The following is a 72,089-nucleotide window of genomic DNA, read 5'->3' on the forward strand; positions in this document are numbered from 1 at the left end:
AAATTACATTTAAAATGTTATCATTAACAACACAAAGTTAGTCTAACTATTTTTAAACTTCGGTGGTTTCTTATATAAAACTAGAAAAATCTGGTTCCTCTAAATACATCGTTTTGAAATCTTAATTTGAAAAATTAATTTCGCGTGAAGTAAAAAGTTAAGTTTTTTTAGGTTCAAATGATTGTTTAGAATTTTAAAAGCAAAGTGTTGACACAAGAAATTATTTTGAAATTTTATAAGATATTTTTACAATTTTTAACTAAATCAGAATACTACCTTACAGATTAAGAAGGGTTCAAGATAAAATTAAACAAATATTAAACTAAAGTTCAAGTTTGCTTTTACTTCAAAAAGCTAAAACTAGTAACTTTTATTGTTGTTAAAGAAAACGGATATAAAACACTTGAAGTATTAAACTTCACCAAACATCTTATATGCTAATATAAAAATTTACCCTGTAGTAAATTTCAAACTTGTTTACTTTTGTTTTCAATTTTTTATTTTTAAGAGACAGTGATTTTCATATAAATTTCTTAAGCAACAAAAATGCTCAATTCACTTTTATACACAAAAACATCAAATTTTTAATTTAATTAAAAAGTAAACTTAATGCAACAATGGTCTGTTTTCAGTGAAACAGACTGAAAACCTATATTTTTTTGTAATTGAATTGAAATATATTTACTTTTCAATAAAAAAAACTATATTTGTAATGATAAAAACGGTAGGTTTTACAAAAAATACTGACATATAAAATCAGGAGTAGAAGTTAGGTAAAAACAATCAATAACTTTTTTATTTATTAGAGAAACCTTTAAATCAGTTTGGAAATATTTTATTATTCTAAAAACAAAATTATAAGCTCTAAATTTTTAATATTTTAACTTATTTCCTCTAATTGCTGTTTGAAATAAATTACAAATTTTTTACTACGAATATTGAATTATGTTGACCTTAATTATACATTTGTTGTTGATTTATATTTCTAAAAGAAGTAAGATTTTTGATTAAAATTAGCAATCAGCTTCAATTTTCAAACTGTTACGGTAGACTAAAACTAAAATTTATACGATAAACAATGCTTAGTAGTAATTTTCTAGTTTATATGCTTTTTTTTTTGACTTAGGGTAATTTAAAAACTTTATAAAAGCGCTTTTTCTCGTAGAAACGTAAAACAATCAAAAACAATAATTTTTTATTTACAATTTTTTTATTATATTCGCGTCGGCTGCAAATCTGAAGCGCTTCTGATTGGATAATACTTTACTTATTTTTATTTTAAGTTTTAAGTAACAAAACTTTTTTTCGAGTCCTTTTCATGTATTTGGGTAGTGTGACTTAGTGATAAGGTTATAAATGTTAATAATATACTCCTTCCTGTATCATTACTTTACCTCATTTGCATAATATTATGAATAAAAAAAAAAATCTTACAACTGCAGCCGACCCATTATATTCTCTGATTAGTTTTATTTTTGTTATGAAAAAAAAAACTTATTATTCAAATCGTTATAAAGACAATATTTTTTAAATAAAAAAGTTATAGAAAAACTATTAAAAACTGATTCACTTGTTTTTAGTTACAGTAACGTTCTATTTTAACATAATGATTTTATTTTTATTCAAAAATAATAATTACAACTGCTAAAAAATATAAATTTTAATAAATGCCGTTTTATTGTTTTAATTCTCATTGTCATAAGAAACTATATCAGATATCAGACACCAATGACATTTTATAATACTTTTCTAACTTTGTTACGTTTTATTTTAAAACTTAATTAAAAACTTTACTTTATAAATAAATTTATTTTCTTTAAGCTGATAATAAAGCTAATCTTTAAACAAAGAATAGAGTAAAACATTTAAAAATATACAAAGTCGTATATATAACTTTAATCTTATTATTTTTGAGTAGAAAAATAATTAAAAAAATGATAAAAAATCTATGGATTTTTGTCTTTATTTAAAGATATATAGCTAAAATCAATTTTTTTTGCCTAACTATACCTAACTTAAGTATACATAACTACCACAGATGTTTTTGTGTCAAAAATTTATTCCGACTAACGGCGTTTCACTGCTCTCAAATGAATTTAAGAACAGATCTACGAAGTCTCAGAATAGATAGTATAGATAAGTATTAAGTTTTTAATTGTGAAAAAAAAAAGTAGCTGGATTTGGTCTGTCAAACATCTTCGAGCCGGCTCTTTGACATCTCTGAAAACATTCAAAAAGCTGTGAATAAAAATTGATACTGACTTATGCATGTTGACTAAAATTTGATATGACATTTTCGGTTGAATCATTAGTTGACCATCTTGCTAGACTTTTATACATAAATACTAATAAAGTATACCTGAAAATGTTTTTTTTGTTAGGTTTGAATTTAAACAAGTTTATTTTATGATATGTTGCTGAAAAATTACCGGGGCCCGCAAGATACTTAAGAAGTAAAATACAGTTTATGTACTTCTAAAATCTGCCAAACTAACCCTTTTTATTAAAAACAAACAAAATATTAAAAAATAATAATTACTGATAAGAATTTTTCGTATTTTTTCATGTTTTAAGTATTCAGCTTTCTTTAAGTCTCTGAAATATAAACCTCTTCTTAGCTTTTATTTAAAAAATATATAAATGAAAATCTGTTTTAATAAAATATTTAAAAAATATCTTTAAACGTTTAACTAAAACTCCTTTTTAAATTGGCGACAGTTTTATCAGCTTGTTTCTAAAATACATGTTACAATTTACTTTCAATTTCTCTATCTTTCATAAGATATTTTTTAAGTCTAAATATCTGTATAAGGATTTTGAATAAACTACCAATACTTTTTCAATACAAAAGTATTTTACTTTGCTCTTAAGTTACATATCAGTGGTGTTCAACTGTTTTCAAAGGTGTGAAGTTTAAAATTAAATGCAAAATAAATTCTAAGCACAATAGTGGTACTGTTTTCAAAAAACAAAGTTTTCTTCATGTTTAAAGTGTCTTAATATATAGAAATAATATCTAGCTGGTAAGTGTTGTATACAAGGAATTTTGGTATTGTATATAAGGTTTTTTTTTATAAAAAAAAAACAAAAAACTAACGCTTTTTTAACTATTTTTCAAATCGCTAAATATTCTGTACACATTGAAAAATATTTATGCAAGCTAATGTGCACAGGTGCACACCGTGAAGACAACTGTGTTATGCTACACAATAATGCCTTTTCTATTTAAGTTATTAAACTACGACAATGATGGTTCTCGACAATAGCATTTTTGTCATCTAGATTTAAGTTTTATAAAAAGTGTTTTTGCTTGAAAATAATTTTTCCGTTAGATGAAACTGTTGATCGCACGTAGTCTTTAAAGTATTTTAACAGTTGCATAGCTGCCTTAAAAATTTTATATTTTTATAGTAATTATTTTTGAAGATAACTAAACTTTATTTTATTTTTGATTGTTTTTATTTCTATCTTCTTTAATAAATTACATTAACTTTACCATTGGGATGAGCAACTTTTCTAATCGACGGTCGAAAAATAACAGAAAGTTAATATTTTTTATGTATATAGCACTATATACCAACTTGAAAATAAAACAACATATTGTCTAACAGTTATTTGAATACATTTTAATTACAAACAGCTGCATTATACAACTGGGAGCTAACATACCATAGAGTACGTATTACACCAGGGACCGGCAAAGTGCGGCCTGCGAGCATGATTTGATTTTGTTATAAATGGGGTGCGGCCCGTAAAAGGCAAACTGCGGCCCGAGAGCGTGTATATCTGGCCTGAAAACAAAAAATTAAAACCTACTTTACATACTTCAGCATCTGTTATGAAGAGTGAAAACTAAAACTACGACTGCGTCTCGCTAACTTTTTTTTTTTTGAAGTTCGGCCCGTAAATACTAAGTGCCTGCACCGGTTTTACGCTAAGAAATGTTTTTCAACAATGTTATAAACAAGGTAATAAAAATAAGAAATAAATTTAACAATAGTTTAATAAAACTTATTGAAATTTATAGCTAATAAACTAAAGATACAAAATATTTTCTAAAATTATTTTTTAACCATTGAAAATTACTTGTTGTTTTACACTTTTGGTATGAATTTTATGAAACTTCTGTTTATACAGTTATCAAAAAAATACCGACTAAATTTTTTAAAGTAATTTATGAGCGAAGTATAATTTTAGTTTATTAGTATTTAAAATTTAAATGTTATTGGTTGAAATTTAAAACTGGTTAAACACCACAAAAAAGAAGTATGTATTTAAAAAGATCCAATGAAAAATATGTAAACGAGTAATACATACTTTGATGCAAACTACTTAAACCTAATGACATTATGCCGGTATTCGACATATGTGTAATTGCTATTTGAAACAAAATCGATCGAATTTTTTGCTCAGTTGGGTTTATACTACTACATTTGTTGTCGGCATCTGTATTTTGAATTTGTTTATACAACATAACCTTGCTTTCAGTTTAATTGTTACATTTGTTTGTCAACGTTTTCTAAGCTGATTGGAAAATGTATCCTTCCAAGTAATTATACGCGTATAAATCCTAAATGCTATTAAAACAGTTTTTCTAGAAAAAAGTAAACTAACTGTTTTTCTTCATTTGTGAAGCTTTTACAAATAGTTTAAAATTTATTTTCATTTGCTAAATAAGTTTTTAAATTATTTATTTGAACTATGACTTGAATTCGCAGAACACATATAAAAACTGTATATTTATATTACAGAAAACTTTTTCCAACAAAATTGTTTTAATAAATGAGTACATATAACCCGTAAAGCAGCTATTAAATTTTGTATTAAAAAAAACAGGTAAATTATTTTATTAAAACGTTAAATAAATAAGAACATAAATTACAAAAATGATTCAGAATATTATACTACGTAGTAAATTTTCCTTATTTTTACAGTTTTTACTACAAACAATTTTGTTTGTTTATTTTGAGTTCGATAATTCTATTTATTTATATATTTATCATAGTTTAGAAAATGATAACAAAGTTAGTATTCTATAAAACGTATTATTTCTTTGCTGTTGATTTATACATGCTATATTGCTTATTATAATGTACTAACTTGTTTAAATTATAAAGATTTTAAACTTTATATGACTAAGTATTTAAATACATTAATTTTAACATAATACAAATTAAGAAATAATAACAAAGTAAGATAATACCTACTTTATATTAACTAATTATTTATAAACAGTACTTCACATTAGCAAATTACCTAAAACTTAACGATTAGTGCAAACTCTCTCTTTTCTAAATTATTTGAAATTTGTTTAAACTTTTCCAGCCACACAAGCAAACTTCATTAATGCATAAGCAAATAAATGAAAAGGTAATTTGCAGCGCGCATGTAGCCGAAGTCTTTTCGTATTGTTCGGCACGAAAAGTAGAAGAAGTACTTTTTTATCAATTATTAACGAACAAAGCCTAAGACGAGGCGTTTTCAAGATAAACATTTGTTCAGAAGTAAACTTTTATTAAAGTGTTTAAATGAAACTAAACTGTTTGAGCTCGAACAGTTTGTAGAGTATTAGTGAAGAAGTGTTTAATCACATTTAGGACCGGATAGAACAAATAATTTTTGCTTTTTTGTCGCTTGTTGAAAAGGTACTTGTCTCTATTGGCGGTAAATTGTAGTTAGAAGTCGAGTTTCTATTGTTTTATTTCCCTTTTTTTTTTAAGAGACGAAAGCTTTATAAAAGACTTGTTTTCAGTTTTACTTTTTTTAATATTTTTTAACAAACTTTTGTTTTTAAATGTTTAAAACTAGCTTGTGTTTGTTTTACTAAAACTTAAACCGTTTATTTAGTAGTGTTTTAACAGTTACTTTATAAAGTTTTCAACCAAAGTAAAAAATGCTGAAAAGAACAAACAGTGAATTAAAATCAGAAGAGCAACATGATACTATTATGGCGGTTTGTTCATATTTAAAGAAAAGATAGTTTTTTTGAACTAAAAAGTTTTAAATAGAAATTCAATTAGTAAAGTCTTGTTTACATGTAGACAAACAAGAACTGCTTCTGAAACTTATCTTTAAACACATGCACATTAATTCTACAGAAGTTATTACTTAATCATTTGAGTGTTGCTTATTAAAAAACATTTAAATCTTCTTCAGCTGGTGTTGATCAAAATTTATAAATTTTTAAGCAGAAGTTTAATATTTTTTTAAACTTGTTTATTTTTCAATTAAAGTATAACTGAATATTTTTTTAACAAAAATGTATTTTTAAGGCTTTTGTAGGCAATTTAAAAGTTAAACATATGTTACAAGTTTAAAAAGGTAATAACTTAAGCTTTCAACTTAAAATGAGTATAATTGTGGTTAAACGATTATATTTACTTAATGCTAACAATATTTCTTATAATTATAATGTTTTTAAAACTAATAACTTAATTTTAAAACCGTTTGTAGATTGACGACTACAAGTTTTTCGGTTGTGACTGACTGATGAGTCCTAATAAGGACGAAACCGGTCTCAGTCTACCGAATCTTGTGGTCTGATGATCGAATTGGTATAATCAACCCTTTTGTTAAATTTGAGCTTGTCTCACGGCAAACGAAAGTCCGGACTTGTTCTGCAGACTTTCGCCGATTTTGTTGATTAATTTTAAAACTTTAACTAATTTTTAATTAAAAGTTAAAAAAAATGTTTATAAAGAAATTAAAAAAGTAGAACAACTGTAAGACATAAACATAACTATGTTATTTTTAAACTAATTCTCATTAGTGTAGAAAAAATAATAAATATTTTTTTCCTTTAATAACATTGGTTTGTAATATAAATAAGTCTAATTTAATTAAATTTGTTTTATTTTATATCTTTATACTTCTTGGTATTTATTGAAAAAAAAACAGCTTTTCCATTGAAATAAGCTTTACAAATTAAGCACGCATTTTTTAAATTGAAATGTTTTTAATTTTTAACAAGCTCTGTTCAATGAACTTTATCCAAACGACATACAAGTTTTGAATTTATTCGTAACTGTATTTATGCGTATAGAATCGACAAAATATGTTTAAAAAGCCTCAAAAACTATAATATTTTCTAAATACAATAATTTTTTTTATATATTTAGTTAACATCATTGAGACGTCAGAATGTGGCAAGGGCTCGCGGAAAGTTTCTTCGGTCTTCAACACAACCCATATCGATCAGCGATGTCAGAAAGGCCGAACAACAGATAAGCAACCAAAACAACAACAATAATGTCTACAGGTTAACATTACTTACAAGATTGAGCTTAAAAAGTTTTTTTTTAAAGTTTAATCAAAAATACTTGTTTGTTACTTCAACACGTGCTTCTTAATATAAATAAACATAACTTTATCTTAACTAAAAGTGTTATTTAAATGCGTACTATTCGGTTTTCAAATAAGCAAAACAATTAAACTTATTAAAAAATGCTGCTAAGAAAATTAAAGCATAACGAGTAAGTAGAGCGTCTTAAATAATAAGTTATGTTTCTGGTTCAGATATCAAAATCAACACCAAAGCAGTTAACTTTACCTTCAAATAGAAAAAGCTTTGTTGCATTTAAGAATAAAATTATAAGTGTTTCATGCTATTAGCAACTCGTTTAATAATTAAAATTTACTGCTTTGATTTTAGGGTTTATGAAAAAAAAAAACTTATTTACTTGCTGTTTGCTTAATTAAAAACACTTTTTTATTACAAAAATTTAACGAAAGGTATAGTCACTTTAAATACAGTTTGCAATTTTTTAGACTTCAGCACTTTTATCACACTCTAAAAAGTTTTTATTATCCTAAGTATAAATTATCAAGTAATCTAATATCAATAATATAATTTAAAAAAATAGTAATAAAAATGTTGAACTCATCGAAAATATTGTTTAAGTACAGTTTTACTAATAGTTAAACATTATTGCTTTTATTAAATAAAATAAAATCGTAAACAGAAAACTTCAGTGGTAGAATTATAAGTACTACTTTACATGTTACTAGAAAATTAAAATATTTCCGCAAACAATGACTAACACATGAAAAAATTGAAATGTTTTCCTACAATTAACACAAATAGTTATTCTTTTATATACTTCATTGTAGTTACTTTTAAATACAGTAGCTACGATTAAAAAAGACATCACGTGAAAATAGTATGATGTTTCAATACTTAGAGGATTGGTTTATACATAAAAAGCGTATACTTTTAACAAATTATCTAAAATGGAATATTTAGTATTAGTCTTTGTTTTTATAGTTTTTTCGTTAGTATGGTTTTATAGCTTATTGGTTGATAATGATTTTTTGAAGATAAGAATATCAAAAACAAAAGTATTTCAGCTACTTACTAAAAAAGCTCACATAAAGAAATAGATAATGTTTAATTTAAAATGTTGGTTTCTAAGCATTATATTTCGTTTATACAGTACAATTATCATTTATTACCTTGTTTAATTTTAGCTTATTTCAGAAGAATATAATATTATGCCTTATACTAAAATAACTAGTTATACCAGATCTAGACTATTTTTAAATTAATTTGGCTATTAAAACTAGTGATGTACCGGACTCACTATCCGGGTCCGGGTCCGGCCGGATATTGCCATTTTTGTCTGATATCCGGGTCCGGCCGGATTCTAATTTGAAAAAAAAGTCCGGATCCGGTTCAGGCCGGATTTTAATTTGAAAAAAAAGTCCGGATCCGGTTCCGGCCGGATTCTAATTTGAAAAAAAAGTCCGGATCCAGGTCCGGTCGGATCCTAACAGAGATCCGGCCGGACCCGGATCTAGTTAGTAAAAAAGAGCATACTGAAAAGTATTTTTCCAAAAACAAACCCTGTGTAAATTAATAAGAGTCATTTTCGTCAGCTAAAATTAAACATCTACCGTGATTGGCTCATTTTGTACATGTGACTAATTTACATTTGTTTACATTTAAACTATGAAATAAACATTTCAGAAATGCAACTCATTACATATGTTGTAAAATTGAAAACTTTGGAATAAATACTTGCATTATTTATTGTTTAAAGTTGAGCTCAGAGAATATTTAGAGTTAATACGGTTGAATGTAAGAGCCGATGAGAATCATATGACAAAATGTTTTAAACTAAATACTGATGCAACAAAACATCAGAACATGACAGGCAGTTTATATGTAAGCAGTTAGTTAATTTGGTGTGCAGCTTGAAGCAACAAAATATCTTGAAATTTTGTGAATGTTTATTGTAAGTAGAGTTTTGTTTTAAAAGTGAATATTTCAACTGGTGTTTAATTGTTTAAATATTTAAGCCAGGTTTATAGTTTAATAGTTTATTAAAAATTTAACAGTTTCTTGTTTACTAAAAGTTTTATTTAATTTTTAGTTTATTGTTTTAAGTCTTTTGATATAGATTTAAATAGCTTCCAGTTTTTAAAGTGTTACCAAGGTAATGAATAGTTTTGTATATGCTAGTATTTCTTGTTGTGTTTTATATAAAAGATTCATCACTCAAAACTGTCGTGTCTGATTATAGAAAGTAGTCTCAGTTAGAATTTAGAATTTGTTAGATATTAATTAAATAAGGTAGGATTTAACTATGATGGGTAGTACTAATAGGTTAAGTGTACCACAATCAGTACACAATTTTACTACCAAATTGTCAACCCTTGCTAGCTGTTCTACTGATTATTAGATTAAAGTATTTTTTTCAGTTTTTAAAAACCTCATTCTGACTCAGGCTTGTTTATATTCACTCTAACTAGTTTTATTGACTTAAACAGTGGCAACCCTGCTAGTTTGAAAATTTTTGGGAATTTTATAAATCTTGGACTGCCTCAGGCTAGTTTAGTTTTTTATAAAAACTTAGACTAGTTTTCTTTTAGATTTTGAATGAGTTTGAGCTGATCCAGTTTTCAATATTTTGTATTTTTCTAGTGTATTTTGTTCAAGAACTTGATTTCAGATTTTTAATTGTAAATAACACCTAAATTTGTAAACCTTGTGGCTAGCTGTTCTAATTATTATTAGATTAAAGTTTTTTTTTTCAGTTTTTAAAAACCTCATTCTGACTCAGGCTAGTTTATACTAGTAATGTATTGGACTCACTATCCGGGTCCGGCCGGATATTGCCATTTTTGTCTGATATCCGGATCCGGCCGGATTCTAATTTGAAAAAAAAGTCCGGGTCCGGTTCCGGCCGGATTTTAATTTGAAAAAAAAGTCCGGATCCGGTTCCGGCCGGATTCTAATTTAGAAAAAAAGTCCGGATCCGGTTCCGGCCGGATTCTAATTTGAAAAAAAAGTCCGGATCCGGGTCCGGCCGGACCCGAAATTGTGGGTCCGGTACACCACTAATTAAAACCTTTATGAATTAAAATTTTAAAGTTGATATTAAACATTTAAACTCTACATTATGTTGATTAAAAGCCTATAGTTATATAATTATTTAAAATTAATACTGAATTCAAAATACAGCTAGTAATACAGGTAAAAACTATAAAATAAATAAAAACTTTTAATGCGCTTTTATCTAGTTTAAGTGTTAAAATTTTAAAGTTTTAAAAATGTTGATGTAAAAAATTTTGTGCATCATTAAATACTAAAATAAATAAAAAATATAACACTTTTTTATATTAGTTTTCTTTTTTTAAGCTCATATAGCATAGTTGAAAGATAAACTGTCTTTAAAGCAAGTAAATTAACAGCAATCATTTGTTATAATCTTTATACTAATGTGTTAGAAAGTTTAAATTTATGGCTTTACTTTAAAGTAAATATGTGTTTGCTTTATGTTATATAAAACAAAAGAACAAAAACTTGCATTGTTTGTTTTTTAATTATTTTATTTTTCTTGTTTAAACAACATTGCGTTTTGAAGAACATATTTTGTCTTGATTTTAGTTTAGCTAGCTCAATAGCTAATCAATTTAAAGACTTATAGATATTTTCAGCATTCTTTTAAACTCAACGTTAGTTTTAATTTAACTTTACTGTACTATGAATATTTTCATTAAAACAGTTAAGGTCTTTTGTAAAATTCATAAATTTGAAAAATTTGTAAAATTAAGTTTTTGTGTTTTATAAGAAATTGTTTCTACAGTTCTTTGGTTAACTTTTATTAAAAATATTTAAGAATTCTACTTTTAATTTTTTAAGTTTATCACAATTCTCTACTTTTTAAAAGTTACAATTTTGCACTACGTTTGTAATAAGCTAGAAAATTATTAAAATTTGTAACATCAGTTATGAAACTAATTGCAAAGTTAGATAATTAAACTGCTATCAACGATTTAATTGATATTTCAAAGCACTCACAACAGAAATTCAACCTTTATTTTAAGTATTATAAAAAATATCAGAGTACTTAACTTTTTAGGTTTTTTTTTTCTTTTACTTCTAAAATGCTGATATTTATTAAGATAATTAAGTTACAAAGAACTAAAAGCGTTATCTTTTGTACTTATTTTAATTTCATTAGGAGATAATAAAATTCCTAATCTATTCAAAATATGTATGTAAAAGTGACTTAAAAATAAAATTTGTTTAGTTACATAAATAAATTTTTCTGCATTAAACAAGTAGTTGGTTAAGTTTTCATGCAAAAACAGAAAAGTTGAACCTATAAAAAAAAGATAAAGCAGAACAATAGCTAGTTCTTTTAAATGTATTAAAACAGTTTAAAGCAACTCTTTTGAACAGTAATCAAGTTTATAGCTTGTTTAGTAAATAAAAACTGAAACATTCGTTTTTAGCCTTAGCCTTCTCAAGATGAAAAAACTTCTTCGCCTCTAAATATTTATAACAAACTGTGCATTTTTAGGGTCAGGCTCAGAATGGAAACAAAATAGTTTTTTTTTAATAATATAGACATAAATCATTTGTAGTATGCTTCTGCAACTTATTAGTACTGTTTGAATAAAATTAAATTTTCTGAAATGTTTTTCTTTAGTAAATACCTCTTCAGATTAAAAGATTTTAACTTTTTAATATCTAAAGATTAAAAAACGGCTAAATCAAAATAAAAAGTTGTAAATTTTTCATAATGAAAATGATAAAAAAACTTTGATTGCAGGTTAAATTTTTTCAGAAACTTAAGATGTATTTTTACACTTGTTATTTTAATAAACTAAACATTTGAACTTACTTTTTCTTTGGAAAAACTTAAATATTATAAAAAAACTCTTCAATTTTAACCACGACTAATGCTAAAGAGTGCAAACTTAGTATCTTACCTGATGCTAACATAGTATCTTGTATAATTAATTAGTTAGACTTAGTTAGCTTAACTGATTAATAATTTCTAACCATAATTTAAACATTATTTCCTCACTGTTTAGCTTCATCATTGCTAAATATTTTCAAATAAATGTATAGTACTTGCTACAATACATTATTTAGTAACAGTATAACAAACATTTACTTGAAAATTATGCTATATAGTTTATTTTGGCCTGTGTTAAAGTTGGTTTTAAATTTAATCAAACATAAAATAATTAATTTGCATTTAGTATTGTTTGATAGAATTAATGAAACAAAACATTTAAACTTATAAAATTACTTTTTAAGCCCTTTAGCTAATAGTTTTTTTTCTTAAAAGTTTTTTATCCTTGATTTATTTTTCTAATGACTAACATTATAAGTTAAGTTTTATTTTGATCAAATGTAAATTTTTTTTTTATCTTTTATGTAATATTTTTAATATTTTCTTTATAAGTTGAATATTTTTATGTGGTAAAAATTTGTGTAAACAGATATTATAATTGAGTTTTTTTTCTTGATTAATGTTTATATTAACTGCAAGTGGCGGTTATGAGTCATAGGGGAGAAGAGAATTTTAACCTAACTCAAATACAATTGTTTTATTAAAAAATGTTCCAATTAAGCTTTTTTGCAGTTTAAAATAAGTTAAAAATAATAATGTTTTAATTTTTAAAAATCTTTGCTTGCCTCAGATTATAATGTGTCACCTGCTAACTACCTTAAAAAACACTAAGCTGAAGTTTATATTTAAATATAAGAAAAATATACTACCTAGAAGTATCTCATCTTTTTGATATTTTTATAGCATTCAAAAGTATATTTATCTAGTGAAATGGTTTACTGTTTTAAAAATATTTATCTATTTTTAATTATTTAATATAATTTTTGTTTATGATAGTTTATAGACTTAAGATTGCAATGTTAACAACAAAAACCAACATTATAAAAAGGTTAGTTTACATTATATCTTAACTTTTAAACTAATGGTTATTATAGTTTGGGTGTTTAAAAAAATATATTGGTTATACATTTTTCTAAAACTACATTAGTTTAATAACTTTAATTTTTTATTTGCATAAGGTTTCACTTTAAATTTCTTTCTAGTACTATTAATATACTAGTTCACCCATGCTTCTAAATAAAGGTTTAATTTATATTTAAAAAATATTTATATGTTTTTATGTTTTAATTTTTCAAGCAAATCTCACTTCTATTAAACGAACTTTCTAAGTTTGATTTCAAAGTAGACTTTAACTTTTATTAATGAATAGAAATTTTAATTAAGGTTTTCCTGTTTGTAAAAATTAACTAATTTGTATTTCAAAGTTTACATTTTTACTTTTCTTATTTGTTTTACTACTTGCTTAATCAATGTAATTTGATAATAGTTATATACTTTTTGTATTCCTTAAGTCTTACATGTTAATGTTTAAAAAAGTTTTAATTAAAAAGTCTTGTTTTGTTTTAGTTGAATTTAAAATTAGTTTTTCAATAGTTTTGATAAGGTTTAATTTTCAATAAACCTAAGTTATTAAACTTATTTTGAATATATTTTTTTAATTTCATTAGTTAAATGGTTCAGTAAAATGTTTATGCTTTATAAAAATCTATAACTAAGTTCAGTTTATATTTTCTGATGTTTTTCTAATATATTTACTAACTGTGTTATAAATTTGTTTAAATTCTTACTTAGTACACTATGTTAGAACCTTTTGATGACAAAAACGATAAATTAAAATTTTTCATTATTTTAAAGTTCAATATTAGTTTTGTTGTATAACTAAACGTATTAGTTTAGCTTACAATGAATAATGTTAAATTACTCATTCTTTATCTACCATTGACATCTTATTTGTGCTATTTTGATTAATTTTTTTAAGTAATTATGCTTGATTGCAAGTAAGTACAAGCTTTTTTTTGTTTACTACATTGTAGTTTTTTTTTTTTTTGTTTTGAATCAGTGGCTCAAATGTTAAAATCATTACAATGATATTAGCAGTTTTTTTTGTACTTGGTAAAAATTAGTTATTTTTCAAAATCTAAATATATTTTTTTTTAATAATGAATTATTACGTTCAGTTTAGGTTTCTAAGAAAAATGTTTTAACAAATTGTTTTAGTTAATTGAAAATATATTTTTCACAAAACTAAAATGAACCCTGCTTTTATTAAGCATGTTTGATATACTTAAGTTTTCATATCTGATTGAAATTCTCCTTTCTTTATTACTGCAAGCGGTTTCACTGTTGTCTTTTTTACACACTACAGTGGCTTCTCTTTTGCCTTTTTTCACTGATTTTCTTTCTAATAAATCAGATAAAGTCATTTAATGTTGCAGTAAATTGATGTTTTGATACAAGCTTAACTTTATTAAAGGTTGTTAATTTTTGCTAAGTATATTTTCTTTAAGGTTCTAGTTTTTGAGCGTGAATTTAAACAAAAATAACAAAATAGTTTGTTTATTTTAATTTAGTGCTCATTGTTTGTTTACATAAGATTTTTTTGTTTATAAATATTTAGTTTATGTTGTTCTTTGGCTTTAATTACCATGTTGTAAATTTAAATGAAAAAAAAAACATCATTTGACTTATTTTTTATTTACAAACAAGAGTTAATTTTAGTTTATAATTTAGTACGAAATATGGTCAAGTAAACAAACATTTACTTTTAAAGGTTTTGATCTAATTAGTTGTATGTATTTTCAAAGCATACTTTAGTATCTAAAATTAACCAACTTGCAACATGTTTTCAATTAAGCATGTTGTTAAAGTAAAAATATTGAAAATACAATAAAATTTGTTATTTTTCGCAGTGATTCAGGTGGTAAAGAGGCGGGTGAAGGTTCCAACTTTTCCAAACGCCTCAAGTTTTTTGAAAATCAGTTTTGTGCCAAAGGCTCCAGCACTCGCAACTTTAACAGACCATCAACTAAAAAAAGATCTGGTTTGTTTTTGCGTTGAATAAAGTGCTTCTTACCATTATTGATGTGTTAGCATTTTATTTATAAAAGCTGTTTTTTTTCTGATTTCAGTTATATGTTTCATGCTTAAAAACATCTATTTGCTAAAATTTGAAGAAAACAAGTTGTTTTAAAAAATACCTTTCAAACATGTTGATTCATGATGCAATCGAAAAATAAATGACGCCTTTCCTGTTTCACACTAGCGCCTTTGAATTGCTGCTGTTTTAAAGCAGATAATGTTAAATGCGATAAAACCACTCACTTCACTATCATTGAATTCAAAGTTGTTTTTTTTAGCAAAATCTCACTTAAAATTCTCCCGCAAGAGCAGTGCTTATGTTTTCACAAACAAATGCAATGCTTTCGTGCAACAAAGCGATCATGAAGTTCAAAGTTTAAAGCAAATTTTTAGTAAGTAATGTCATATGCCGCATGCTATATATAGCACACACTTGTGTTTTGTAAACTTTATTGTTCTTTATTTTTTTGAAGATCTGCTAGCTGAAAGACTGAAGCACTTTGAAGAAAAGCCATCAGAAAGTCCAATAGCAACAGCCAGAGCCAGATTAAGACAAGTAAAAACTGGTATTAATAGTCAGAAAGATATACTTAAGGTAGTTCAGTTTTTTTATGGTACTTGGCAAAATGTTTTATAAACTTTTTGTTTTGTAAATGTTTTTAAAAGTGCTTGTGTTTAAAAAATGATTTAAATTTTGTTTTAAATGCTGTCTAATAAAGGGTAATTCAATTAAACTTATGTTTGATAAAATGGTAACATCAATTTAACAATTTAGACGAACAATAAAAGGTCATCCAAACACATTATAAGATAATTGTAAAGTTTTTCCATAAGTTGACGCTGTGTGTCATTCATACTAATGCTTTAAATGTTTAATTCATGAGATCAAATTGGCCCAATTGAACGCTTTTTTGTGTTCCAAGTTTATTTTGACCATAATTTGTCACGAGAACCGTTTTGTATTCTACATTTGTTTGATGAAAATGACTTAATGTAGTCAAAAGCTATTTACGAATAAATTGTCATTACTTCTTAAAACCTTCTTAAAAGCAATTTAGTGTTTTTGGAGTCATTAATTATTTTTACTTGAATTTTGCGTGCGCAAAGCAGTTGAAATTTTTTTATACAGGGTTTTTTTTTATGTTTTGTAAATATTTGCTTTATTTTTAGGCGGAAAAAATTTATAATGCCTGACATTTGCTTAAATTAATGTTAATTTTTTTTTTACTTTTTTGTATGATATTTTGATACAAGCTTAACTTTATTAAAGGTTGTTAATTTTGCTATAAATTTATTTATATAAATCTTTAAGAAATTAAATAGATTAGTTTGATTTAAAGTTGGTGAAGTTTTTTCTGAAAATAATGAATTTATATACATAGGTTCAGCAGAAAAGTAATGTCAAATTAGAAAAACCTGTGTTAAGCAAATCAATTTCACCGTACAAAAGCATACCAGTAGTTAAGAAAGAAAAAGCTGTCGACAAGAAGTCTCCTAAAAAACTTACTGTTACATTCGAACAACCAAAAAGTGTTGATAAGTAAGTATTTATGAGTAGTTAAACATAATTAAATTTAAGTTTTATTATTTTAATCAAGTTTGTTTATTTTATAAGCTTTTTTTACCTGTACTTTGCAGTAATACTACTTTATTGTGTGTGTTGAGAAACATTCATTCAGTTATGAAAATGCTTTAAACAATGTTGTTTTGTTTTTTTATTTTCTCATTAATACTAAGTACCTAAACAGCAAGCACGAATAATGTTTAATGCAACATGAATTCATTTTGTTTTTATGAAAGTATGTTTTTAAGAAAGTGTGTTACACATTTGATCTTTTTGTATATTATTTATATACTATGAAGTTAAAAATTGTTATAATTAATTAGTTTTGTTGGTGTTGTTAAACGTTATCTATAATGTTTGCTAGATACGTACTAATATTTTATGTTTTTTGTTTGTTTGTTTGAGTTTCAAATTATTATTTATGTTTGTTTATTGAGTTACAAGTTATTGTTTATGTTTAATTCTTTAAAAGATATCCAATGTTTTATAAGATTTTTAAAGTTCTTGTTCATTATATATTCAGCATTTTTTGCATTTAAAGTTTTTATTTTTTATTTTTTTATCTTATTTAAATCGAAAGCTCTTTTATAGTTAAAATCAGTGCTTAAAAACTATATCTGATTAATTTAACATTTTTAACTGCAGTTCATCTGAAGATTGGTTACTGTTACAAACAGTGATATTAAAGTGTTGGATACAAAATAGATAAAATAGAGTAGTATTATTGGAAAATTTTAGAAAATTAATTATAAAACACTTTGAATAATTACTATATAGTATATTTTTTACATTTGTGAGAAAAAATTTCTGCTGTCATTGTATAAGTATTTTGCACTTAGTTTTATATGACGTCACAGATGTTATTGTTTCAGCGTAAATGTTTTAATAAAGGCTTCATTCATTTGCGCACCAATTTTACGTTGTGAACCTGCGGTTGTTATTACAGACAATTTAGTAGCAAATTATTCAACTTTTTATCTAAAACTAAGCCGTGTGCAGATGTTGAACTTAAAATATTTTAGAAAAGAAGAAAATTCAACTGAAACAGAAGAACTAGAAGATACGCTGCAAGAAGCAAAGGAAGACATGGTCAGAGAGGGCGAAATTAAAATGTCCTTGCAAGACAGGTGAGTCATCAACAGCAATTTTGTAAATTTCCGAGTTGAACGTATCAGGATTTTTCTCTTTTTGCAGTTGATTCACACTTAAATTTTAAACATAAATCAATCAACAAAAATATTTCAAGTTGAAGCAGGAAATTAATATTTTATGAAGGTTTAAGTTTTTTTATGAATTTTACAACTATTTTTCATGAAAGTCAATTTAAAAGCTTTTTTTTTGGAGACAAGTTAACTTTTACTTCTTACCTCTTTATGCATTACGCACTCATTTAAACTTAAGTAAATTGTCTGATTTTACATTTCAAAGTTCAAGTTCTATTAAACATTCAAAAGGATGAAGAAACTGCAAGCGAACAGCGGGGACTCTTGGAGGAGAAACTTGAGCAAGCCCGATTTCAGAAGCTCCACCAAGAACTCGAGCGTCACGAACAGGCTCAGCATGATCCAGAAGAAAAACGAAAATAAGAAGTTTACTGACGAGAACAAAGTAGTTTTTAAAACATTTAAAGAATTAACTTTAATTTTAACATTCACTTTGATTAGTTTACCCATTTAATTAAGGTGTAAGATTATTTCTTTGAAGTTTGTGTGGTCTAATAACATTTCTTTACCACACGAGTTTTACAGATATATATCTTAAAAAAACAAAAAGGTCCAGAGTTTTTATATTCAGATAGATTCAAAACCATTCAGTTTTGTGTCAAAATTCAAACGCTAACAGCCACACGTCATGATAATTATTCACCGCAGAACTCGGACACGGACTCGACCAACACGGACGCGAGCGCGGACAGAGCGAAGAAACCGCTGAAAGTTCAGAACCTGATAAACGACATCAGGATGGACAGCGAGAAGTGGAAGTGCAAGAGGGGCAAGCAGAACGACGCCGACCAGTTCACCACCGAAAACAAACTGTCCAAAGTAAAGCAGCTGAGTTGGTTTCATGTTCATTTTTGGTTGTTTTCTGTTTTATTTTTATATAAAAAATTATATGTAGAGAGAGTATATAGTTTCTTATGCTTGCTTATTTATAACATTTGTAACATTTTTGTAACATTCTTTTGATTTGGTGCGTACTTTAAGTCAGCTTTTATTGTTTCGGAAACAAAAGTTGCATTAAAGTATTACTGTTTCGTCAATTACTTGAATTTTATTTGAAGTTTATCTGTATAAAGTAATTTTTTTTTGTGGCATTGAAGTTATACTAATCAAAGAGAGTTATTCAGCAAATTTATATGCACTGAATTTTTTTTAAACAAAAACGTTCGGTTTACTTCATTTCAAAGGCGTCAAGCCGAAACTTCCTTTCAACAAACAGACATGAAAATACCCATCATAACTCCCAAGGTGCGGAGGGACGTGCTGGTGATGCCGAAGAAGAACGAGGCGGTTCTGAGCGAGAAGGACGTGCGAGGCAGCGACGTGAAGAGCTTGAACGGGCTAAGCAAGATTTCCCAGCTCGCCAAGAGGGGCCTCGAAGACAACTGCATCAAGGTGAGTGGGTGTGTGAGGCTGCGATAAAGTTTTCTGTTGTTTGGCTGTTATAAGGTTTTATGTTTTTCAAATGACAATACGTTGAAATATATATGTTGCATACAGCTTTTTTTAATCAAGTTTACAGTTTTTAATGAAAAAAGAGTATTTCTTTTTTCTTAATCACCTGAATTAATTATAATCAATGCATTAAACGTAACTATTGCCCTTTAAAGTTAAACTGAATTGTTTATTTATTTTTGTATTTGTTAACGCAGAAGCGCAGAGGCAAACGGATGGAAGTGCCTCAGATGTGCGACGAAAACATCGACAGCTTCTTCGACATTTCCCACGCTAAAATTCCCTCCAGCACGCCGGCAGCGAAGCCCCCGCCAAAAAAGCAGCAGAAAGCGCGGGAAAGGAAGAAGTTGTCGGAGACTCTGGACGAGAGCGTCTTCTCCTCTCTGTCGGCCGTTTCCTCGCTGACGTCACTGTCTAGCGGGGAAGAGGACGATGACGTCATCAGCGGCATGAGCGACTCGGAGGTGTCGGAGGTGCAGAATTGTCCTGAGGAGAAACCTGAAAACGGTGAGGAGAAACCTGAAAATGGTGATATGCTGGCTTCGGAAGACAGTTTCGAAGATGTTGTTCCGGTGAGTTTTTTTTGTCGGATTTAGCAGAAAAGTTCTTACTTGGAATTAGAAATAGTATTATTGGGCTGCGTTATTTATAAAATAGTATATTTTTAAAACTAAAAATGTTCTTGAAAAATAAAACTTCAATGAAATTACAAATTAATTATCAATAATTCGTACTTAAAACCTTTTTTTCTTTTTCTTACAAAAAAGCTATATTTTATTAGTTTTTCACAAGTTGTAGTTTTAAAGCTAAAAAAACAAGTTGTGGGCCCTAGGTTACCAACCGATGTGTTACTGTAAGTTACTAATTCTTTCTTAGTAAATGTTAAAAGTAATTTGTTTTTTAATTATAAAATGTTCGTATTCATAGATTAAACTGTTTTCATACAAGTTATAAAGTAGAAATAGGAATTATTAATCATCTAAACTTTACTAATTGTATCAATTTTTTTTTCATTTTACAATAGAAATTCACTCTTATAGCTTAATAATATGTACAGTTTAAATTTGTGTATTTGTCAACCACTTATAAATAAACTGTTAAAACTTATATGCTCTGGTCAAAAAAGTAGTAACTCGGTTTTACTAAAACTACAGTTTCTAGGTAAGAAGTTCACACTAAGATAAACTGTTCTAATGAGCTGTGAAAAAAAAAACTAGTCATGCATAAAAGAATTTAGTTTATTGACAATTTTATTTATAATTAAACAGTTTTGTTTCCTGCTATTTACAGTTGTAAAATATTAAGTTTAATTTAAGGTGAATACCTTTCTGACAATTTTATTTTAATTCCTGTCACTTACTTTATTGTCCTAAGGTGTTTTTAGACTTTCACAGTGTTCACATGTGCTGCAAGTATAAATTAGTTGAAAAGTTCTTATTGAGCAGCAATTATTTAAACAATTTTAGTGTATAAATATGTTATTTAAATTGTGCAAAATATACTTGTTAAACATCAAGCATGATTGAAGTAATTAATATAAATATAAAAAATTATTACATGTACATACATTGCACATGTAAACATATTATTTTCTGTGTAAGTTATATTGTTTACCCATTGAAAAGTTTTATTTAGCTATTGAAAGTTTGATAAGTTTAAATTTGGTATATTTTTATTATAACATGCTTATTTAAAACATAAATTATTTATGGTAGTGCAAATAACATTGTACTTTGGAAACATTTTTAACTTGTATCATCCGATACATGTTTTTATAGATATATTCTTTGTTTTTACATTAAGAATTAAAACAACAAAGAGTTTTAAAGAGAATTAAAACGTTAAGACTTTTAAAATTAGTTTCACCTAAGTTTATATTAAGATTTGTAATACATCTAATTAATATACTTTTTAACAGAGAATTTTTATTTAGCAAGACTAAATATTTACAGACGAAATTGTTCTAACTTATTAATACTAATATTGGTAATTTTAAAAAGGTATTATAAAAGTTAAATATGCTTTGATAATAAAAATAAATCCTTGGTTAATTGAAACTAAGCATGTTTAACCTTTTCTAATTTGATTATATTTTTTATCCGCTTTTTGTTAAGTTTTTATTAAAAGTTTTAAATTATTTAACTTCTCATACCTTTACTTAGTAATTTCTTTACACTGAAACTTTTAAATCTTTATTTAAAAATAAATTTGGAAAGCATTTAGATAAACAAGTTAAAATTTAACTCAATAACTTTATAAGATTTTTTTTTTGTACAAACTACATGTGTGCATTGTTGCAGGGCGTCAACCATTTCTTCTCTGAAGCCGACTCTTCGAAGCTGGAGTTTCGCAGGAGCGTGAGGAGAAACACCAAGCAGCGTAAGAGCCAGAAAAATCCCCTGAAGGCGCTGGCCGCCAGGAACGACTTGCAGGTTAAATATATAACCTTCTGTGGACTTTTTTATTATGTTTTTTTTTTCTCATTTTTAAATTTTGTTTACAATTTTTTTTTAGCATATATCTTATATTAGCTCTTATAAAATTTTTTATAAGTAAACTTTTGTGATTTCCATTTTTTTTTTCAAGTATTTATGTTTTTTAGACAAACGGATTGCTGGTAAACTTTTTGTGTGTTTTTTTCTAGCATTTTCGCTAAAATTACTAAAAATTATTAAAGCCGTTTTAAACATAATTTTTACATTTTTTTTTTTTAATTTTCAAAATTCAACCAACAGACCTCGTACGTTGAGAACCACAGCAACATCGTGACGCTGGAGGAGCAGCGGTTGTCATGCATACGCGGCAACGCTTCGATGACTTCCAGCGCGCTGGCAGGACTCGCTTCGAGAGAAGACATCAGGAAGGTTGTCATGGCAATTTTTCATAGTCACGTGGTTTTTGCACGCGGCGCTTTTTCGACAAAAGCTGTTTTTGTTTGCTTTTTAGCCAATTAAAAATATAGGTGTTGCGTGCACTTTTGTTTGCGTTTGGTTTTAAAAGTTAATTAAAAAATATACTTTTAAGGTAATTTTCTTGCAATTCATCATACTCGTATTAGTTAAGAACAACTTGTTTTTGTAAAAAGTCTTTTTTTGCTATGATTCACTGTTATAGAATGCAAAACGCTAGGTTTCAATCGTACTGTATGTTTAAAATTTCAACACAATGGTTTCTTAAACTTGCTTATAAATTTATCCAAAGTTCTATTCTCAACAGTAAAATTAAATTTCTTTATTATCTACCAAGCTGATTTCATCTGATAACCTTTATTTGCTTACAAAATTGTCCAATTTGCATTGCAATCTTCTTTATTGCGTTGAAATTCGCTAGCGTTACGTGTATTTTTTTTGTTAAGCAAGCCCACAATGCACATTATTAATTTAAATGCATATTGAATCAATAGGGGCTGTAATTTGAAATAGCACCTGTATTGCTTGAAGTTATTTTGATATAAATCCACTTATACACATAAAGTTTGCAACATTTCATTGCGGTATTTACTTGTGCAAGATTAAAAAAACCTGATACCTTTGAACAAGAATAAAACAAATATAGCGTGGTACATTTTTACGTGGTACACATGGTTTTTAAATGTCTTTTGATACAAAAAGTTTTAAGGAGATTTAAAAATTTTCCCCGCTATAGCTTAGCGGTTGTTCGCTTGACTTATGTTGACAGTCTTTTGTGTTGTTGTTTTTTTTATTGTATGTTTTCTTTTAGAATAAACTTAATGTCATAATGTAAGCTTGACATTTTTATATAGCAAGATAATACTCCATTAAAACTTTTTTTTTCTTATTTTCATTTTTTTTGTACTTGATTGCAACTATTCATCACTTTTTAATGTAACTTTTATTAAAACTTTAACAGGTAAAGTTGAAATCCAGAGATGACCGGTTCACAAAAGAATTGCAGCCATGGAAAAAGCTGATGCTTCTACGGTTTGTTTACAAAATAATAAATTATTATTAAATCAGGCGATAGTTGTGACTTTGTGCTCGAATTTTATTCTTTGTAGCTTAAAAAGTTGAAAATTTTCTTTGTCAAAAGCGCCCTTTTTCGCTCAAAGTGATCTATTTAAAAGTGGCATAAGGCACGCCGCAGTACAAAGCGCTTGAGTGCAAGTGCTGCTAAATAAAACCGCCAAACATCACAAGTGTATATTAGACGAGTGTTTATTATAAATTCGCGTGTATAATCGCTGATGCTATTATACGCATGTTGTGGTTGAAATGTTCTGATTTTTACGTAAAACTGTTTTTTATTGGTATGTGATTTTTTCAAATGCTTTTGATTAGAGATGGTTGCGGTTAAACATTATCTCCTTATATGGTAAAATTTATAAGTGTTTTTCACAATAACAACTATTTGCACAGTATTTTATTTATTGAACTGACGCACTGAATTCTATTAACAATTGTTTTTGTACATTTGCAATTGTTTCTATGGAATTAAAAACAAAATAACTTTTTTAAAGTTTTTTCGTATTCTATCAAATAAAATATTTCTGTTATGATGTTATTGAATTTCATATGTAGTTATTATTTTTAACTGAGTGAAAATAAAGTATTTTTTAGTATTATACAACTTATTACACAAAAATAAGACTTATATTTCAAAAAAACTATATAACAATTTATTAAAATAAAACATAGGGTCAGTAAGAAAAATTATCTATATATTGAATAGTTCACATATATCATGTTTCTAATTTTTTTTCCTAAATAACTTAACTTCTTGCACTACACACAGAAATATCTCACTACGTTAACATGAGTTAAACTTTACATGTGTTTTGTGGTATTAAGTTCGTATAAAATCAAAATCTAATTTGTCTAAATTCATCACTTATTCATGACAGTTTTTCAACGTCTGTAGAAATTAACTTAACAATTTTTAAACAGCCATATTATTTAAGTTTTTTCTTTTAAACGTAAAGTTACCTGTAATCGTAAGTTGTATTTATTTTAAAAATTTTATGAGGTACATTTATATAAAACATAACCTTAAATGAATCACAATACGGAACCTTGCTTGTTATTTAATCAAAAACATGCTGGTTGACTCTACAATTTAATTTAACAGAGTGAAAGGCAGAAGACACGTTCAAACGCGATTGGTCGAGCCGTGTCACGCGTCACTGAACAGCGGTGATGCGTATCTGTTGGTCACCAGTGACAAACTGTACGCTTGGTTCGGCCAGTACTCCAACGTCATTGAAAAGGCTAAAGTTCAAGTAAATAACTGTATTTTAGAGTTCAGTATTTATAGCAGTAAAAATACAAATTTTTATTACTAAAACTTTTAAGTCTTAAATGAAATACTTAATTAGTAATTATAATTTCAAGATAAAATACAGAAAAAAAAGTGTTTTGAATAAATGCTTATTCAGTTTCTTTTTTTTTTTTAGTTTACTTAACAAAAAACTAAATACATGTTTTCATTTAAATTTTATCATCTCTTGAATTATGACTTTTAGTGCTAAAAGTGATTAAAAATTTGTGTTCTTTACCATCTGATAATAACTTTTTTCTTAATTTTTGATTAACAAATTTATTTTATTTTACATTTAGTTATCATTTCATTCAGTGCTGGTCAATATATTTTAGAGTATAATTTAGTTTACACAAACCGAAAATTAGCAATTACTATAAACTATTTTCGTTTTCAAACAAAGTTTTTTATATTACTTGATTTATATTGGCAATAATTAAATAGGAAATAGCAGACTACATAATCCACCAAGGTGATTTGGGTAGCACTGCAAGAAATCTCACCGTTTACAACGAAAATTCAAAATGCTCCGAATTCTGGCCTCTTATTGGCGGAAAGTTTGTTCTAGTTGATTTTTTTTAAGGCTAAAGTAGAATTTTGAAGACAATTTATTTTAGATTTGAAAAGAGAAAGTACTTATATAAACTTTATCTATTATTTAAATACCAGCTGAGTTTTTATGCATAGAAAATATTGTTTAAATGTTACCTAGTTAAAATTTAATAAGAGTTTAATAATAATACAACTGACGAGCCCTTTAGGGCGAAACGTTGTTTTGTAAAAGAATTGTCACAAATTATAATTTATAAAAAACTAAAAGTATACAACATTTTTTTACGTTTAATGTTATGCAATCTGTTATAAAAAGTAAAGTTTTAAATAAATTACTTGAAAATAGTATTTAAGGTAGTTTTCAAAATCAATACGGTCGTCTCAATTCAGATTTTTGTTTTTGATTATTTCTTACTCTTAACTAATTTATAAAACTGAAGTATACCAAGTTTTAACTGTACTAAAACTATACTTTTTTTCTACTTAAACATATCTTAACTATTTCTTCCAACAGGGGGGAATACCCGCCTTCGGGAGGGGACGATGACGACGAGAGGTTCGAAATTTCCGCGGAAACCTGCATTAAGTCGTACCAGTTCGAAAGCGGCAAGCTTGTGCCGTTTGATGAGGCTTGGGGGAAACTCCCCACCATGCAACTGCTGAAGAGCGATAAAACGTTCGTTTTCGATTTTGGCGCGGAAATGTACGTGTGGCAGGGAAAAGAGGTTTGACTCGTTTTTGTATTTTAACTTTTTTTTTGTTTTATATTTTATATGTTTGTTAATATTTGAGAGCTAGCTTAACTTAAAATACAAATTTAGAGTTTGAATTTGTGTTGATTCTATTAAAGCTATTGTTTTAATTGAAACAGATTCCGTTTGAAGAGCGGCAGCTGGCGGTTAAACTTGCAAAAGTTTTGTGGGAGCAGGGCTATGATTACACGGACTATAAATTCGTTCCGTTCCTCCCTAGTGACAAGTGCACCGTCGATTTAAAGGGACCCAGACCTGATTGGGGACTTTTCGCCAGGTATTTTTAATTGATATTCAAGTTATACAAAATATAAAATATGCTTTAAACAATCTTTGCATTTTTCAACATGTTACATAGAGTTTTGTTGTACTTTCTTGGTTAAAAAATTACAAAATAAAACTACACAGGCAGAAAAACAAAACTATAAAAAATAATTTTTAATGTTTTTATTTTTCCATATAAAACGAGCAATCAACATTTTGCAATTTTTTTCCCCTCCAGGGTCAACGAGAACATAGAGACGTCCCTGTTCCAGGAGAAGTTCGAGGACTGGAGCAACATCAAGCGCGAGGTGGGCGAACGGGAGGACGTGTTGAGGGAGACGAGCAGGGGGGAGGCGCGGGTCGAGATGCGGAAGAAGATCGGGATGAAGCCGGACATGACGGCGGGAGACGTGGCGAGGATGAAGGAGAAGAGGAGCAGACACCGACCGATCATGCTTGAAGGTTTGTAAGCGTTGTCGGAGTTTGAGCGTGTTTTTGCTGATAGAAAAATTGTAGAGTGCAAACAGTCATGCTTGGAAGGTTGTGTTTTCAGTTTATTTTTCATCAAGGGTATGTGACGCAATTTGCTTGTTTGAACTTTTTCGAGATTATTCTGAGTGTTTCTGAAAATAGTGTAAAGAGTTTATTGTTTGGTGGTTTTAAAAGTTGATACAAGTCAGTAAAATTTTTAATATATTTAGTATTTTTTAACTTGAAATATATTAAAATTACTATGTAAATAAGTATAAGGATTAAAAAACACAATTAACTTAGTACAAACATTAATTATTTTATTTTGATAAATCTAGGATGTAAATTAAAATATAGCGAGATACATGTTGGCTTTCACAAGTTTATGTTTTGTTTTTTTAGTTTTTATTTTAAGTAGTTTAAAAGCTTTTATTTTTATTTTCAATTTATAGTTTTTAAAAAGTTATTTTAAACCACTGGTCTTCCACTGTGTTTTTGAAAAAAATAAATCAAGTTAATTTAGTAAAAGTTGTATTGAATAAAAATACGTTTAAAACGTCAACAATAAAATTTTTTAGTCATAAATTTTAAATAATAACATCATAAAATATTTTTTAAAGTAAACTAGAAGTATCCTGTTTACTTGTATATTAAATCGTCAATAATTAGTTTATAGTAAATTTTAAAATGCAGCAATTGTTTTTCATTGACATAAAAATAAAAATCAACTTGTTTTTGTCATTCAATCAAAAAAAGTTCAACGCAGTTTTTAAAATGACTCATAGTATTGTCTACTTGTGTTTTGAAAAAATAGTCTACAATTTTCAATTGTTTTTTAGTTTATTTATTTGTAAGCACAATTTGTTTTGCTTTTTACAAAGTATGACTGACTGCTGTAATTAAGCCGTGTTTTATTTCTACTCTTCTTTTTCATATGACTTTGTTTTATTTTTGTCTTTTGAGTTAGAATGTTGAAGTTAGTTTATTAAACACTTACTTACTTATGAAATTTTTAGGTTTTTTTCATTAAGAACTGCATTTAAAAAAACTTTTTTTCTGCCGTTAAATAGCTTTCAGTCACAATATTTTTTACAGCTGAGTAAATTTTTGTGAAAATATATTATATAAGTTTAGTACAATAAAATTTCCAGCAAATTTTATGAGTATCTCTATTAATCATTTTTGTAAACACTTAATTTTTTTCAACAAACCTTTATAATTTTTTTTTTACAAATAATTTTTTATAACTATCATCATAAACTTTCTACATCATATTTCATCATTCAATCAAAAACATATTTCATCATAAACTGCCTCAAAATAATATAAAAACGTGTAGTGTTTACCGTTTGTTGCACCACCATTTATTTATTTTCATCCAATCAGGATACGACTTGTGGGCGGGGGAGGACGAGTTGTACGACGAGGACGGGCGGGGGATCAGGGTCAACCACAAGGACGTGAAGGTGTGGATCGCCGACGGGAGCGAGATCGAGGAGGACAAGAACGACGGCAGCTTGAAAGTTTTGTACAAGTCAGTTTGTGTGATTGAAAAATAATATTATTACTGAATTACTTTGCAAACTAAGTTTAGGACCTCGTCAGTGCTTAAATAGATATTGTTCAAGTAGAATTCTAAAAAGGTAAAGTCTTGGAAGAATAAATTCATTATTTCTCCTCTAGTAGTTGACATCTCTTTATTTATTTTATGAAAATCAAGACATATAGTATTATTATATTACTTAAATTATTGCTATAAAATAAAATGTATAGATTTTTGCCTACTAATGTTGTTAGATGGAAAAACAAAAGGTTGAAAATTGAAATGTTAAAAATCGTTGTAAATTTATAAGGTTATTGTCAACTTAAACCTTGGTTTGTGAAAGAAGTGGTGTTTGTTTGAAATCAAATTATCGTTCTACTAATATCAGATTTTTGTTATCTATAAAAAATTGTGTCAATTTTTAAAGTTTATAGGTGTAAAATAAAAAGTAAAAGTTATTGCCTTTAAGTAAAACGAAATTTAGGAAAAATCTAGAACTAAATTAAGTTTATATTGTTTTCAGTTTAAAACTTTGTTTTTTTCTGTGTGAAAATGGGATGTAATTATTTGTAATTAAAGTTATTATTTTACTGACATCAGATTTCTGAAACTTTTTATTAGTTTACTTACAACATACCACGAAAGTATTTAGCCGTAAAATAAAAAGTGTGTATTATTGGCTCCAACTGACGTAGAACATTAAAAATCACTAAATTGAAAAAAAAATGTGAACTTATCAAATTTTCTTTCATGACAGAACGGAGACTTGTGTGGTCAGATGGAGATACAGTTTGTCATCGACTGGAAAATTTTCTCCTGAAGTTGCTGAGAAAAACAAGCAAGATGAAGACCACTTCACCTCTGGTTTGTTGAATTTTCGTGTTGTAAAAACAAATTATTTTTACAATTTATATTATTTTGTGTGCGTTTTTTTTTTTTAATTAGCTACTAAAATCTGACAAAATCTTAAACTGAAAAGAGCAATATCTTGTTTCAAAAAAATTAATTCTAATTTAAACTGAAATGTTACTTTTGAGATTTAAAAGAGATGAATCTGATTTGAAAAGTTAAAAGTTTTAAATAAATATAACGGAAAATTATTATTTTATTTTTTAATAATACTAGATCATAACATCGTTTCAAATAATATAATAAAACGTAATTGATAACAAATAAATTTCAAATTTCTAATATTAGCTACAATTTTTTTTAATACCAACAAACAAAAGTATAAACTTGTTTAAGGGCTCCATGTGCGAAAATAAAAACGTTTTGATAAAAAAATAATTTATATTTTACGGTATGTTTTATTTTTCATAAATACAAAGTTATTTACATAAAGCAAAAATTAAACTTTATAAACTAGTCACAAACATTTAGTCTCATTAACTCCTGACAGACTTGTTGAAGGGGTCCAATATGAAGGGAGACACGGGCAGAGACAGGACCTCATACTTCATGTGGAAGGGAAGCCAATCGAGCAACAATGAACAGGGAGCGTCAGCCCTGTTGACCGTGGACCTCGACATCAAGAAGTCGGCACCGCAGGTTTGATTGATTATTTTGATACATTTGATTACTTTTTGATACTCATGTTCATGATATGCGTGCTAATTTACTGTTTTATTTGGGACCGGTTTCGATAAGAAAAAAAAACCTGACCTTGTTAAACAGTTAGCAAAAGAGTCTTTTGAACTTTTTTTTAATTAAACTTCGGAATTCCCATCGAGTTAATCAATATCAATCAAAGTGTTTTTTTATTCAAAAAAATTTCTTACGTTAGCTCACGTATAAAACTACTGTTTTGTATATTTTGCAGCAAGTGTTTAGTGCTTTTAAGAGCCGATAGTTTAAATTTAAGGTTTCATTTTTTTTCTACAAAACTTTGATTAACTTTTAGTTAAGTATTTGTAAGAAAATGTTATATTTAAGTATTTATTTAAATTTAAACTTTAGTTGCATTTAAAGATCTTAAAAAAAGGTTATATTTAAAGTTTAATTCCTTATCTTTAGGTTTAAAATCCTTTTGAAATAGCAGTTTTTTATACTAATTCAATTATATCTATAAAAATTTATATATATAAAATTAAAAAAAAATAAAATCAAGCTTCTGCTGTAATAACTATCGATTAAGATAGTCTCTAATATAGTTATGTAAAAGTTTTAATTTAGGCACATACTTGTAAGGCAACAACATGGTTATATATTTTTTACTTTATAAGAGTAAGGAAACCACTAGTTTGTAAAATGTAAGAGTATGACATTATTTTTTAAATTACAAGCATTTATAAGGTCAGTTTTTTTTTCCGAAAATCCGTTCGTAACTATATAATTAAGTTGTTACTGATTTAAAATACAAAGAGATAGCTGCACTAAAAGTTTTATTTTGCTAAAATGTATATCTCCAAACTTAGTAGTGATAAAACTTGAAAATATTTAAATTACAACTTATAGTGGTATGATTTTGCTTTTCAATTTTTTTTTAGTAATCTTCTTTCAAATAACTTTGTAATGTATTATGCGACTTGTATGAATTTTATTCTTGTTTTTTGTTCTTTTTAAGTTTATAAAAATATTTATACAACTTTTAGGTCATTATTACATAACAACTAACTTTACGAGTTGACAATACATATATTTACAAGTTCCCTTAAAAGAACTCATTTAAGATGATGTAATTTTTAACATATAAAGAGTGTTTAAATTGTTTCAAGTGTATTTGTTTTATTGTATTGCGGTATATAAGTGGTTAAAATGACAATAAGTACAATTAAGTTTTCTTTGTTGTTTGCTTTTAGTTTGTTATAAATATAGTTTTAGTTACTTTTAAATTTTATTGTATATCTTGTTTTAATTAGTCTTTTTTAGTACAGTATATGTTAAAATTGTAATTTAAAATTGTTTTGAGAATCTTTTTAAAATAGAAATTGGAAATATAATATACAATTTCTCTATTTATTTTAGTGTTAAGGAAAAGTTTATTTTTAGTTTAAATTATCAATACTAAAATTATTTAAATTTTTTTGTAATTTATACGATACAGCTTTCATTAATTAGTGCCAATATTAATGACACTAATTAATTAAGAAAGTGTCTAAAAATTGTATTTTAATGAGAATTTTTAATGTGTAAGTAATTAAAATAATTAAAACTACGAAATTGTCGATAATTGATCACGAAATTTATTGAAAACCATTTTTTTTAAACGATTTTTATAGAACGTTGAAATATCTAAGCTTGTTTAAAATTTTAACAGTTGATATTTATTTATGAATATTTATTTTATTTTAGATAAGTATATAAACTTCATTAAAAAAGCTCTATTTAAAAATTATTAAATTTTAAAACCAACTTTACCGAATGTTTTAGGGTAAACTGGTAACACCAAACAATTTACCACAAGTTTTCTTTTCGAAACAGCTAATCTAGCTGCGTCTAAACGTACTTACGTGACCTCCAGGTTAAAATAAACATTCTCTCTGTACCAAATCAATGTACTTTGTGCATAGAATTAACAATGAGCAAAAAAATCAATTACTTCTGCGCGAAATGAGACCCCGATGCTGTTGTTTGGAGGTACACATATCGGCTTTCGTGTTGCATTGAGCAGCAACTTTTTCTTTTATAACCTTTATTTTCGTTGCACACAATCGATCCACTAACTTCCGCGAATATGTTGTATTTTGGCAAAGCTGCATTAACGCTGTTAGCTTAAAATTTATTTTAACACTAAAACTTGTTATTGATAGATATAAACAACACGGCATTTGTTTAGAAATTTTTGACATGATCTTAAGCTTAGCCAGTACTTCTGCTTAAAAAAATAAAGTTGTCTGCTTGAGTAAAACTGATATGCAGCAACTTTGTCTAATTCAACTCAACTACTTCCCATTGTATAATATTCTGTCAGAACTTAATTATATTTAGACCTTAAAACTTTATAGAGGTTTTTTTTCATTAGTTATATACTATAGTTTTTCTCTACCAAAGTGTTTAAAACTTAATATTAACATTTTCCTACCGGTTGTATTTTTACATAACAAATAATTAATATAACAGATCCCGGTATCAGAAGGTAATGAACCTCCATTATTTGCCAAATTGTTCAGAGGCAATCTTATCATCCAAGATGGTAAAAGAAATGAACGTTTCTATGAGTAAGTGGGGTTTTACTTTAATTAAAAGGTTTGCTTATTTAGAAAAATTTCAATGTATATTTTATCTGATATAAATTTTGTTTCTTTATAACGTTTTTTCAACCCGGTTTAGTTGACGGTCAATATAAGTTGTAATATAGAAAATGTTGCGCTTTTTTTAATGCTAATGATAAACCTTTGTCTTATTTTCGTTGTAACTTTTTGTGTAATTTTATGTATTCCTTTGAGTTTTTTTAGTATTCAAAAAAATGTTTAATTGTTACATAAGATACAGAAATAACAAATTAATTATAAAACGTATTTAATTATAGTTGGAGGCTATTTATTGCAAGGGGAGACAGCTTGGAACGTGGCTATCTGTATCAGGTTTGTTTTTCACTTTGTTTAGTATTTTGTATTAGAAATAAGTTAGGACAAAATTATTATTTCCACTGGTAGAGTAGTTACCTCTACTGGTAATATTAGACTAAGCTAAAAAGTCTATCTTTGTAACTACTTTTGAACTGAAAGTTTCCTTTACAAAATAAGCATGTTTACTACGCAATGCTTTGCTAGTTTTTATATCGAATATTGATCAGAGAAAAACGTTTTCTGTTTACTTTTCAAAACACTAATGGTATTTTAATATATGTTATGAATAAAAAACAGTATTTTGAAAACTGTTGCACCCTTACTAAGTTGTCCTCGTCAACTAATTTATAAAAACTATGACATCCTACCTAATAATTTTAATTGTTGATTATTAATTTTAATACCATCTGATCATTTTACCAACAACCTTATTCAGGTTCCATGCAAACTGTCCTCGCTGAGATCCACCTGCTCCTTTCTGTTTCTCCACGTGAGAAAGGGTGGCGCTCTTGTGTGGAACGGATGTAAATCGCCACAAGTCAGCAGAAATATCGCCAATCACATCGCCACAACGGTGAGTTTTAAAGTATATAAAATCAAAAATAATTAACAAACTAGTTAAGTTAGTGTATTGCATATTTAATCTTTATTTTGTTTAAATTGGTTGATTGCTTATTTATAGTTATATTAACAAAACATTCTGCATCAACTTTTACACTATTGGCAAAGGTCTATGTACTTCTTAATTCTAACTAGCAACTGTTTAAATTTCAGATAAAAGAAAGCAGATTGAAGCTGATGGGTTTCCGACCTCGAACTCAGGAACTGGAAATAGAAAATATTGATGAGGGGGAAGAAGAAAAAAATGAAAAATTTAAAGAAGGTTATTATCTTTTAACATTTTTAAAGTGCTCTTTTTTTATACAAAGCATTATTTAAAGATTTAGTTTAAAATTAAAAGTTTTTGTTAGTGCTACGTTATTATCTTTGGAATTTAAACAAAATATATGATTTGTGCAGTATTACTGCGTATAGAAGAGTCCATTGGAAATAATTACAAAAGTTGTAAGTTAAAAAGTAGTTTAGTAAAAACGGATCACAGTAGATTATATTTTTAAATCACAAAAGTAATTTAAAGATGGAAATTAAATAAAAGCTGACAAATTTTAGTTTGGTATTTTTATACATAATTCACAAAGTTAAAACACTGTTGTTGCTTTAATTCTTTTAGTATGTACAAATTTATTTGGTTTAAAAAATAAAATCTTCAGCACTTCAATTTATAGTTTTAACATAATTAATGTAACGAATGATTTAACTACTTGGTAAGAAATTTAAAGATTTCTATCTGCTATTTCTTATTTAGAACTTTGTTATAATTCTTTTGATTGAATCTCATTTTATAAACTTTTTTTCAAACTTGTTATTACGTAATTTAGATTATAAATTAAATCTATACTATTTGTAATTTTTTAAAATTGATGCCATGAATTTTTTATAGCGTTATAAAAAAGTAAATTTATTTAATTTTAAAACACATTTAATTACACAATATTATTTTAATGAATTCCAACGTTTGAAAATAATCAGTAGCACCTACTTAGATAAATTTGAAACCAATTTGTTGTGTGTAGTTTTTTTCATTTAAAATTCTTATTCAAACTTGTAGTTTTTAAAGAAAAACTTAGATAGTTTAATTTTTTTAATAAAGTTAATATTGTTACATAAAGACTATAAAGACTTTACCATTTATAAAATAAAAATAAAAGTAATTTATTTCAAACTTTCATATTCTTACAAAAAATATAGCAGCTTTATATGTAAAATTAATTCAGAAGTAAGCAAGTTTACCTAAACAATCCAAACAGCAATAATGTTCATGAGGAGGGAGAGGTACAGAAGCCTGCTCGACGTCGACCAATCGCCGTCGAGCATCTGCGAAAGCAACCAATCGTGCGCGAGGATGTGGCACATGACCGGCCAGAACGACCAGTTCGTCGCCAGACCGCTCGAGCTGATGGTCAGCAGCAAGTGGTTGCCGCACACCAGCGACCAGTTGAATGGCTTGTCGAGACCAGGTTGCCATTTGATTTCGCTGTTTTTTAATTTGTCAAGTAAATACTTTCTACATAAATGTTTACAAGTATTTTTATTTAGTGCATGTATTTACTTGTTGTACATATTTTTTTTTCTCAATTAAGTACACTTAAAAGAAGCTTTTAAAGTTATGCGATACAGTAAATTAGACGCAGTATATAAAAATACATTTTTTTCATCTCAATTTTGTTTTAAACTTCATAAAATTAAACTAATCTCACTGTTCAACAGCGCTGGTGATGGTGGAGAGCATGGAAGGAGTTTACTTGTGGGAAAGCACCTCGACTGAAACCTCAACTGGGTCGTCCAAACGTCAGCATGACATCATAAAGAGGCTCGCTCTCGAAACCTGCCTCAACTACATCAAAGGTTTGTATAACTTTTTAGTAAAAATAACTGCTAAAGTTAATTCAGTTTTTTACCAATAAGAAGGTTTTACGTTTTTTTTGTACTAAAGCAGGGTTGCCACACACTCAGGGAAACTCTGGGAATTTTGAATATTATTTTTAAACTCAGGGAAACTCAGAGCAGTTTTGATTTTTTCTAAAAATTTCAGGGAAATTTTAACAATTAAAAAAAATATCAGGGATTTTTTTTTTCTAGGTCTAGAATGAGATTTAGTTAATCCAGTTTTAAAATTTTGTTCAAAACAGTTAATTTTGTTTATTTTCAAGTGATTATTTAGAAATTTTTTAGCCTTGCGGCTAGTTCTTCAATATTCTTAGAATTAGCATTGTAATTTCTTAATAAGTAATAAAATCTTAAAGGATTTGAAATAGACTCAGGGAATCTCAGGGAAGTTTATGGTCAATCAGGGAAGATTTTTTGACCCAGAGAGTGGCAACCCTGTAAAGGCACCACTTACAGTAGTAATTATTTAATATGCAATAAACTTTAGCTGTTAGTTTTCTAAACTAAAAAAATATATTTATATAGTATACTACCTAGAACTGTAGCTTACATCATTATTTGTTGATTACGTTTTGCTTGTGCAACATTTATATGTTAAAAATTTTTGTAAACGACTTTAAATTAAAAGTCTTTACTATAGAAGTAAAATTTCAACTTGCAAACAGAAAATAAATAAGTTAGGTAACTTCTACAGAACACCGCAGCGGTGAGGACATAGAAACGTTGCACATCAGCGAAGGGGAAGAGAGCATAAAGTTCAAGTCCGCCTTCGATGTCTGGATAGAAGAAGACAAGGACGATCCCATATCCAGGAAGAAGAAAGAAGATGATGTTTGTTTATTAAGCTGTGCTGACTTTATATTATAATTCATAGTTCATGAAGTAATTTTAAAAGCTCATGATTTATTTGTTGGGCTTTATGCTACCTTTTTTAATGATTGTAAACAAATATTTTTAGTTGTATGTTTTTTTTTGCTTATTTATTACAGAGTAAATATTGTTTTATAAAAACTTCTTGAAAATTAGTTCTAGTGGTTCGATTCCGCAGACTTGTACTTTTCGTAGGAAAAAAAATATTTTGTATTTCCTGCAGCGGTTCAACAAGAAGCCGAAGGATCTCTCCGAAGTGCTGCGGGGACTCTCCCGGCTCACGTACACGCTGGAGGAACTGCGGGAAGACAAGCTGCCGGAAGGAGTCGATCCCAACCACTTGGAGACGTACCTGAGCGGTAAAGACTTCGATCAATTGTTCGAAATGAGCAAGGAGGACTTCTACTCGCTGCCCGTCTGGAAGCAGGTGAAACTGAGGAAGGAGAAGAATTTGTACTGAAGTCGTTTTCAACAATTTATAGAGTTGACTCGCATCACATTTTTAGTCGTATCTCATTCTAACTCTTGTGAGTTTTGATTCTGCGTTTACTCAAGAAGCTTTTATCGAATTGCATTCTGTTGTTTGAAGTTTCTAAGTTAAGTCACAGTTGATTGGCATCAATTTTTAAAACAAGTTTAAGGTTTTAAGCCAGTCCTTTCACGATGTAGGAAAAAGAATTCAAGTTTGTATTAAACTTTTTTTTTGTATTCCACGATTCTGTACTGCCTCAATTTTTTTTGTACTTTTATGATAAATTAAGCGGTAAATTTATTTTAAGTCTGACCAAATATTAACAAGCATGCTTTGTGACTTTATTTAATTGAAGTGCAATCTTTAAAATTTGCATTTTGACTTTTTTTTTACAACCAAAGTGTTTTATTTCAGACTAATTAGTTTAGATATTTTTATTAGATTATTTCTAATCTTATTAACATGTTGCTTTATTTTGTGTCTTCATTAAGTAATAAAAGTTAACTATAATTTTTACCAAAAGCATTCTTATTATGAGTTAATGTTTTTTTGGCTAGATATAATACAAGTTGTAAAGAACTATCTAAAGAGATTCGAAAATATTCAATTTATTTTTTATTTAAAAAAATGTGTATAAGTGCTTTATTTGGAAACATTGATTTAAGTACTATAATAACAGGCTTGCCAAGAAAGCTTGAATCCTTGAAAAATTTAAGAGTTTGTGAAATTTAATAAAAAAAATTAGAGCTTTCAATATAAAATCACTAAAAAACGGTTTAATAATAAAATGATAAAGTTTAGATTAGGTACGAAAAATTTAAACATATTTTTATCATTTAAAGTTCTATTTATTTTGAAACACCTAAATATAAAAATCATTACAGTACATATTTTTTTTATTTAAGACTTTTATTTTTACTTAAACTTAATTTTATACTAAAATGGGAAAAAAAATTACTTTCAAAAACCTGGAAAAAAATTATAAAATATGGAAAAAATTCAAAAAACTTCGGAAACCGTGTAATAACCTTAAAGATATAAAGTATTACGGAATTATTATTGCAAGAACTGCATTTATCTCAAATATAGTTTAAAGTAATCCAATGATGATTATATTTATATTCTTTTAAATCTAATTTTAGCACTTTGCAATAACCTTATATCTTCCAACATATAAGGGTTTTATAAATTTGATATCTCTCCCATTAGCTTCTAAAAACTTCTTAAACTACAATCGAAAAAAGTAATATTTAAAAGTATCATTGCAAAATGTACTTGAAAGTGTAAGAGTACTTACAAAAACCAGTTTCAAAGCAAAAAAAAGTTACTAACTGTTTTAAGTTAGTCAAATACTTTTATAATATAAGCATAAACTTGGTGCACTTTTTTAATATTTAAATCATTAATTTTAAATGTTTCTTTAGCAAACTAGTATCGACTTACAATTTTGTGGTTTATTTGTTTCTAAAATCATTAGTTTTTATACCTAATTTTTGTGATCAACTATTTATTTCTTAACTACAATACGAGTAATTTTTAAATATTACAAATTTAAACTTTGAATAATAAATATGTAGCAAAAAAAACACTTTTTGTTACATATTCTGTTTTTTAAAACTTATTTTCAATACTTTTCACAAAATTAAATATCCGCGTTTTCATCAAGACACCAGTTTGTTAGTTAGCAATCGACTTCTTTAATTAAATTTTCCCACAAATTATCAACCTCATATGAAAATTTATGGTCTTATAAATGTGGTAATATAGAAAAGAGACTTGATGAAAAGCTGTTTATGGTTCTTAAGTATTTTTTAGCTTAATTCATCACTAAAAAGAGCCTAACCGTTTTCATTATTGTAACTTACAAAATAAAACACAGTAAATTCAACTTCAAAACTCTATTTGTGAAGTACAATTTTTCTTAATATCAATACTGCCAAAAGTCTAAAATGTGTTTTTTTAGTAACTCAAAGCTAAACCAAAGTTGCATCTTTATAAAAAAAGCTTGTTAAACAACTTTATTACTTACTCAAACCTATTTTTATCTGTAAATTTTTTGAAAACTTTGACATTATTAAACTTTGTGAAAATAATTTTTATTTAAGTACCAGCTCAATCTTTTTACCAGACTAACGTTAGTTTTTTATAAAAGCAGTTGTTGAGCTAACAACTATTTTGAATTGAAAAATAAGCACAATTAAAACTTATTGCAACCGTATAATGATAGGTTTTTGTTTATATTTAAAACAAAGAAATATATATGTACATTTTGACTTTTTTATCCTGTCTGGGCGTACATTACTAGTATTTTTTAGCGGTAAAACTGTTTACGCATTTTTTTATGGAAAGCGGAAGTTATCTAAAAGACATGGACTCGTTTTTTTAACCTTTAAACAAAAACTTTTTTTTAACTTTCTTGGACATTTTTTACTGGTGTGCTTTATTTTGTGATCGACAAAAAACAATTTTGATGGTTTATTTTAATTACTACATGTTAATATTTTTTCTCTAATTGCTCAAATGTAGTTTTTTTGTTTGAAAATTTATAGTCTAAGGCAGCAGTCGATAGCTTTTTATAAGTCGCGAATAACTTTTTTGGTAAAATTCGCTAAAAATCTTCCACCGGCAACAGGTTTTTAAAATAATTGCAGTGATAAGTATAATAAAACTCTTTTAATACAAAAATATGATGAAACAAACATTATCAACTAGTAACTAATAAATATTCATTCTAAATACTAAAAGTAAGTTTTAACTACAAATACTTTTTATTTTTACTCGAAAAGTATGTTCGTAGCTGAAAAGTACCTCGCGAGCTGCAGTTTGCCGACCCCTGGTTTTTACAAAAAAATATTATCCACCGACAACCTTTTTAAGGGATGGATAATTTTGTTAATAAATATTTGCTGGTCGTGTTTCTTTGAAAAACTTCTTGGCGAACCAATGTACTTTTTTTTATTTATTCTGATTTTTTTTTAACAATTTTTGAAATCAAAACTAAAATGTAATGACCGATGAACTTACAGCATTATTATATCCAAATTAAATCAAGAAAACATTTTTAAAAGGTATTTATTTAAAAATTCAAACATTTTGTTGTTATGCTTAAGTTGTTTTTGAGTAAGAAAATACGGTACAGACCTCTGGTATGAGTCAATAGTATAAACTCTTGTTGAGTTGTTAGCTTTTATAATCATTGTTTTAAGCTTTTACATTTAGTTCATTTAATATCATTTTATTTAATGTAAACTCATTGACAATTGTTTAACTTAAATAAAACCTTTGAAAGTATATTAGGTATAACAGTTTTTTTTTCAGAATTTTTATTTTACTTTTGATTCAAACTTATGTGTAAAATAATGAGAATACTTAGTAATTTAACTTTAGTTAACTTAGTGATGGAAATTATTTCTTTTTTTAACTGTTTGTTTTACTCAAAAATTGGAAGCAAATATATAAAAACTGTAAAATAATCAAATCCCATTTTTTCAAAGTTTTTACGAATAATATTGTTGTGTTACATGGAAATTATTTTAAGTATAAAGCTTTTTAATTTGGACAGAAACTTAGTTTTAACAATACTAAAAAGTTATACATTTTAAAGTTGTTTTAATTGATAATTATTTAAATTTTAGAAATTACTTAACAGAATATCAGTTTACAGACGTTATTCAGAAAATTTTCAGTAATTTTTTTAAAGATTTTTAATAAAAATTATATGAAAATTACCAACTAATCAAATGGTTTATTTTTTTTAGTTAAAACTTTTAAACTTTCGACCTATTTTTAAACCGTTTGAAGTTTTTTAAGTTAACTAGTAAAAATATTTGCTGGGCTTCGTATGGGGTTTTTACTTTTTATTACAAATGTCTTACAATAGTTTAAAAAGCGAAAGACAAGCAATAATCAAATACAAGAGAATAAAACTCCTGAAAGCTAATTTTATAGACTTTTAAAGTTTACTACTGCTCAAAGTTATAAAACTGAAACAAAAAAGTAAAAACAATAACTCTAGAAAATTTAAGAGTTGTTAAATACTTAAGTTTATAATTAAAAAACAATTGTTTATTGATAAAATTAACCATTTAAAAATGTATACACAAATCCAAACTAGCTTTTAAATTAATAAAAATACCAAATTTTATCCGCAAGTTGTATCTTTAAGCACTGCATTTAAATAAAGCAAACATGTTTTGAACTTGATATTTACTTTAATTTAAAAAACATGTTTGCGTTTGAAAACTATTTAATATTTATAATATTATATCTAGCAATGTATAAAGTTAATTAATAAAATTCATTTACGTTATTATATCGTACTTATTTACTTAAAAATATTTTTTATCTCTAAATTAGCATTACCAAAAAATTTAAGTTCGTAAAAAGGCTCAAAAGTTTTTTAAAATTCCATGCAGTCCTTTTTCTCTTTTACTCATTAAAATAAAAGACGGATTAAGTTTGCATTACGAATTTTGCTCGCTTTCATGAAGCCAGTTATGAATAATTCAAAATAAACTACGGCCTTACATTTACAGCACAGAATATTTTCTTTTTGTGTGGTAAAAAATGCCAGTCAGTTTGCTGTTAGAGCATGTATAATGCATCAGTTTATTTTGTCTGCAATAAGATCATAAAAAAGTAAAAAGAAAGATTGAGAAAAATCACCTAGAGTATGAGCTGCATTTGAGTTCAAATTTTATAAACGCAAGTCATTGCTTTTATTTAGAAAGAAGAAAAAGTTTTGACAATATATAACTTAGCTGTTATTTAATTTGATATTTCAAATAGCTTGAAAAGTAACTTATATATAAATTATACATAAAATATCACCATGCACGATACAAAACATAATCCAAAAAAGAAAACTTTCAAAGCACAAAATGACTGAGCGTTAAAAGTTGTAAAAAAAGTTGATGATTTTTCGTGAATTAAACTCTATTCGGATCGCAGCTGTAAAAAAAAGCAAATCAAAAGTAATACCAAATAGTGACGTCATAACGGATTACTTCCTGTGAGAAAAGCAGAGTCGAGTAAGCAAGTTGCTTTCTCTTATTATTAAAAAACAAAAAGAAACCGTTAAAAGCGATAGTTTTTCAATCGACTCCTTTCAACGCTTTTCTGACGACCTGTTAAACTGACGTCAAAAAGTCACTAATCAGAAAGAAAGTCGTCGTCCGAACCGGAGGAGAGCGAAGAAACGTCGGAAAGTCCCGACTCGTCCGAGAAGTTGCCGTCGTAGTCGTGTTCCATCGAAACTGACTTTTTGCTGTTTTTCGAAGATTTCTTTTTCAGCGGACCGCTTTTTCTGGCGGCCTTGCTCGGCTTGGCGGGCTCAACGCTTTTAACGATTTCCACATTACCTGCTTTTTTAGGCTCGCTTGCAGGCCGGTTGTCCTGCTTTGGTTTAAGATCGGAGAGGTCGCTACCTTCGTTCACTACAACTTCTTGTTCTGATTCACTGCTTCTCGGCTTGGCCACCGGCGCTTTTTCCCTCTCAACTTTCTCAGCGCCGTTTTTCACCTCTTTTTCGGCTTCCGCAGCCTTTTCCACGACTTTGCCGCCGCTCAAATTCATCGAGCTCACCGACTCCCGATTGGCCAGGTTCTGCTGGTCGAAAACGTTCATTGTGACGTCAAACACGCTGCTCATCGGCCGCCTCTTCGGCTTGTTCTGGTTGAACGACCGCGGCAGGGTCCTCGAAGTGTCCCTGGTCGTGGCCCGCCGCTGCAGCTTGGGCGTCGCCAGGTTCTCGAAAAGGGCCTTCGCGCCCTTCAACCGGCCCTTGGCCTCGCCGTCAAAGGCGGCGTCGCGGTTGGCATCGAAACCGGACCACTTTCCCGCCTTCTTCCTCTCCCACATGCTCCTGATCGAGTTCACCTTTGGCGCGCTCTCGGTTACCACGCCGTCGTCGTTGGCAACGGGTTCCTGCGGCTTCGCGTTGTCATTAGCAACGACCGGTGTTTTCTCTTGAACCTGATTGGCGGGATTGGAGCGGGTGGCGTGGGAAATGCGCGCCACTTTCTTGCGCTGCGTGGCAACCTCGCTGTTGTTGTCGTTGACGACGAAGCTCTCCTTGATGACGACGTCTTGCTGCTCGACGACTTTCACCGAAACCGGTTGTTTCGCTCCGTTGCTGCCTTTGGTGCCGTTCTGGTCTTTTTTGACGAGAGTTTCGTTGCTGACTGTGACGTTCGCCGGTTTCTTTGTAACAGCGGGTTTTGCGGGTTTGTCTTGTACATTCGCCATCGGTTTCACTTCGACCACTTTTTTGTTTTCGATTTTCGCAGGAACATTTTCAACGGTTTTTTTCAGCTCGGGCCTTTCTATGATGGTGGTTTTCGGCACGGAAAACTTCCTCTTCTTCTTGCTCGTGTAAGTTCTGAGGTCGATCGAAGAAATGCAGCTGTCATCGGTGTCCTAAAAGAAAAAACAAACAATTAATGATTAACTTGAGACTATCTTGTGCAAATAATCACGCGCAAACAGCTAAATGTTATTCGTTAACGCGCCGTTCTGTTTCATAACAGCAGAGAAAATAAACAGAAACGATTTTGACTTACTAATTGCAAAAACGTGGAAAGTTTTGTTAATTACTAACAATACAGAAAACGAATTTTTACTAAAAATGTTTTTAAAATGCTTAATTACACAAGTTGTGAGAAAACTAAAAACTGTGATTTAATTTTTATACAAGTTTTAATTAGTTGCACTTTAAAACCAAAATTAATTACCAAATACTTCTTTAAACTGCTTATTATTAAACACTTATTACAGATAAAACTTATACTTGATACTTTAATCGTTTAATATACATTACTTTTAAAAGTTTTAGCTAAGTTTTATAAAAGAAAAAAAATATTTTAGAAATTTATAAAACTTTTTTTTTAATTTTTTTATTAAACTTAAAATAAATACACTAACAAAATAAAAAAGTTGTCTTGCAACAATTGACGCAATTTTACAAACAGGAAGTAATTTAAATCTAAAACAATATGAAAAGAAAAGCAACAATGTAAAAAAACCTTGTAAAGATTCTACCTAATTTTATAATTCTCAAAACATTTTAAATGCTTAAACAACCTATCACATTATATTAGTTAAAATATGTAATTGTAAAAAAAATGATAGCTTCAGCTAATTATTTTTGCACAGTATGAAAATACTGAGATATTTTGAAACAAAATGTTTGAAACTACTTAGTAATAGATAACAAAGACTAACAACACCATCTAATACAAACTGCAAGCTTTTTATGTAAGCTACAAACAAGGTGTTTAATTTTTCCAATCAAATAAAAACAAACTAACAATTCCATCATTGAGCCAATCTTCATCGATATCCGAGCAATCTGACATGTCGGAGTCGGAAATGACCGAGTCGTCGTCACTGATGCAGTCCTTGTACTTGGTCCACACCTTGCTCAGCACCTTCCTCCGCTGCTGCACCGACATCTCCCTCCAGCCCAGCTTCACGTGCATCTCTTGTTTCGCTTCCTCAACTTTTTCAAGGCAAACAGAATCACTGCTAACGCTGCTGCTATCAAGAAGTTTGAAGCTTTCGTCTACAAACTCTTCCAACTCTTCGGCCGCTTCTTTTTTCTCTTCTCTCGATTTCAGCTCTCTCGCTTCGGCTCGGGTCGCCTGCTGAGCGCACTGCTCCTGCTGCTGAGCCGCTTCGGTCGCAGGCTGTTGTGACGCGTTAATTGAGATGTTATCGGCTGGCTCGTCGACCTGCTCGTCGGGATTTTCGCCTTCAACGTTGCAATCAACAATTTCTGGTTGCTCTGATTTTTCGTTTTCGTCAGAAGCAGTGTCGCTTGAGCTTGTAGACAAGTTAATATTTTTCTCCGGTTTAGTTACGTCGTTTTGCGTTTCTTCCTTTTTGTTTTCGTTTTCGCTGACTTTTAGATCGGTCTCTGGAGAAATAAGTTCGTACGTAAAAGAATATAAAGTTGATAGAGCAAGATATTAAACTCAATTATGTTTATTTACTGTTTTTTTTTCACTTATGTCAACTCAAAAAAACTGGACTTACTTTACAAATAATAAAATCTATTTAAATAAATAGAAAAACGTACATATCAGCTCACTTAAATAAAAAAAATTGTTTTATAATATTTCCAGAATATTAAAGTTCAATAATGCTGTATAAAGTATAAAGTTCGATCAAAGCATTATGATTAGTAACTTTTAAACTTTGCATAACAATAAACAGTTTTGATACATTTTATATCAAAACAATTTTGATATTTATGAAGCTAAATGTGTTTTTAGTTATTTAAGGTTTCATTGATAGCTAATCTTCAGCTTAAATGGAACAGTTTAAACTCTTTTTAATTTTGACTAAATTATAACTTTTTTAATCGACAGTAATAAATATGATATAACTAAGTTTTGAGTGCTACTATGATTTTTTTTTAACTTTATAGTTGTTTTTCTTACGGGAAAACAGTGTTTAGCTTCGTGATTTGTACAAGGTTTCACAATCGGATAAAAAGCTAACCGAAGTATATAAATTCTGACATCGTAGCTATTTTCATCAATAATATTTCAAACAATCAATACCTGTCTCAGTGTACTGTACAGCATTTAAACTTACTTACTTTCTGTTTAAAACAACACTTTCGATATCACAAAAAGCCGTTAACATTATCAAGGACAATAAAAGTATTTAATAATTTTCCAAAACAAGAACTTTTTCTTTTTAGCATTAAAAAGCATGAATTTTCATGCCTCGTTTTGAAAACATATGTTCGCGTGAAATTTTTATACGGTTGAATGAACAAGCCTTTACCATGTGCTGAACTGAAGATAAGGCTTTTAATCAGACAAGTATGCTTTGGAAATAAACTTCTGATTTTGTAATACTTTTTTTTAATACAATCTACGATAATATAATTTAAGTTTTATTTTGATTGTAACTACTTATTTCAAGAACCTTTTTTTACTGTTTTAATAATTATCAAAACAAGGCTATTAAGTAAACACTACCTATTTATAAACAACAACGAGTTTATTAAAAATATATATATAATTTAACAATATAAAACTACAAAAGTAATAAAAGTAGTTTTTATGAAAAAAGTAGTATTAAGTAAATCATTTTGTTATCATATAAGTTACTACTTTAACAATAGTATAGACTTTGAAAATTCTTTTAGAAAAAAAATCCAACAAAAAAATAGATACTTTATAAATGATACAGTCTGTAATAAACAGTAATGAAACTTTGTACATTAACTTTAAAAAACTGTGTAAATATTTACTTTTAATTTTTTAAAGATAGTAAATATCATATAATCTTAAACTTTGTAATACAAACTATGTTTAACTTTTAGTAACTGTATCGTAAATTTACTTTTAATATTGCAATAAAAAGCTGTATAATATTTTTTAGCGTTATAATATTTTTTAGCATTTATAAAACCTTAAATTTGAAATTCAGAAAACTTCATAAATTATATAGTGTATTATAGAATTTGCAATGTAACTGACCAAAATTTAAAAATTAATTTAAAAAATTTAAAGCTTCAAATAATTAATACAATACTTTTTAAATTACAGTACATTCAGGTTACTTGATTACTTTCTAAAAGTTTATTTGTTTCGTCTAGTATAATAACCATTTATAAAACCTTTATTAGATTCAGAAGTTTTGAGTTCAAGTTTCTCCGGAACAAAGCTTTTAATCGTCTCAATATCGTCAGCTTCAGAATTTTCCGCGCCAGAATCAGAACTTATATGATTTTCCTTGACTTTTGGTTCAGTTTCAGAATCTGTAAAAAAATGTAACGTTTAAATCTTCTTACTATTAATTTGTATTGACATTTAAAGTTTGCCAAGACTTTATTATGTCTTGAAATGTAAATTACATTAAAGTACATAAACTAAAATGCAGTCTTTTCAAGTGTTTATAAGCTCCAGAGCTAAAAATAAACTTTACCATGTGCTAAACTGAAGATAATGCTTTTAATCAAACAAGTATGCTTTGGAAATAAACTGTATGTTTGTAGACATTTTTATTTTTTCAAAGTGTAATTTACAACTGTAAAAATTTTTAAAGCTTTTTAATTTAATTCCGATAATTAATACTTTTCCAAAGAACCTTTTACATAATTTTATTAACTATCAAAACAAGATTATTTAGTAATAAAGAGCTAACTATTACTAACAACTATTTTGTAAATACTTTTTTATAATAATATAAAACATTAAAAGTAGTAAACATAAGTTTAATGAAATTAGTAGTACCAAAATGATACATTTTATTATGTTCTAAAATACTACTTATGCAGTAGTTTGACATTTTAAATCTTGTATAAACAAACTTTTTAACAAACACAGATATTCTATCAATGAGACAATTTTTTATAAACAGTAATGAAACTTTGTACATTCTATTAAAGTATTTAGTGTGAAAATTAACTTTTGATGTTATACATAAATAAGAAATATATGTTCTTTACTTTGCTATACATTGTATGTTTAACTTTTATTAACCGTTTCATAGAACTATCTTTATTAATCAATTAAAACCTATATAATATTTTTTTTGCATTTCTAAAACCTTAAATTTTAAATTCAGAAAACTTCATAAACTATTTAATGTATCACCGAATTTGCTATGTAAACAAGCAAAAAACCAATATTAAAAACGAAAATTTAAAAGTTTCAATTATTTTATAAAAAAAACTTTTTGAAGTACAGTTATTTTAACGTTATTGATAAACTTATTAAACTTTATTTATTTATAATCATGACAAAAATAATAACTTTAATTAAATAATAATTATAATAACTTTTATAAAACTTTTACTTGATTCAGAAGTTTTGTTTTCAATTTTCTCTGAATTTTCTATAAAACTTGCAACATTCTCAATATTATCAGCTTTGGAATTTTGCACATCATAATCAGGACTTATATGATTTTCCTTAACTTTAGGTTCAGTTTCTGAATCTGTTATAAAGTTCATATTAATATTTTGAACTTTTTAAAACTAATTTTTACTGGCAATTAAACTTTGCCAAGACTTTATTTTGTTTTGAAATGTAAATCTTTATACAACAAGCAGTCGCTTGTTTTGTATAAATACTAATAATTAACTTTATATTCGTTATATTTTTAAGTTTTTTGTTTTTATTTATAATTCGTCAAATTCTCTTAAATATAAAAGCTTTTAGTTTTTACAACCAATACATATTTCTTTTATACTTAGTTTTATTACTTACTTTAATACTTTATTTAGTATGTATTACAAAAAAACTATTTAAAATATTTAATAGTTTTAAAGGTACTAATTTTTATTTTTTGATTTGTCGTTATGTTTATACTTAAATACAGATTATCTGTAAAAATAAATAAATAAAGATAACTATTTACAACAGATGTCAAAATTTAAAATGTATACACTTTTATTTTATCAAAGAAAATTTTTTTTAGTACATGACAAACTAAGTCTTATCGATTTATTATTTATTTAAAATTTTATGAATTATAAAACGCAAAAAAAAACCTGATATCAACGAAATTAACTCATCTTGAGTTTCAATTATGTCGTCTGCGAGTTGAAGCTCATTCGGAGAATCTATTTTGACTGAATCAGTCGACATATTTTCTTTTTCAACAATGTCTGTTATTAGTTTTATGTTTCGAGTTCAATAATAATAAAAACAATTTTTTTCATAATGTACACTAACATACAATACAACTTGCAATTTTATTTTTGAGATCTACGATTATCTGTTTATAATAAAAAATTGATAAACTACTTTTTCAATAATGATAGAAATTCAGATTATATAACTTCTTTTTAGTATTTAGAATTAAATTGTAGATAATGATTGAAATAAATAAAGTTTATTTCCGCATATTTATAATCGCTTTTCTAAATTTCTACAAAAATACAAATTGCTTTGAAAAATCATCATTTACTTTTAAAGAGATAAACATTGCTTACAATGTAAAAATAAGTTGCTTATTTTTATGTTATAATGTTTAAAGTTGCTAAAACTTGTTTAAGTTAATTCTTACTTTCATTTTTTAGGTCTGTTTTAAGTTCTTTAGTTTGTAAACTTGGTTCTTCTGAAAATGAGTTAACAAATGAGATTTTCTTGTTTTCAATGTTGTTTTCTTGTAAATTTTCTAATTCTAGTTGAATAATATATTTAACGTTAATAATTTTATAATTACCTTTATTTAAGCTTTTGCAAATCAAAAAATAATAATTTAATTGAAAATTTAAAATGAAAATATAATAGTTTTAAGAAAAAAAAATATACTTAGAATAGCTACTACTATCTTGAAGCTATTAATCAATAATGTGTTTCATACCAGCTTGCTTTATATATTAGCTTTTTTTAATCGTTGCATACAAATAACATAAAATGTGTTTTATCACAGCCGAATTTTTCCATGTTAAAGCTTTTTATATTCTAAAAAGGTTAAAAATTATTTATATCAAAAAGTCAACCTATTTTTGATTCTTGCAGCTCAGTTTTACCCTCGTTAGTATTTTGAAAGCCATCTGATGACTCTTTGTTACAAGAAGTAAGTAAACTGTTTGCTTCAATAACAGCATCTATTTTTAGATAATAGTTTTACTGGTTTTAACATTTTTTTATTTTTAGACTACTTTATTTTTAAGGATTAGTTTGTTAAAAGCTTTGAATTTAGTTTATGATTTTTTTTTTCTTTTTACAAAAAGTAAGTGATTAAAGAATTTATATTTTAGTATAAATTTTAAGAAAACTTCAAAGTATTAGCTTAGAATTTTTTGTTTTATTTCGGTGTTTAAAAAATAAAAGCAAGTCTAATTTGTTTTAAATAGTAGTGAGGTTGAATTGTTTTATTTTATTGAATAAGAAAAAGACGCTTAAAACATTTTGTCCTAGGACCTGGTGCACGAAGAACCTTTCTGTTATCGAGTCGCACACCACGGATACATTTTAACGTCTTTTTATTTTTTTGTTTTTCTAATGTCCTAACAAGACGTTTAAAAACAAAAAAATAAAGAGTATAATTTCAAAAGTATTATTTCTTGAAATTATTATTTTAAATGCACACTTAAAACTTTACAATTTACCGCACAAAGCTACTTTTTCGTTCAAACTCGCTCACTATTATTTTTTTATTTGAGCTATTTATAATCACCAACCCTGTTTTACTTGAGCGGTTGTGTTTTCAATAAATTCTTCTAAATCGCTATTAACTTCACTACGTTTAAAATCAGGTTTTAAATCGTCTAATTGTGAATCAGTATTAGGTTCGTTGTTTAAACTTTCTAAACCTACATGTGAAACGTTGTTCAGTTTAATAAGACTTTCACAGAAATTAAGCTTATTTATTTGCTGCAAATAGCTTTACATCATAGTAAAATGTATCTAAAAGTTGTGTTAAAAAGATAAAGGTGTCTCTTAAGTAGATAAGTTTAAAAATAAAAGTATTTATTATATACCAAATGTTTATATTTTTTCAACTGTTTTATAAATAAAGACTTATACAATTATATTTATACACAATACGAGGGTAAACATTTATGTTTTTTATTACTAGAAGAGTTTGTAAAACTAAGTTTTAGAGCAATACTATGTTTACTTGTTTTAAATAGAAAGCAGTCTCTAAAGTTTTACGTCTATAGTATACTTTTTACATATGCTTAATTTTTCTTTTAAACTTTAGTCAAATTATTTTAATTGTGTTTTTTTTAATATGCAAACTAGGTATTATTCGTATGTCAAAAATATCTTAAACTATTTACAACTATTATACTTTAAAGACAAGCTGTTTTTAAAGTACAAGTATATTATCATTTTCATAACACATATATCAGAGGTTTGAAGATTATATACATTTTATTATACCTTGTTTTATTATTCTTTCAAAACAATTTTTCAAGTTTTTCAGGCTACTAACTTATTAAATTACTTTATTGAAAAACTAACGTACCATTCACAGTTTCGTCTTTTTCTTTTTCATTGTTTTCAAACAATGGTAGTTTTGATTCATTATTATCAAACTCTGAATTCATATTCTCTTTCTTAATCACTCCTTTACTTTGTAACTCTATAGAAATGTATAATTTGTACTCTCAAAGTATTAAAATTGTTCTAAAATTCAACTTGTCTACCTTTATACCTAAACTAAAAGTAGTAATAAAGCTTAGTATTTTAAATTACCATGATTTTTAGGATAAAAAGATTAACTTTTAGAGAACTGTACATTTTTGATTTAAAGATAAAGTGTTTAAAGTGGCATGCTTTTTAGTTTATAAAGATTAATTTTTGTATGTATCATATGTTTTGAGATAAAAAAACTATTTGCAATAAAATCATTTGTAAAAAATTATTTGAAATTTTCTGGATTATGAAAACAAAACAAAAACTTTATTCTAAATTTCTTAACCTAATACAGAAGAAAGTTTAATTAACTAAAAATAAGAGAGTTTCTTAAAGAATTTATAAAAATAACTTAACGTTAAAAGATAGTAATTTGATTATAAAATTCAGGTATAAAATGCCTAATTAAATATTTAAGTACAAAGTTTTAATTCAAAAGACTTTAGATAATAACTCATTTTGAAAGTTTCACTTTCAATATCTATTATCTATTAGCTTCTTACAAATTTAAAATTGTTATTTAATCAAACATAAGTAGCAGTTTAGTTTTAAATAATATAAGTAACAAAAGTATATAATAAAGATTAATTTAATGAGTTAAGTCTGACAATAACAGTTTTTTGTGGAAAACTATTTTATTTTAAGCTTTAAATATATCTTATTTCTCAACAATAAAATTTATGTTCAAAATAAATAGGATAATTTATTAAACTTTTCCGTAGTTTTTGTATTTTGCTTCAATAAATTTTTTTTAACAAAAAGCTTGTAGACTTAACTTTTCTTTGTTTTGTACTTTTTTCTTTCAATTTTAAATTCTAAGAGTAAGTTATAAAAGAAAACTAAAGCTTACACAGCTAATCCTAAACAAATTCCTTGTAATAATCTACCCACAGTGTAAATTGTGTATAAGTGCTTATCAAATTTGTCTATTGAGAAATAGCTTTTAGCACGTATCAATATACGCATTGTTTTGAAAAACTAGTTCCTGAGAAACTAAAATATTCCAAGTAAACTTTTAAAATGCATGTAGTATTTGCATAAACATTATGTAAAGCTTGTTTTAAGCGTGAAATTCACTTACAAATTATTTTTGTCAGTAAAAATTACCATAAGTATCTTAATGTAATTAGCGCTTATCTATATTTTTATAAGTTAATACTTGAAAGAAAATTTAAGTTTCAGTAAGTACAACACTATTTTAATATAATTAAATTTTCTAAATAAAATTTTCTTTCTACCTAATGATTTAGCAACTTTAGTGATAACTGCTATGACTAACTTTCTCAATAAAAATACAAACATATTTTAAAATATCAGAAGTAAAAAACTATATTATTGAATTATGAATGCTAAGCCTGCTAAGAAAATTGTAGCTATAAAAGTTAAAACAAGCTAAATTAAAATTGGTGTAACTTTAACAGCATAACATAATTACCTACTGCATTCAGTTAATCATGAAACTTTCTTCTAAACAACGTGAATATAGAATATTTTCCAATTAAAAATAGTTTTACAAAAAAAAACACAAACATTTTAAAGGGTAATGATAGTTAATAAAGCTAAATAAACTCAATCTTACTAATAAAAAAAAACTTTAAAAATTATATTTCAGAACAAAAAGTTTAGTTTATAAAATTTATTTTAAAAAGTTTAGCTACAAAAGAAAATATATGTAATAAAAATATAAAAACAAATATTAAACTTCTAACTAAACAATAAAGCAAACTCATATTAGAGAAACCATTCATCAACTGGAACAACTTCTAAAATTTTATCACTTGTATGAAACCTACTAAATTAGTCACTTCGTTTAAAAAAAAGAACTAAATGCTTTTTTTATTGTAAGAAAAAACATTACAAATAAACCACAGACTCCTAAAATTCTATTAAATTTCAAGTTCTAATTAAAGCTTTTATAATAACTCGTTTTTGGCTCATAAGTATACTTAAAACTATCATCAAGCTTTAACTTTTATTAAACACCACACACAGTATGTTTTGTTCAACTGAACTCACAACAATTGTAACGGTTGTAAAAATGATTTGCAGTGGATGCCATAAAAGCTAGTAAACAAAAAACTGTTTGTTACGAAGCGCAGCTTGTCTGAAAACATCACCATTATTGCTGCGTCGTGCTCAAATTTTGTAATAAAACTTCAAAATCGGCCACAAATAAGCTATCTGATGGCTAACAATTGCCTGTATACATCTACAAACAAGAAATAAAGTCTACTTGAGGAAATAGAACGAAAATTAAATTCAAGCCACTGCTTGTAGCTGCTCAACTAAGTGCTTTGTTTTCAATGAACAGCAGTAAAAATGCAGATTAAGCTGAATTATCTTTTTACATATTTTTTCTCAATAACATTTTTGCTTAGCTTTTTCTTTTTATCGGGTTGTTAACCAAGCGAAAAAAAAACTTATACCTTGTTTTGTTGAATATTTTTTTGTAAATCGGTTTAATTTATGATACCACAACAACCTGTTGAAATATATTGTAGCAGTTATTTATACTGAATAGTAATTACAACTAAATGTAGATAAAACTAAAACATAAACATTTTTTTATAAGTTTTTTCACCTAAACTTTAAAAAATAAAAACAAAAACAGTTGCTAAAACTTATCTCAACTTTACTAGTATAAAAATGTAGGTTTAGCACGTAATATTATGTTAAATAGTAGTTGTACTACATAAATTTACTTGCGCTATAGTTGTATGCAAATACTAGTTTCTTAGTAAAGTTTAATGTTTTCAAAAAAAAAAATCTAAACAATAACAAAAAATTAAAAATGAAAATATGAAGTAAAGGTTCTAGTCAGTTTAAAAAAAATATTTTTTCATTCTTATCTTAATCATTAACAAACTCAATGTGCATTTTATGATTTTAAATGACTTATTACAAAAAATATATTATAAATTTACTTTGCAAGCTTTTCATTAAGTACATGGTTTATTTTTTATTGTTGCAACTTATTCGAGAAAATAGTTTAAATCATTCATAGCTTTTTTTCTTACTTTTTTCTTTAAGAAACCTTTTTATAATTTTCCTGTACACTTTATAAACTGTTTTTTTAAATATACTGGTGTCAACATTTTTTTTCGTTTAGTTATAAAGACAAAATTTTACGAAACTAAGTATTTATTTTTGTCTTAAAAATCAAGTAAAATCTAAAAAAAACTTATTTAGTCTCACAAGTCTCACAAAATGTAAACTAAATAAGTTTTTTAATAAACCGAATACTAAACGAAAGTATTATATACTTTTTCATACAGCATTGAAAAGTATATTTATAATATGTTTTTAAAAATATAAGTTTTTACACGTACAAAAAAAACTAACTATATAAAAACAACTATCGCAACAAGCACACTTTAACATCTTACGATTTAACTTTTTTACCCAATTTGCGTACTTTACAAGTTTTAGTTTATATAATTTAAAATTTTTAAGTATAGAAATTTAAAGGTTAGTTTTATATTAAACTTACTATTTTGAAAAAATATATTATTTTCAAAGAAAATATTTTTATTGTACATTTACCACATCAACTAAAGTTCTAAATATGTTTAGCCAAAAAATTATAGAAAACTGGTAACGATTTACATCACAACATGTTTTTCCTTGTCTTATTTTAAATATTTAAAAAACTAATGTAACCCAAGTAGCGAACAAACACAATAACTTTATGTAGCAACATGCATGAACGCTTGTACTTACATATGGATTCAGGAGATGCTTACCAGAACACAGTTTACACATAAATGTTTTATGACAATAAAAGGTCACAATAATTAAAATAACTTCGAAGTAGTTTAATTAGTTCTCGAAGTTCAAAAAAATGGTGAAATTTGTTTGTTTTGTACAAGCTTCTTGTAGCACTTAATATAGCAGTTAAAACTTTAGTTTAAGTCATTCACTGTTTTAAACTTTACACTTACTTTCTGTATTACTCGTAACTGTTGTCTTGCACAAGTTGTCAATAGCCTGCTTCAAACCGGGGTTCATGATGTCCATCAGAGTCAGCTCCTCCAGATCATCCAGTTCAGACTGGTAGTTGTCCTCCGTTCTGATGTTTGCACTTTCCATCGGTGTGTTTGCTGCGCAGCTTTCGTCTGAACTTGAACTTTGCTGCGTTGGAATGTCGATCTTAATTGAGTCTGTGGGAGAATTTGTTGTTATATAACGGCAAGTTGAAGTTCTATTGTAAAGTAAAAAAAAAACAGTTTATCAAGCATGTAGAAAGTCGTAACAAATATTGGTGTCAAAATACCTTGTTTGAACTTTTGGCTTCATTCCTGTACTTTAGCAATAATAACAAAAGTATACAGAATAAAACTAGGAACATTTCAGATAGTAAGTAAAAAAAAATTTGAATTGTGCCAATACTTTTTTGGCATTGTGTTGATAAAAAAGTTATTAGAATTAGTTTTTAGTTATTGTACAAACTATTAAACAAAAACCTGCAATGCTCAAAGCTCTTGATTCATTTGTTTTTCCGAACTTAAACGAAAATGTGTTTTCATCTGTTGTCGACCTATGAGTTTTTTTTAATAAATCAACACTATTTTTCAAGATCATTTAGTTAAGAAAAGGCCTTTACCTGAAACTATTTCTTAGTTTTCTCTTTTCCATTGCAATTTCGCCCTTAGATTTTGTTCTAGGTTCACTCTCAAACATTTTATCTAGGTAATAAATATATTTTTTTTTATCAGACACTACTCTTATAATTAGCAAAGTTTTAAACAGCCATTACTGTCATCCAGCTATAACAATCAATTAAAATCTACTGTCATACAAAGTTTTAAAGTTCACCTTTATTTTTATTCTCTGCTTCACTTTCTTCTTTTTTGCTAAGTCTGTAAAATAACACAAAGTAATGAAAATATATTTATTTAAAGTTATTTTCTAATCCATGAAAACCAGAAAACTAGCTTTTTTTACTAACTTGTTTGAACTTACACAATCAACAGACTGACAGCTATAAAATCGAAACAAAAAACAACTTGAAAAAGGCTTACAAGTAATACCTGACCAAACTTTATTTCCGTATGCAAACAAAACTCAAGTATTTGAAGCGAGTAAACATTATCGTAAACCAGCCTCAAAAAAACCCGAACAAAACGCAACCTGCTATATATATATACTTTTTTTCGAACAGGATTGTTTAAACGATAAAAAACTCAAGCCTGTTTGTTAACTAGCCAAATATTGAAAGGAGCATAAGGCCATTCATTTACATAAGAGCAAACAAAAGATGAAAGTGGATTTTACATGAATGTTGCTGTAATTTCCTTGGAAGAAATTGAGCACAAACCCTTGCGACCGGGGTTTTGCCGGATTTAGTTGCTTCGTTTCGCTCTGGTTATTTGGCTACATTTAACTTTTTTTTACTCGAAAGAATTTTATTTTCCTGTGTGATTTAACCAAGCCCGTCAAATTACAGGTTTATTAAACCGATGGAATTTGTTCGCGGGTGACGTAATGCGAAAGTTTTGTATTGAATGTGTAGATGGTTATCAACTAAAGGTAAAAGGACCAAGTATCCAGATATAATAAAATACATGAAAATTTAATGAAAGTATACTGTTTGTTATACAGATGAGTTGTTCATTATGATTCAGAAAACTTCAAAAGCCACATATAAAATTTGTATAAAGTTCTATAAATTAAATACTTAAAGTCATAAAAAAATTAGAACCTCATTATTAACTTATTTTAACTTCAATAGCCTAAACATTCTATAACAGAAGTTTTATCAAATTTCATTATTACAACAAACTTGAAATTTCTGCAACATATAAAGTAAAGGCCGTAAATAAACTTTACTCAGAAGGTACATACTAAAAAATTTCAAATAAAATTAAATCAAACGCTGTAAAAAAATTAAAAATTACAAACTTTTCCTGTTTAAATTCAATTTTATTCCCATCTGAAGCAGTATCGTTGTCTGATGAAACAGTTTTGTTTTTCGACGCAGAATTTTCTATTACACTTTTCTTTGGTCTGTTTATCTCATCCTTTGTTCTGAAATTAAGTGAAACTAGTTTCTATTTTTATCAAACATAAGCGGCTAGGCACTTATGTTACTTTTTTAAACAGAAATAAAAGTTCTTAACTTAAATTTAACGAATTGCTTTTTTCTTGAAGTATTTTTTGTTTTGCTAAAAGCCTCTTTCCTTAGTTGTGTTGTTTTAGACTTAAAAGTAAATTTTTGATCAAAACTAAACGCAACTTTTCGAAAACCTCATAGCTTTTTTCTCGCCACTTAAAATACTTTAAAACATAACTTGAGTTTGCAAGAAAAAAAATCTTTTAATCGTAAACAAAGGCAGTATTTACTTAGTAAATACCAAACCCAATGTAATGTGCAACCTTTAAGTTTTTAACATTTCACCTGAGAGAATGCTTTCCTTGCAGCGCTTTTGAGCCGTATGTTTTCTGAAACACGGGCTTAAGGGGGTTGAATCCCGTTGATTCCTGGAACATGGTCAGGGCCCTCTGGAACCTGCGCTTGCACTTCTTCGCCACCTTGTTGTTCGACCCCGGCTTGAATATTTCATCTTCGTGCAAGCTCCTGCAAGAAAATGCTCAGCTGGTATCTTAACTTGTACCAACAATTTTTTATAAGTAGTGTTTGCAACACTTTGCGCAAAATATTTATATATATAGTTTAGTTTTACTATTCTAATTAAGATCATTACTATTGGTCATATTATTTTTGTATTAGTTGTATTTTTTATTTACTTTATAATAGTTTGTGTTTGCAAGTACTGTTAAGTCTTAGAGCATTGAGAAAAAATAGTAATCAACTAGTAAAACTTCTCTGAAAGAAAATTTATATATGTTTAGTTTCGTTTAAAAGTATACTTAGTTTTTTGAACTTATGTTACAAACCTTCTTTGCTTTACTTCTTTTTCTCCATTTGTCATAATTTCTTGCCTCGAAAACGTTAACGTAAAAAATTTTTTATATGGTTGTTAACATCTTTAGTTCTAGTTTTAATTTTTTTTCTAAAAATAAAGTTAAGCTAATTAAGTTTACCTGACTTTTCAATTGATTTATAACACATTTTTTCATTTTGTATAATTAAAATAAGTTTGCTTAAAAATGTTTTAGTTGTTTTTTTCTAAAAATTATTCTCAAATAAACACAGTATCTTGAAGTACTTACAATTAAATAAACTTCTAGTCGATCAAAGCTTTACAACGACGAATAAAACTATAAATAATTAATTTCTTGTCATACAAGTAAATCAAACTAGCTTACAACTACCCAAAAAACATGAACATGCTTGGTAGCTATAAAAAAAAGTGCGTACAAGCAATTAAGTATATAAACTTTAAACTAATAAAAAACAAAGCAACTGATCCACAAAAACCTGCTTAATAACAAAAAGTGTTCAGAGAGATACACTGTTGTATAGATAAGACAGTAGCAAGTTTCACAAAGTATTAAACAGTTAGCCGAACTAATTTATCGTTCAGCTATGGGACTAAAGCGCTGTATGACGCAATCAATTTGCTGCTACTTGGTTCAAACTACCTTGCATGTTTTCACTTAAAAGTAATGTAATTCTATTTTTCTTTAACTTAAATAAACACTTACGAAAATTAAGCCCTAGTTTTTTCTTACTCAAACTTTTAGAACGTGAACTTAAATAAATGTGTGACAAAAGTTTGTCTTATAAGGCTAACTTAGCTAAAAACTAGTTTGTAGACAACGCAAATAATTATTTATATTTTAGAGTTTAAATTTTTCAACTTTTTATTTACTTATTGAAATTGATTAGTTTTCAAATACTAAATACCTTAAATGTTAGATATTGGTGGTAGAAAAAACAAATAAGAATTTTAGAAAATAAGGATGGACAAAACTTAGAATTGAGAATTTATCTTTTTTAGGTAAATTTAGAAATACAAAATACTCTTAATATATTGTTGATTAAAAAATCAAAGTAAAATAGAAAAATTGTTTATCTCACAACTAATTAATTAAAAAGTTTATTACTGTCAATTTCTTAACCATAAGCTTTGCAAAGCAACAGTCGATCATTAAAAAAAATAAAAAGTTCTAATAATAAATATTGTCCAAATTTTTAGATAAAGCATAAAAAGACTTTTTTAAATACTTTTCTAAATTTCATATTTGTTTAATTTTCACTCTTTTTCACTAAATTACTAATAACTTTATTGCTAATAATTTTAAAAAATAAAAAAGGTGCATCCATTTTTTTATTGTAGAACCTGATGACAATATTTATTTTCAACGACCATGCATTTTTTTTCGTTTTGGTTTTCTAGATTCTAAGATCTAATTTTAAAAGATTCTTTAATCCTTTTGAAACGTAAATTCACTTTTCTTCATCACGTGAATTTAGTTTTATGTAAGTTAAACATAGATATTTAAAAACACTTTAAATCAAAACAAAAAATTTTAAATATTTTCTTCTATTCGTTTTTTTAATATTTTGAACTTTTTTCATACTTTTTGTTACAGTTAAAAAAAATATATTAAAACCTTGTGTCTAAGAACTGATATAATGAACATACAAATAAAAAAATAGTAATTACTGTAAAACAGTCTGCACCAAAAAAATTTAATGAAACTTGTAAAAAGCTTAACGACTTAAGTTTTGAACAAGTATTAGGCAATCAAATACCGGTTAGTTTAGTCATTTCGATATACTTTCTTATTTTTATTTTGATACTCCCACACACACGTGCTTTTTTGGCATAAAGGTAAATTTTTTGAAATAATTAGGTTTTTTTTAACTGACAAAATACTAAATTGATTTCTTTTATTCTTGTTGTCTTTCATAGAAAAAAACTATCAAAAAAAGAAAAAATAAATAAAACATTTTAAAATGATACAGACTTAAAAAAAAAAATAAAATAAGGTATATCATTTTTAAATTGTTATTTTATATCGAATTTATATTAACTCTTAACTTTTATTTTCACTTAACTAAAAAATTAAAAAAATATATACACAGAAACTTATAATCTTTTCTACGTAACTTACTACTAATTTTAATTATGTTTGCTTTAAAGTTTTTAGAATATTTAAAGTTTTATACACAGTTGCTTAATTTAAACCATGCTGTTTTAGGCTTTTGTAAATTTTAGCTTCTCTAGAAAATTAAAAGAAACTCTTTGAGTATTTTTGTTCGTTTTCATTTTTAAAATAACAAAAATAATTTTAAATTTGGTTTAACAGTACTATAAAAAACTTTTTATGTGAACTTTAAAACTAACAAATTATAGAATGATATAAAAATAAACATAAAATAAAACTTGTCAGGTTTTTATACTCCTTTGAAAAAATAATAAACTAAAAAGGTATTCTTAAGCAGAAAAGTGTTAATACTATTATAGTAAGTACGTTATAATAACTTTCATACAGATAACAACTACCACTTACATTTAGTAAATGTTTTATATTTAATTAAGGAAAGCACCTTTGTTTTAAACCATAATAGTAACTATTGAAAAAAACAGCTTTATGAATTTATGTGCTTGGTATACTTAAAAAAATATTAAAAAAGCTTAGCTTTTATTGGATAAATGTAATCAGGAAGTGTATAAATAGCACAGAAAGTTTTTCTTTTTTTTCTTTTGACAAACTAGCCTCGAAACTATAATGGTTATTGTATGTTATAAATATTGATTAAACATTAGTCTTGAATACTTTTGTATTGACTAAAAGTCAGTATAATGTTTTTTTAACAAATTTATTGATTTAAGTATTTTTTTATAAAACAATGTTTTTCTCAAGTCTCAACTAATTAGATTAATGACGTTCTCAGCTATAACATTTATCTGAACATCAAAATAAACATTTATGGTGACACTAAGACTTGGTTTGTATTCAAAAACAATATTAAAATATATAACAAAATAACTAATGAAATCATTAGGCTACTATGAACGAAACTATTAAAGAAGTGTGTTAATAAGTTATATCAAATATATGTAAAGGTTTTTAATATACGCTAATGAAATATTTTATAAACTGAATAAGTTTGTAAATGTTAACTTTGTATTTAAAGAAACGTTACAAAACTTATATAAAATTGTGGCAAATTTTGAGTTTAAATTTTGCAATAAATAATACTCCAAAATAAATTCGTTACTAAGTTATTGAATAAAATTCATTGATCATACATAAATTTATCAAGACTTTAATAACGTTTTATTTATACATAATCTTTTTATATATAACTTTTAAATAAGCATAATGATTCTTATTTTATGTAGCACTAAAAAGATTGATACAAGTTATTCACAATTTACAACTATATTTATTCCTAAAGTAATCCTAAGCTTTACTAGTCTTTACCAGTTTGTATTATATTTTCACAATATAAGTTAATGATGTTTTCAAACACGAAGTAAAAGTTCAATTTTTAATCCAAAAGTTTGTATTAGTGTTTTCTTTATTTTAATCTTCAAAAACTATTTAGAAAATTTTTTTTAGAGCTTCTTCCAAAGCAGATTTAAGTGTGACACCAGTGGTTTTCATTAACATAGTTTTTGTTCATTTTAAAACATAAATTGTTTAATGTAAATTCAAGATGATATTCTATAAACATTTTTTTTTGTTATAAAGTCAGAATCCAAATTTAACTTAGAGATTAAAAACTGTTTGTTAGTAGTGTTCATTTTATTCTTATCTTATTTAAGTTTGTTCAATAAGTCAAATTTACAGTATTATTTATAAGAAATTTAGTCCTTTTAATAGTTTTTATCAGATTTTTCTAAAACTTTTTTCTAAAACAAGTTTTTGTAAACTTAAGTAAACGCTTTCATTAAAAACTGAACTAACGTTTATAAACTTATTCAGTTTATAAAATGTTTCATTAGTGTTTATCTACAAGTTTTACTTACCTTTGACACAAACTGCTGAAGTAATTTCAATAGTAACAAATTTAACAGGATTCTTTCTTTATTACACGAACAAACAGATAACTAATAAAGAAAAATACTGTTAAAATTATTATTATCATATATTCCAGTTAACTTGTTTTACTCGGATCTTTGTTAACAAACGCTTGAATTTGTATCTTTGAATAGTTAAAAAATTATTCATATATGCCTTAAGCTTTTTTTTAGTTTTTATTTAAATGTAGTATTTAAACTCAAGCTTAGCCTTAATGTCTCAAAATTGTTTATTTTGATTTCCAAACTTTTTTCTAACCAATGATCTCATCACTATTATTAATTGACCTGGACAAGAATTTAAAAGGTATCCGTGGTGTGCGACTCGATAACCAAAAGGTTCTTCGTGCACCAAGTCCAAAGACCAAATACTTTGAGCGCTTTTTTTGTCGTTCGACAATTGTAATTGAGTCGAACATTGTTTGATAAATAATTCGAAAATCAATAAACTTGTATTTTTCTAAATGAATGCAAACTCAGAACTTTGGTTTTTAATCTAGAAATAAACTAAAAATATGTAATGTTGTTTTTTAATACAAACTTTTTTTTTTAATTCTATACTGAAAGTTAGTTTTTGACTGCGAAACAAAAAGATTTCAATAAGGAACTTTTTTTTCATTTTAAGCCTTGTTTATTCTGACACTAAATGTAATGAAAATTGTGTATCTTTTTTTAAGTTATTTGAATGTTGCTTTGAATTTTTAAACTTAGTCGATATATTTCTTAAGTATTTCATACTTTGAAAACTTAAAACGTATATAAAATGTTTTTTATAATGTGATGAAACAGCTGTTCACAACATACACTCTCTATTGTGTTGATAGTTTTTTTTTGTATTTTTACAAAATAAAAGAAAATTATCTTCCGGATTTTTTTTTTAATCAAGACCCAATCGGATCTTTGCATAAAAACATTAAAAAGGCAATATATAACCGGATCAAGTTCCTTCAAGTCAATTGAGTTTTGTTAGTTAAACATTTTCATCAACATATTAAAGCTTCAGAAGCTTAAAAACTGTTATTATTTTCAATTGAACATAAAATTTTATGTCAGGGTTGCGAAAGGTTTTTAGTAAAATTCTTTCAGGTTTTTTAAAATAAATGTTTTGGTCTATTTTTAGTATAAAATTAAACTTATGGTAAAAATTACTGTCTTTAATAGTATAAAAACATCGAAGAAATATGTGTTTTTTAATGAAGAATGTTTTAATGATACAAAAAAAAAATCTTTATGATAGATATTCAGGTCTAATCAAAATTTCGTTACTTTACATGTCGAAATGGTTTAAAATTCAAGGTTTTTCAAAAAATTTCAAAGTTTTCCAGAATTTTTGCAACTCTGTTATATGACAAAATCCACTAAATCTCCAAATGGAATATATTTGGTAGACAACTAAACGTAGAATAAACAACCTCTTACAAACACATTCTAATTATATAGTAAAGAAAAATAGGTTTTTTTTACAACTGATTCTAATAATAGATAAAACTATTTTGAATAAAAGAGTACACTCACATAAGAATACTTTTTTATTGACTAAAAACTACGCGAGTAAAAATTATTGTGAAAATAAACTTTTTAAAAGTTAACTTTTTAAAACTTACAGATATAAAAAGTAGCTTGAGAACATTTAGGCAGAAAAAAACTTAACTTCCTAAATTAAAAATCTGTTATACAACATTCCGAATTGGTCAGATAATTTTGTAGTACAACATTTTCTATTTTTATATTTAGTTAGTTTTCCTTTAATAATTTACTATCTTTGTCAGTTTTCCCATCTTATCGAAATAAAAGTGAGTTGTTTTTTCTACAAATTTATATAATAACATTTTTTCTCCGTTTAGTGTCCTGGATAGTATGTTAAATTGCATCCGTAGACTATGACTCTTAAAACCGAAAAAAAAATTCATATGCCAGGTCATAAGACCTAAATTTTGTTATTCTATAAATAATACTTTAATGATAAAATCTATTTTAAGTAAGAACTTGGGTTTACAGACATTGAAGATTAATGTAGAAAATTTATTTTATGCAACAACTTAAAAATAATTTAAAACTTATTACTCAAAAGTTCCTTATTAAGTCAACATAAAAACTTATGGTTACTGAAATTAGGTTTTTTTATAATATAGATAGTGCTTCACACTTTTTAAAAAAGTAATACTATTAACTATTTTGCTTATAAACTTCAAAAACCTAAAATTAATCTTGTTGTTGTCGAGGTAAACATCACTCACTTTATGTGTTTTTGTAGCTTTTTTTTTAATTAAGTCTTTCAATGATTGATAATAAATCTACTTTCGAGTACAATTTTAGAGACTTTGGTCAACATTGTCTCGCATTGTTTAAAAGCAATTGAATTAATTGAAAGATACAAATCTTTTAAACTAAAAACTAGGAGATTAAGCACTGCTAGAGTTATATTACTGGCTTTTAACCTGGACAATTTTACAACATACAAATTACAATTACACAGGTTATAAAAGTTGTAACTTTTAACATTACGTTATCTGATAAAATATACTTTACTAGTTACAAATATTAACATATCATACACTTCATTACTTTTCAAACACACTTATTACTTATATACGCCATCTAAATACATCAGCATTTTTTTTTTCATAAAAGAGCAATTGATACTTGATACTAACCAACTATAAAACAATATGTAGTTTAAACAATTGCTTGTACAAAATGTACCATTTTAAGTACTAAAGTTTAAACATTTTTTAGTAATAAAACAATTACACTTGCATTTAAAAACTCGATCCTTATATCTTTTCTGTACAGCTGATATTTGCTACTACTTATTTCAATGACAAGTACATTACTTAAGAAATACATAATTTTATATTACAGATGTTTTTGTGTCAAAACTTTATTCCGACTAACGGCGTTTCACTGCTCTCAAATAGATTCAAGAACAGATCTACGGAGTTTCAAAAAAACTCTAAGAATAATAACTTATAATTTTATATTATGTATTATAATAAATAAAAACAACTAGTTCAATTTTATTCATATAGTTTATTTTAGAATGAAATCAGACTTGAAAATTGTAATGAATAAAACCTGACCATAATATTTTTTATTACTAATTTAATATTAATCTTAATGTGCTTGACTTGAATTTTTTTTATTGTGCTTTTAAATTACTTTTTTAATGATTTTTGAGACAAACTAGAATTCAAACGAAAACAAAAACACTTGCATAAAAAAGAGGTAAAATAATATTTAAAAACGTACTGGTAAAAACAAATCACTTATCTAAAAGTAATAATTTAAACAAACTAAACAGATGTGCTTTTGTCAATTTGTTACTTATATTTATCTTGCCTTCATAGAAAAGAAACAAAGAAATTTTGAGGATAACGAAAATAAAACACTTGACTAACTAATATTGCGGAGATTGATTCGCAGAAATAATAACTGTAAAAAATATTCTAGATTTAAAATTATGATGTTATTTGTGAAATAACACTCCAAAACTGCTAGACATTAAATTGACTAATTTTTGATAAATTAACTTAAAATATTACAATTATCTTATTCCGATAAATTAAATTATAAAGTTTTAATTACTCAAGTTATAACATAGTTATGATAAATAAGTCTCTGTATTTAAAACAGTTTGCTGCAATTTACTCAATTTACTAGACCAACTCTTTTTCCATATTATTCATACTTGTAATAAGAGTTGTATTTTCTATTAACTTTAGTAGAACAAAAATGTTTAAACAAAAATCAAAACTAACCGAAAAAAATTACAGTTTGTTGCCACTCTAACTATCTAGTGACCCCACTGTCATCTGAAATTAAATTGTTTTTTTTTTAACAGAAGCTTAGCTATCACTCTAAAATAAGAAAAACTAATGCATTAATTTAAAGTGTATAATTAAAAAAAAAGATTTTTTCGGTACTTCTCATATTACAACCACTAAAAATTCTGCTACTACAAATAGTAACGTTATTTTGCTTACTTGACAAACAAAATTTAGACCATAAACACTTTAAGCTTAATTATTTTCATTATAACAAAGAAAACTTTCAATTTCTTGTTTTTTTTTTTTGCTATCATTGTCGATTTAACTAATTTTTGAGACAAACTAGAATTTAAATAAAAATCACTTGCATAAAAAAAGAGGTAAAGCAATATTTTTCAAAAGTTCTGGTAAAAACCAATTACTTATCTAAGGTAATAGTTGAAAACTAAACAGATTTTGTCAATTTAACACTTATGTTTGTCGTGCATTCAGCTCAGAACTAACTAAGTAGAACAACCTGCTAGGTAAATTAATAAATCTAACCTTCAACGCCATCAAGATGGGAATTTATTTTAGCTGCAACGTTCGTCGCGTCGCCGCCTCCCCTCTCAACAATTTCCTTCTCGTGCGCGTTCAACTCGACCACGTTGGAAACGATGATGTCGTTCGCCGACGTCATCGGAAGCAAATTCTCCTCGTCGGCGCCGCACCTCGCCTCGTTCCGCTCGAACGCTTCCGTCTCCTCTCCGCTCTCTTCCTCGGGAATCGTTGCCAGGCAAGCGTCGTCGCTTTCGTGCGGAAACCGAGAAGCTGTTGTGATGTCACAAGAGCCCGCAATGTTAACCGCGTCTTCTTCGTCAAAGTTGGAAGGAAAAGGAGAAGTTGCCTCTTTCCCCGCTCCCACCGCTGCTGTGACGTCACAACTTGGTTTTTCTTCGAAACGTGGAGCTTCGATTTCCTCCAGCTCAGGACTTTCAGGCTGCCGTCCTGCTTCTGAGTTTTCATGATTTTGTTTCAAACTTTCGTAATCATCTTCAGTTTTGCAGCTTTCCAACCCTGTTTTATTTTCGTCAGCTTCCATTGATTCGTTTGAAACTTCGTCTTTCTCACCAGTTTCATTTTCAGCTTTTACTAGCGTTTTAGAATACACAAAATTCAGGCACTCGTTGATTGCATTGACGCCGTTGCCTTCTTGAACAGCTTCATTCTCCTCCGATTCATGGATATTTTGCTCGGTTTCATCGTCATTACTCATGCTATCACTTGAGTCTGATACATGTTTTACTTCCATCAAATCTGAACATTCTTGTGAGATTGTGTTTAACGAGTCTTTGTCGAATTTCTCAGAATTTTCACAACGTTCTTCTCCGCATTCAGCTGGTATAGTTAACGAACTTGGCTCTGATTCTTGGCTATTTTGATTCGATATTGCAACTGTGTTTAGTTTAGTAGTAATTTCGTTCAAGTCTTCAACCTTACCCAAACTTCTATCTAAAACATTCAAATTTTTAGAACTGGTAACCGCTTCGCCGCTTCCATCATCGTAAGAAGTGGAAGCGTCGACCGACCGGCAAGCGGCTTCGGGTTTTCCAGCTTCGCCCGCAACCTCTTTTTCGCCGAAAATAAAGTCTACGTCGAGCTCTTCCATCTCGGTTCGGAGCTCGAGCGCGGTCGTGGTGTCGACGTACAAATCCACGTACTTGGAGCCGGCCGACCCCCTGCCGGTGAAGCGCAGTTTGAATGGGCGGCGACCCAGCACCTTGTCCATGGCACCGTCCAGCTTGTTGCCGAGCTCGCCGCCCAGCCTGCACCGAACGGGCAGCGGATCCCTGTATATCAGCGACTGGTTGAACTTTATCGGCTTCAGGCTCGCAGCGCTCACCGATCCAGACTCGTTGCAGTCGATGAAGTCGACAGCGGCGGTCCCGTTTTCAACCGAAACCACCCTCGCCCTCACCCACTCGCGCTGGAAGTTTTCGTTGAAGCTGTGCTCGCACAAGTACAGCGACTCCGCTTTGACTTCTCCGACGTTTTCGCGGTGCCGGTCGGCTTCGAGCTGGCACATGCGAGCCATTTCGACGTGGCGCTCGCTCTCTTCTTCGCTTTGAAAGATGACGGAAAAGTCGCGGGGAGAAAACTTTCCGACTTTGCGAGCCTCGATGCAGAGCTGAGCGTCGGAATCTTTCAGGAATTGATACTTTTCGTTTTTTATCACACTTGTGATGTCGGCGTATTTATTTGCTTCCGTGTCTTCTCTGGGCGAAACCAGCTCGGGGCACTTGTAAAGGTTATTAACAGCGACTTCTTCGAGCGAGTCTTCATTTCTTTTAACAAGGTAAATTTCTTGACTTATTGTATTATCAAATTCTAAGTTGGTCAAAGATTTACTTTCGCTTACGACTTTATCTGTAATGTTATTATGGAAATCCCCAGTACTTTTAACATTTTCACATCTACGTTCTTCTTCGTTATCTTGATAAAAAATTTCTGGACTAGACTTTGATCCTTGAACAACTTTGTTAGCCGATTTGACAGCTTCAGACTTGTCAGTTTCAAACTTTGAGCTCAAATCGTTCATGCGTTCACTCAATCTGTCTAAAGTCGAGACCATGCCGTCTAAATTGGCGTTTATTTCCGAACTAGCACTTGTAACGTCCTTACTGTTCTCCACAGTAATACTTTCATCTTTCAAGAAATCTTCCGAATCAGCTTTGTGTTTCTGATGCACGGTCAGAGGTATCTTGTACGACAAGTGCTCGTCCAAGGTCATGTCTTTCCCGTTCCTTCTTATTTTGAAGCAGGCGTCACATCCTTCTTCACCATTGTCGCTGGTGAACGTGGCGAAGACCTGAATGCTGTCGTCGGCGGCGATCTTGGCCAACTCTTCCAGCAGCTGGTCGTGCTGCCTGTCGAGCTCCTCGTAAACCACGTTGACTTTCACGCAGTAGCGCGAACTGACGAATTTCTCCGGCAGCTCGTACACCTCTTTCACCGCGCCGCTGTTGCCGTAATCGACGTACTGCAGCTCAACCGACCCGTCCCCGCGCACCTCCGTCACCCTCGCCCGGTAGTAAACGCCGTCGTCCTCGAACAAGCCGATGCAGTACTCGCCCTTGCGCAGGTGCGGCTTGGCGGCGAGTTGCGTTTCGGGGGAGTTTATCTCTTCGCTCAGCTTGGCGAGGTCGCCGTCGAGCGCGGCCAGCTGCACGTGCAAGACGGATTGGGATTCGACGAAGGAAATGTAAACTTGCACCGGCACGTTCCTCGCCACGTTCAGCATCGGTAAGTCTTTCGGCGCCTTCCTGACGTCCTTCGGCGTGCTCGTGCTGACAGGGATCTTTTCCATGACCGCTCTCTTTATCACGCTGAACACCTCGACGTCCTTTTCGCACTCCCTGCCCAGCTTCTCGTAATCGACAGCGACTTTGGCGTCCGAGCTGGCTCTCAGAAACTGCTCGAGGCCGGCTTCTACCCCGCTGAAGCAATCGAGCACCGACATTTCGACGACGCAACTGTCCTCCTCCTGGCTCGCGAACGTGGCGTAGACTTCAATGTTTTCGTCGCCGGCCACCTTGGTCAGCTCGTCCATCAGGTTGGGTACGTTTGACAGCTTTTCGGCGTCTTTAAGGCGCGCTTCGACGCAGAAATCCGGCAATGTGAACCTGTGGGGCAGCTCGAAAACCGCCGACTTTTCCACGCTGTCCGTGTTGCCGTAGTCGATGTACTTCAACAATATCAACCCGTCCTCCATTTCGCTTATGATCCTCGCCCGGTAGTACAGTTCGTCGGAGCTGAAACACACGCAGCAGGTTTCGGTGTTGAACTCACGCAAAGGCTTCAATGTCTTGATGAACTCTTCGCGGTTGATGTCGTCTCCCATCGCCGCCAGCTCGTTCTGGTCGGCCGCGAACTGCAAATGTAAAATTTCCTTCGACTCGACGTACGGTATGTAGACTTGCGTTCTCTTGTGCAGGTCAACCACCGGCCTCTCCACCACCGCCTGCTTTTCTTCCGACGGCGCTTTGTCGTAGCAGTGACCCGCGTCGACGAGCTCCCTCGCCAGGCAGCTTCCGTCGAACCTGGTCAACTCGACCTTCCACCTTTTGCAGAAAATATCAAACGTCTCGAAGGTCACTCGCAGCAGGCAGCCGCAGTTTTCCTTGAACGTTTTGATTGCTGCATTCGACCAGGAAAGACCGGAAACGGGGAAAACCCCTTTCAGGGAGCATTGGGCGGCGAACCTGGGCGTGGCGGCCAGCTGCTGCAGCAGGTACTTCATGTTTTTCACGTTGGCCTCGAATGTCTCGCCACTGTCGAGGTCGTTGCACAAAGCCCTCTCCTCGTCGTAAGCCATCAGCACCAGGCACCTGCGCCACGAGCTTCCAACTCTCACGCACACCAGCTCGCCGTCCACTATTTCCTCCACCTCGTAGTCGCACTGCCTCATCGCGTTGTACGCGCCGTTGAGCCGCCCGAAAAATTCTTCCTTCTTGGCGTTCACCGGCACGACGCTGAACTGGTCCGGGCTCCTCGCCGCCGACAAGAGCGCGTCGCACGCTTTGCCCTTCGTTGTGACGTCACACAGCGGAACCTCGATCAGCTCCGTGGCGATCTCGACCTCGCGGGTTTCCTTGATGGAGGGCAGCTCCTCTTGTGAGTACTTGCTCCTGATCTGCTGGTTGACCAGCTTGCCCTCCTCGTTGAACAGCTCCAATAAAACGTGCCCGTCGTCGCAGCCGACCACCGCAGCTCTCACAGCTCCACCGTCCATCATCCGGGTCAGCTCGCTGCAGATGTGATCCCTCACCTCTTCCGACTTGCTCGCCCTCAGCCCTGCCAGCTTGCAAGCTACGGCCTGCGCCGGCACGTGGACGAACTTGTCGGCGATGCCAAACTTCAAGTTGTCGATGGTCGTGACAAAACTCACCCCGCGGTCCACCAGCAGAACTTCCACCTGTTTGGAAGGGGACAAGTTGCTCAGCAACTGACCCCTGTACCAGTGGCCGTCCGTGTACCTGCATACGCAAATCTGGTTGTCTTCCAGGTGGTTCCCCGATCTGACGTCTCTCACGGCTTCGGCGAGGTCGTGAGAAAGGGCGTCCAACATGCTCTTGTTCGACTGGGGCCGGCAGTGAAAGGAGCACTGCTGCCTGTTGACGTGGCTTATGCTCAGCAAATGCTCCTTGTTCTTGTTCGAAGTCAGCTCGTGCATGAGCGAAAAGTCGAACGAATACAGGTGCAAGGGAGTGCGAGCGTCGGTGACGTTCTTGCAGAACCGGGCCACTTTATTTTCGACCAGGCACTCGTGCAATGACTGGTTGTCGGCGTTGATGTTTGAGACGAACTGCAGACCGGTGCCGTTGTGCCCGTAGCACCTCACCGTCGAGTACAGGCTCCTCTCGCCCAAAAACTTTTCCGTCAGCCGCACCGCTTCCTCGGACCAACTCGTTCCGCTCATCGGCTTCACCAAACCATCCAACGTGCACTTGATCGAGGCGGGCGCCAGCCTCTGCACGAACTCAATTTCTATTTCGTAGATGTCATCGAAGTTGCGGAATATTGTAGTGCCGTGGTCCACCAAGCAAACGCAGCACCTCTGCAAGTCGCAAAATTCTATCAGCGCCGACCTGTACCACTTGCCGTGGTGCATTACTTTGCAGGGCATTCCGACGTACAGGTCCTTGCCGACGTTTTTGACTTGTTTAAGCAAAACTTGCTGCCTGCCCATCTTGGCGCTCAACCCTACGTACTCGAACGACTCGGTCAGGTCGAGCACCCTCAGGTAGAACTCGTCGGGAGAAACAATCGAGCCTTTTGCGACGCGCAACGTCTTGCCGATGAGAGCTTGCGTGGAGGAAGTGTAGTATATTTTACCGGGCTGATCGGGAACCATGGGCAGCGCCAGCGGCTTTTTGAGGCTCTCGTCTACTAACTTGGCTTCCTCGATTTCTACGAGAGCCTCTCCTACGGAGTTGATGGAGTCGCACTCGCAAAACACTTCGACCAGCTTCGACGACTTTTCCTCGCCTTTTTCCAGCGCGTACACCGCATCGGCGTCTTCGATCAGGCATTTCATTTTGGCCACCGCCTTCTTACTCCACATCTTTTCCGCCGGCCGCAGGTTGTGCAGCTTGCAAAGGACCGCGAACACCGGCGCTTCCCTGAAGTCCTTCAGCAAAACCTTCACCTGCCTCCTGTTCACCTCGATCTGCTTGCCATGGTCTACCAGCAAAACTTCCACGACGTTTCCGAAGTGGTAGGTGACCCTTGCCCTCGCCCACTCCTTGTCGGACCGCTTCACGCAGCACAGCTGCCCGTACTCGATTTTCTCCAGGTTGTCCCTGTTCTCTGCCTCGTACTCACAGCTGAGCTTCTGCTGCAGGGCTTCCAGCTCCTTGTCGTCTCTGAACTGCAGCCAGAAGCGGCCCGGGTCTTCGATGTTGGCCACCCGCACCAGCTTCACCATGGACAGCTCGCTTTCCAGAGTGACCAGCGGCCAGTCTTTTTTTATCTTGTCGAATAGGTCTTCTCCCTCGTCGTTGTACAGCTTTACGTGCTTGAACGCCGGCTTGGCATCGACGATCTCGG

The 72,089-nt window shown here is 28.9% G+C and overlaps 2 protein-coding genes across 4 annotated transcripts; one reads left to right on the forward strand and one right to left on the reverse strand.

The window, feature by feature from the left end:
• The first annotated feature begins 5,947 nt into the window (after nt 1–5,947).
• LOC145828453 (supervillin-like) lies at nt 5,948–37,170 on the forward strand. The gene is made up of 31 exons (XM_082936213.1): nt 5,948–5,953; nt 7,119–7,258; nt 15,059–15,189; nt 15,506–15,619; nt 15,701–15,822; nt 16,610–16,767; nt 17,814–17,918; nt 18,246–18,399; nt 18,663–18,846; nt 19,231–19,406; nt 19,664–20,038; nt 21,767–21,898; nt 22,202–22,330; nt 23,337–23,407; nt 24,552–24,702; nt 25,185–25,297; nt 25,807–26,017; nt 26,164–26,321; nt 26,547–26,770; nt 28,166–28,313; nt 29,080–29,186; nt 29,722–29,870; nt 32,382–32,479; nt 32,791–32,845; nt 33,267–33,404; nt 33,605–33,713; nt 33,851–33,895; nt 34,699–34,908; nt 35,159–35,296; nt 36,033–36,169; nt 36,432–37,170. Exons 1-31 carry the CDS (start codon nt 5,948–5,950, stop codon nt 36,666–36,668), a joined length of 4,425 nt encoding a protein of 1,474 aa, XP_082792339.1. The 3' UTR covers nt 36,669–37,170.
• A 3,518-nt stretch (nt 37,171–40,688) lies between these two features.
• On the reverse strand, nt 40,689–57,807 carry LOC145849608 (uncharacterized). 3 transcript variants are annotated; one of them, XM_082954578.1, is made up of 16 exons: nt 57,692–57,807; nt 57,192–57,371; nt 56,696–56,821; nt 55,610–55,653; nt 55,398–55,479; nt 55,258–55,331; nt 54,736–54,954; nt 50,625–50,741; nt 49,834–49,965; nt 49,150–49,257; nt 48,711–48,827; nt 48,193–48,309; nt 47,496–47,636; nt 46,315–46,455; nt 43,988–44,595; nt 40,689–43,097 (listed from the first exon to the last, which is right to left on the reverse strand). In XM_082954578.1, the coding sequence occupies exons 1-16, from the start codon at nt 57,724–57,726 to the stop codon at nt 41,832–41,834; spliced, it is 3,507 nt and encodes a 1,168-aa protein (XP_082810704.1). In that variant the 5' UTR covers nt 57,727–57,807; the 3' UTR covers nt 40,689–41,831. The 3 variants fall into 3 exon arrangements, with proteins under 3 accessions (XP_082810704.1, XP_082810705.1, XP_082810706.1); XM_082954579.1 differs by lacking the exon at nt 49,834–49,965; XM_082954580.1 differs by lacking the exons at nt 49,150–49,257; nt 49,834–49,965.
• Nucleotides 57,808–72,089: the final 14,282 nt, after the last annotated feature.

The sequence above is a fragment of the Thalia democratica genome, chromosome 2 (genome assembly GCF_965202585.1).
Source record: "Thalia democratica chromosome 2, ktThaDemo2.hap1.1, whole genome shotgun sequence".
In the NCBI taxonomy this organism is placed as follows: Eukaryota; Metazoa; Chordata; class Thaliacea; order Salpida; family Salpidae; genus Thalia; species Thalia democratica.

Coding starts and splice junctions, on each gene's coding strand:
- LOC145849608 (XM_082954578.1), bottom strand. CDS start 57,726: ATGACAAATGGAGAAAAAGAAGTAAAGCAAAGAAG. Junction 55,332..55,397: donor AAACTAAGAAATAGTTTCAG/GTAAAGGCCTTT, acceptor AAAAACTCATAG/GTCGACAACAGATGAAAACA. Junction 54,955..55,257: donor AAGAGCTTTGAGCATTGCAG/GTTTTTGTTTAA, acceptor ATTCTCCCACAG/ACTCAATTAAGATCGACATT.
- LOC145828453 (XM_082936213.1), top strand. Junction 16,768..17,813: donor CAACCAAAAAGTGTTGATAA/GTAAGTATTTAT, acceptor AAAATATTTTAG/AAAAGAAGAAAATTCAACTG. Junction 18,847..19,230: donor GTCCAAAGTAAAGCAGCTGA/GTTGGTTTCATG, acceptor TTCAACAAACAG/ACATGAAAATACCCATCATA.